The sequence below is a fragment of the Eschscholzia californica genome, unplaced genomic scaffold (assembly GCF_041429995.1).
Source record: "Eschscholzia californica isolate CP2 unplaced genomic scaffold, dmEscCali1.0.p SCAF_5, whole genome shotgun sequence".
Lineage (NCBI taxonomy): Eukaryota > Viridiplantae > Streptophyta > Magnoliopsida > Ranunculales > Papaveraceae > Eschscholzia > Eschscholzia californica.
Genome location: NW_028238472.1, coordinates 14,405,576 through 14,465,470, shown reverse-complemented (window position 1 = coordinate 14,465,470; position 59,895 = coordinate 14,405,576). Strand labels below are relative to the sequence as shown.

Below are 59,895 nucleotides of genomic sequence, written 5' to 3'. Positions count from 1 at the left end.
ATATATACAGAAATATGTATGTAAAATTTCTTGGTGTTTGGACAACCCATCCTTAGGGAATTGAGAAAATATCAACTAGTTGGTATTTTCGATAATTTCCCTAAATCTTATTCTAAAGGGTGTTTTAGGAAACCTAAAAGAAGGTGGACTCTTATTAGGGTTCTATATATACACTCTTAGGGCAGAGAATAAGGTGTGGAATTTCTCTCTAAGCTTTCTTACTCTACCACATCAAGTAGAGAGGAGAAAGTGAGCTAATTCCCATTACTATCTATCTATTCAAAGAAGAAAGGTGTTCTTCTTCCAACCACCATTGGTGTGCTAGCTAACAACAAGGTGGGAGATCAAGTTGATTGCTCGTGTCCCAAGTAGAGGAGCTACGTTTGAAGCTCTTGGTCTTCTCAAAAGCAACCGGAAAGGTTCGAGGGAAAAACTAGCGAATAAGGTATTCAGCTTCTAGTTTTGCTTAGTATTATTATGGGCTTATGCATGTGATCCTAGGAATACTAATGTAGACATTAGATGTCTTATTTCCGCCATTGACATTAGTATAAGGGTGTAAAATCCAACAAGTCAGAGATCGGTTGAGACTAGCTATTGCCGAGTCTGGCTATAAAGATAGTAATCTGACGGTCCAGGTTACCGAAACTTTCTTCCCCCCAGTTCTGTAATTTGTCTTTGACTACTTTAAGTCTGGAAGGCATATGATCATCGACCTCTTACCAATGATGTTTCAGTTGAGTGGCATAGTCTTGGTGCTTTGTCCAGTAAGATTCAAATTTGTCATGAAAAACAAGAAAAATTATTGACAAATCATATCGATAAAATTATTTATGAAGAAGTTCATCTAAAACCCTAGATAGATAAGATTAGTTACTCATAGGCATTATGTAAAAAGAATTGGAAAATAAAGTAAAGAGAGGGAGAAGAAAACTTAACTTTTTCCGCTATTTCCAAACCAAACAGGGCCTTAGGGAAAGGATTTTCTTCTGTTTTCCCAGAATTTTGCCAAACGCACCCTCAGGGAAAATTATTTTCTCGTCTTCCCGGAAACGATTTCCAGGTGAGAAAATAATTTTCCTTCCGTGGTTTTTCTCTTTCCTTCTCTGTTTTCTCTTTCTTTCTCTAAACAAGCTATGAACACTCTGTACTATTTTTATAACCGAACCAATGAAGAAAGAAGAAGAAGAAGAAAGTTTAATGAAGTTTTATAATTTGAAATAAATCTCTTTCTCTCTCTCTCTACAATATCTTTCTCTCTCTTAACTCTCTTAATCTAACCTTCTCTCTCTCACTAAGATGAAGAATCACAAGAAGAAGAAGAAAAGAAACAGAAATAAACACTACAATTCTTACTCTCTCTCTAGCTCTCGACTCTCGGCTCTAATGGTGGAGTGATTCTCCTCTTTCTCTCTGTCTAAACTCTTATCTTTTTTTTCTTCTTGGCCGTGAGAGATGATGATCCTCCTCTATCTCTCTGTTTATATAACCAAAAATAATTGTAATCTCCCTCCTTCATTATTTCCTTCTTGGTTCACTTTCTTTCTCTCTCTATACTTCACTGTTTCCTTTAGAGAAGAAACCTGCCACAAATATAATCTTCTCCCTAGCTAATGTATCCTTCTCGGTTCCATTTCTGATTTTGGAAGGAGATCTTCAGCCGCTTCATATTTGGAAGTTTAATCCCATTCTCGGTTTATTCTCTGCCGTTAAGAGCTACTCGGTTTTAAGTGAGCTGCTGTGTTGGGTGGAGAGATTAGGTGGTCGTCGGATTCCAAGAGGACAGATCCGAAGGGTGGACGAGCTGGAAGCACGGTATAAATTTGCACACGGGTACACGGGATCATGCGCTCTGTTATACTGGGGAGTGGTACCCGGGAAACCCCTACGTACCACCATTGATGACCGAACGTTAGCCCGAAAATCCAGATTACCTGTTAGGTTGGCCGCCACGTGTCTACAAGCTGACTTGGTCAAATCGGTTCTACTCCCAACTTTGACTTGCTCTAGTTTTGTCGTCTGGACTCCGATTTGACTTCCGTCTTCGCCGTTGGACTCGTCTTGAACTATACTTTCATCCGAGCATCAAAGTCGACCAGGATTACCAGAACCAACAAATGACCAAAATGCCCTTAGCATGCCTTTCTCCCGATTTTAATCGTTTTTCACACTGAACTCCGTAAAAGACACCTGAGAAAGAAAAACAAACAATTTATCAGAGTAACCGCTCGAACTGGACTAACTAACCCGAGTTAAGAGATTCAGATGGGACATTTTCATGTTTCATCAGTCTACGTTAGAAATGACTTTATCTTCTGTTATTTGTATGTCTCGTGTTATATCATGTCATTTGAATAATGTTGAACTACACATATATCACTTTGTGCTAGGGAATTTTATGCCTAGTTCAGTATTTGTTTCTTTATTATATTCGCTCATTTATCCTGACTAATTTAATTCTGCTATTTTTTTTTTCTTTTTGATATTCGCTCTGTTTTTGTTCGTCTTCTTTATGGGAAAATTTTATAGGCAATGTACTTTCATCCAAGACTTAGATCAAAACAAGTTGACCAAGTATTGTTAAAAGCAATACCTATCTACTTTCTTCTCCGACAAAAGGTCATCCACCGGCAACCTCCCGGCCGACAACCTTCAACTATTTTTTTCTTTCTTCTTCTCTTTTTTTTCCATCATCCATTCCGGCGAAAGGGTTCCCCTTCGCCGAAACTGGCCGTGGATAAAGTTTATAACCCTAGATCCATTCCTCTTTGTCTGGTCTCGTAAGAATTAGCAATTCCATTCTTAAAGAATTTAAGGTTTTTATAATTTCCATATTATGCCAATATTGTGTTGTTCCTGATTCTTATTTGACATAGTAACCTAACAGAAGTGAGGGTTGTTCAGAATCGTCCATGTGGATTTGAGTGAAGAGATTACAGAAATCTAGCGAGAAAGAAAGAGATGTTAGCAGTGGGTGATGGCTTGATTAGTGTTAAGTTTGGGTAAAAGCCAAGAGAATGAAGTAGATGAAGCACTGTAACGGAGCAACCTTCATGTGTCAATTTCAATCCCTGATTTATTGCTTTTCTTTCTTGGAATCCATAAGTAATAATTTCCAGTATAGTCGTGGGCAAATAAATTGACAAATTGGTGATTTGATGCTCTAATGAGGCTAGATGGAGAAGAAGAAGACCGAAGAAGAAAATTGTGGATCGCCGTCCGGAAGTTGTCACCAACGACTTTTCTCCGGAGAGAAAAGAAGATGGGCATTGCCTCCTAAACACACATTGCTTTTAACCAAACTAGAGATTTCCTTTAACAACTTTGGGCATTGCCTATAAAATCTCCCTTCTTTTTTTGTTTGCAGAATTTAATGAATTTTTCAAGGAATGTGACCCTGGTGAATTATCTTGAAGTTCGCAATATATTAGGGTTTTAATACTTCCATATATCATTGATGAAAGGTTTTAATTTATCAACAGTATCTCGTTTCTGTCTAGAATGTGACTATGTGAGTGGCTTATTTAGCATACATAATACAAATAGAAATTAACCAGAAATATTAAGTAAATGTTGGATTGAATCTTGGTTCTTGTAGGTTTCATTCGTTACAGGAAAATACTATTCGATAAGATAAATGATCTTTCACCCTTGTTTGAATCAATCCACGAGACTGAAACAAGTAAATTCAGAGATGAACCAACAACCAACAACACAGAAAACAAAAGACATAACCTAAAACAAATAACATAAAACAAAAACATACCTAAATATTTGGAATCAAAAGTATCAATGTTTTTTGGTATCCAAAATAATTTTGATACAATCAAAAATCATTTCAAGAGGGACTGATACTTTCTTTTGTTGAATCTTTGTTAAAAGTTGTTAACAAAGAGAATAACTTCATTTTCCACTCTCTTTAGCAATTCGAATTAGAGAAAGGCATAGAAAAAACCTTCTTCCACTTCAATCAAGATTATTAGGGCAATCAAACCCTTAATTTTTCTTATCCGTTAAACCTCCCATTCAATTCTTCTACTCCCTTTCTCTCTGTTCTTCGAAATGGAAGGAGCCCCATCAGGATCTGGTAACTCTAGATCTATTGCGATAATCAAAAAGATCTTTTCATTTATTCTTACGAATTTAATTCTGTAAGGATTTATAACATAAAACATCAACAACCAACAACACACAAAACAAAAGAGATTACATAAAACAAAAGAAATAACATAACACAAAAATATACCTAAATATTTGGAATCAAAAGTATCAATTTTTTTTCAGTATCCAAAACAATTTTGATTCAGTCAAAAATCATTTCAAGATGGACTGATACTTTCTTTTGTTGAATCTTTGTTAAAAGTTGTTAACAAAGAGAATAACTTCATTTTTCCCTCTCTTTAGCTATTCGAATAAAAGAAAGGCATGGAAAAATTTTCTCTCTGTTCCTCGAAATGTGAAGGAATGCTGAAAGCTTTAACTACGTACATTTATCCTTACGAATTTAATTCTGCCATTTTTTCTCCTTCATTCTTTTGATATTCGCTTTGTTTTTGTTCTTCTTCTTTTTCTTTGCAGAATTTGATGAATTTTTCAAAGAATGTGATCCTGAGTTATCTTGAAGTTCACAATATTGAACAAATTGAGTCTTTTTGTGCTAGTGAAGTCTAATCCTAGTTGAGTACTTGTAAGCCTAGTTGAGTAAAACAAAAGAAATAACATAAAACAAAACATACCTAAATATTTGGAATCAAAAGTATCAATTTTTTTTTGTTGCCGTATCCAAACAATTTTGATTCAGTCAAAAATCATTTTCAAGAAGGATTGATACTTTCTTTTGCTGAATCTCTATTAAAAGTTGTTAACATAATCTTTAGATTGCAGTAACCAATATTTATGTTTGCCCTTTATGTGCCTGTAATTTTTCCATCTTAAACTTGAAATTTCATACCTTATGTTGGTTTTTCAGCAACATAAAAAAGGTGATTCCTCAACAGAAGCGGGAGAACAAGAGGGACACCAACCTTTTGGAATGCGTGGCGTGACTACTTCGAAGATAATATGTGTGGAGTCTGCAACATAAGTGTTGGAGATGACTTCATCTTGTGCGGTTTGTATGCCTCGTTATGTGTCGTGTATATCATGTCATTTGATAATGTTGAACTATAGGTATGCCACTTTGTGCTACGAAAATTTAAGCCTAGTTGAGTATTTGTTTATGTCAATATTGTCTAGATTGTGAATGGCTTATTTAGCATAAATTATACGGAAAATTTTAACCCGAAAATCAAATAAATGTCGCGATTGAATCTGAGTTCTTGTAGATTTCTTTCGTTACAGGAAAATACCATTCGATAAGATTAATGATTTTCCACCCTTGTTTAAATCTATCCACGAGATTGAAACAAATAGAACTTGAGATGAACCAACAACATCAACAACCAAAAAGAGGGAAAACAAAAGAGATAACATAAAACAAAAGAAATAACATAAACCAAAAGCATACCTAAATATTTGGAAGCAAAATTTCAATTTTTTGTTGCGGTATCCAAAACATTATTTATTCAGTCAAAAATCATTCAAGAGGGACTGATATTTTCTTTTGTCGAATATCCGTAAAAATTTATTAACAGAATCCTAAGATTGCAGTAACCAACTCGAAATTTAACTTCAACCACCAGAGACTTAGACTTAAAATATTTGTGTACGTGCAAGACACATGTTTGGCATTTTGTGCATGTGAAAAAAACGTGCCCGATCTAGTGCATATGCAAAAATGTAAGAGAATGGAAGAAATGAGAGTATTGTAGAGTGTATATGGGTTGGTTCCCTATTGATAGAGAATCAACTCGAAATTGGACGTTGGATTTGGTCCAACGATTCAAAATCAAATATGACAGTTGGACTTGATCCAACGGTCCAAAATCAAATGTGACAGTTGGACTTGATCCAACGGTCATTTTTTATCTTCCCGGATGTGTTGGATTTGGTCCAATTCAGCTTGGACCCAACATATGACCGTTGAAACTCTCAACAGTCATATGTTGGAAGAGCCCAAAAACCTTTCAATTAACAAAACTTTTCTTTGGGTCTGAGCGAGCTCATCCCAAAGAAAAGTAGATTGGAGTATGAGGCCTGGGGTGAAAAATCAAATTTTCAACGCAAGCTCCATACAAACTAATAATATTAATCTAATAATGATAATTAACCGTTATTATTTTGTGTTTTTATTGTATTCCTTATCAAATTGTCCACAAGTGTTTTTCAGTGTTTTCAAAGAGATTTTCTCTCCAAAAGTTCTCCAAATTTACAACAAGTGTCTTCCCTATTTTCAAAGACATTCTCTCTCAAAAAATTCTCCAAATTTACACTAAAATGTCTATACATGGCCATGAAACCAACTTGTCTTGAAATGTCGGTGATTTCGTATCACAAAAGAATAACAAAGATAATGGAGGACATTTGAAATATCCCAGACGAATAACACAAACATATGACATTTTGGGACATTTGAAATGTATCAAATGAATAAACACAAATTTTTCAAATGTCCCACAAGAATGACACAAATATATGGGGTAATTTCCCAAACCGATAACACATACATTGGTCGACATTGACATGTCCATTAATGTCCACAACCACTACCCAACTAAATTTTTTGGAGTCGCTTAGTGAGGGTTATTCGTTTAGAACTTTTATCAGATCTTCGAAGTTCCTAAGACCTTTGAAGTTTAGCATTATTGGGTTCCTCCTTTTTTTAAGAGCTTCGAAGTTCTGTGTTATCAGTTCAGACCTTTATTTAAGAACTTTCAAGTTTCGTGTTATTAGTTCAGATCTTTTTTTATGAACTTTAAAAGAACGCGTTATTCATTTTTTATGGAAAATTAAGAACTTTTAATCAAAGATCTGGCCCATGAACTTTGCGAGACAAATTTACTCATAAATTAGTCAAATTCAAAGATCCACCTGTTTAGGTGGATCTTTCAAATTCTTACTTTTGGTGTACCTACAAATTATTGTCAAGCCCATGTGGTAGGGGGTGCGGGATATGTACCCCAACTCCAACAAAAGACTTGTAACATTAATTTGATTTTTTCTTTGTGCATGTAGGATGCACGAATTTTTAGAAAATAGGTGAAAAAAATAAAATGCATAACCACCCAATATAGGTGTTGCTTGTTGGGATGCCTAACAACTATGCTGGGATAGGTTGGGAATCCTTTGGGAAGTCGAGACGAGAAGCTCCCGTTTTGGAGTCCATTTAGGGGTTGTAATTGGTACCCCATTTATCCGGAACCGAACCGAAATAACGGACTATTTATACCGGCTTTGCATCCTCATTTTCATACCCGATAAGAATTTTATACCCGATGGGTATCACCCGGTTGGAACAACTAAGATCTCAATACTAATTGGGTATATCCGACACGAACCTGGTGGGTACCCGATACCCGACTCTAATATGTGATCAATTGATATATTTTGCAAGGTTTAAAGTCCGAGTTACTTATTATATGATAAGTATATGCTAATTACGTCATTTGAATGTGCTACTCAGTACAATATTTTAATTGATAATCAAAATATTTTCAGTAGCAAATTTTATATCAACTTTTAAACATTTAATAATAAATTTTTTTGTAAATTTTTATAACTCAATCATCTATCTCTTATTAAATAAGTTTTAGTAACAATAATTAGAACCTTAAATGATGTATAACCTTCCTAATTAGTAGCAAAAATGATTAAATAACAAGTCTTAATGAGAACCGATAAATATTCGATACCCGACGGGTACCCACATTTTTATAGGTTCCGGTTCTGGATCCTTATATCAAGGAACCAGAACCGAAACCACGAGAAACCGGAACTGTAATTTGTAATAGGTTTCGATTATGGCCTTCTAGGTAGTGAGATATACGAACTGTCATGTTGACACCCCGAAGTACATTATTGGGGTTGTGTTTTTTGAATTTGGGAGTTGATAGGCCTAAAATAGGTCTATTCCCGCAAGTATACGGGGTCAAGTTATAGTATTGAAAATAAGATCGAGTATCGTCCCAAGAGATAGGTAGGTAACTTCGGATATTGAATGCGGGTTTACCCAATAATCAAGATGTCAATATCTAACTTAGACTAAACCACACACACACCCCACTCATAAGTTTGATGACTGAATTGTATAAAATAAGGAAACGAATAAATCTAAATAAACTAACTAAGAGAGAGGTAAGAAGATATCTAAGGTTATAAAATCCACCGCATAATTGTCGTCTAAGATAGGGACTCTACCATTATTTAGAACCCTGAGAATAAGGCATGAAGCAAAGTAGAGAGAATTATACCCAAGGAAAGTGTCAAGAAAGTTCTTTGTGTATTTGAGTTTGATTACAAAAAAAAGTACTATGAAAAAAAAAAAAAAAAATCAAAAGAAAAGAAAAAAAAAATGTGTTTGTTTGTGTTTAAGTGTTTATCCCAAAGTAGTTCTTGAAGATTTGAAGACGTCAAGTTCTCAGGAGTTCTAGTTCATTCTTAGTCTATCGACCTCTAGGAAGCATTGTTGGATAGTAGATCAGGTGAGAAGAGTTGGTTAGCTTCCTCACTCTTTATTAGTGGTTGTTTCCTTCCTATGAGATCAGTCGTTCACCAAACTTTTAGTCCATCTTTTGTAATGTGTTGAGTTTCCGTCATACTCATACTCGCACATTGAGTGAACCATTTCTGAGTGACTTTAATTTTTGAGTGTATGACCGTGAGGCAGTAGTCGAGGCGAAATGTATCGAGACGGTAATCGAGGTCTTGTCTTTTCAGAACCGAAATGATACTCATATTGGCTGGTCACGTGCACTTCGGGTCTTGATTACTAGTGAAAGGATTTTTAGCGTTTGTATGGTTTGATTGACTTTGATTTCATTTCTATTAACTTTCGAAAATCTACAGGATAAACATTTTTAGTCCATGTCATATTTAAACCCTTTTAGATTTTGAAATTTCTGAATTTTGTGGGTATATTCACTGCAAACCCTCACGAGACAAAACTCGTCCTCTAGGGCAACTTAGAGGTTTAACGGCTTGTTGCACGTGCTAAGTGTAATCGTGATTCCCTACGAAAGTGGTGATATTAGTTTAGTTTTATTTTTCTGTTTTGCTCGAGGACTAGCAAAATCTAAGTTTGGGGATGTTTGATGAGACATGAAAATGTCCCATCTGAATCTCTTAACTCGGGTTAGTTAGTCCAGTTCGAGCAGTTACTCTCATGATTTATATGTTTCTCTTTCCCAGGTGTCTTTTTACGGAGTTCGGTGTGAAAAATAGCTAAACTCGGGAGGAAAGACACAGAAAAGGGCATTTCGGTCATTTGGAGATAAGGATAGCTTGAAGTTTTCGGCCAATGCTGATATTCAGATGAAGAATAGAGTCCAAGACGAAATCATGGGTGAAAACAGAAGTGAAATCGGAGTCAGAGTGCGAAAATTATATCAAGTCAAAGTTTTGGTCAAGTTGGAGCTTTTCAGTGCCACGTGGCAGCACGCCTGACGGTGAGGGATAAAATTCTCTGTACATCGGTGGGCACAATGGGTGATAATCGGGACCACTTCTAAGTTCTCATACTGTGTGACGCGACGCAAGATATTCGAATACTCCTGCGCTCCCAAATGCAACATCCGACGAACTAAGCATGACGGGCGAATAGATCAGCAAACAGATGGCCGGTACTTTAATTTTCTGGATAGACCCTGCTGTAGCAAAGTTTCACTATATTGGCAGCAATACGAATCAAGGTGGGTTTTCTTCTCCTTGCTAAAACTGGAAAGTATCTTCACTTATATACTCAATTTAGAGATTAAAGGAAAGAAAGAGATAAAGAGGGAATGAACATAAAACATACAGTAGAAAGAGAAGGGAGTGATGAAAATGGCAAGACATCTTCTTGGCCGGAAAGTTATAGAGAGAGAGAGAGAGAAGATTTTCTTTCTCTTCTCTGGTTCTTTAAATGAAATAGAAAACAGAGATTGATAGAGAAGATATCCTAGGAAGAGCTGGAGATTGATTGGGAATTCTTTTCTCTCTTATTCCTTGAAATAGAAAGGCAAAGATGATTCGATTGGGATACTTAACAATGAAAGAAGGATTCGGCTGATATTTGAGAGAGGGAGAGCTTGATTTAGGTCTTTTTTTGGTTGATTGAAGAAGAAATAGAGAAGATTTTGTTCTCTGATTTAGAAAGATTAAGAGCTGGAGATTTTATGTGATTTTGACAATAGAGATAAAGCTGGAACCAGAGGAGTCAACTTACGGAATCTTTTCTCATATATATCATCTCTCAAACAGAGGAGAGGAGGATCTTCTCTTGGAACCAAAAACAGGGACTGAACTAGAAAGAACAGGTGCTCTGTTCTTCTTCCTCTCTCCAGAGCTTCCATGGTATAATTTTAGAGGGAGAGAAGGAGAAGTAACAAAGTCGTTCTTCAATTTCTTGGTTGTGTTTCATAAGAAATTACAGAGAGAGGGAGAGCCTCTTCTCAGATTTAATTCATCTTCTGCTTTTGTTTTATTTTCTTTGTTAATCTTTTTGTGAGAGAAAGTAAAAAGAGAGAGAGAAACAGAGTAGTGATTTAAATTGAGAGAGATAGAGAGAAAGAGAGTTGATGTTGTTCTCTGTTGAGTTTTAGAGAAGGATAGAGTGAGTTTGTGAGAGACTTTCTATCATCTTTTCTTCTAATAACAGAGAGTGATTGTAGAGAGAAATTAAGAAGAAAATTCAGAGCAAAGATTGTAGAGAGATGGGAGGAGATTGTCTTCTTCTCTTTTGCTGTTATTGAAATCTCAAAGAGTTCTTTATCTTATTCATCTCTTTGTGAGAGAGAGTTGAAGAGAGAGGTGTTCTTTGTTAATAAAATTTCAGAGAGTTGGTTGAATGTCATTTATTTCTATTGAATCATTGAGTTTCTTTTCCTGTCCTCTCTGTTGGAAGTAAATTCATATTTTCTTTAGAGAGAGCGACAGAGACAGAGAAAGAATCCATTTCTCCAACCAATCTTCTTCATCTAACGTCAACAAAGAGCTTCAGATTTGGTGATTTTCTTCGCCTCTCACTTGATTGTTATTTCATGAGAATATTTATGACATCTTTGATAAGCATGAGTAACTAATTTTTCTAGTCTAGGGTTGAGGATGAAACCAAATATTCGATCTTTTAGAACATATTTTGAATTGATTAATTCTCTGACTGTGCTTTAATATTTAAGTTCTTTTGTTAAATCGATTTTCTTTTCACCGTCTATGCTTTTAGATTTGATGCATCGTGCTTAGGTTAAATCATTTGACGGTGCATACTTATTAATTGATAGATTGTAGTTTAGAGATCTGTTTTTCAAAATGAGACAATTACACTTTTATGAGTAAAAAACCGATTTTATCGAAAACATCTCCCGGAATCAGGATAGTTCATTATCCGAAATTCTGAGTTATAAAACGAGAGAATTAGTCAGTTGATTTCGTGTGTTTAAAAGTGAGTTATTTGGTGGATTCCAGACACCCTAGGTCATCTCCCCCCATTTGAGTTCCTTGTATCATTATTTGTTTTATTATTTTGTTCTTTATTATTTTATCACCAAAACCAAAACCATTTTCAAAACCGTCTTACTTCCAAGTCTTAGAATAGGTTTCACTTAGTCTCTGAGGAACGAACCGGACTTACCGGAATTATCACTTGACGCCCGTATACTTGCGGGTGGTGACCTATTTAGGAAACTTTCTAGGCCCATCACATACTCCATCTAACAATTAACGAAAGTATGAAATATCTAATTATGAGGCATGAGTAATGGAAAGAAAATCCAATCCATATAGATAAACAATCAATAGACATTAAAGCACATCAAAGGATTTAATTAATCAAGAACAAGTATTATAAAGATCCAAAATGGGTTTCATTCACAACCTTAGATTGCTAAATTAACTATACATGGAATCTAGAGTAACATTCATTGACATTGTAAAATAAGTGAAAATACTAAGAAATTAATGGAAAGAAATCACCAAGAATGTTCAAATTCCATATTCCCATGTATCTCCATTTTATCCAAGATTTGCTCCATTTGTGTTCAAGAATTGTACTCCAAGAAATCCAAGTAATAGCTATTTTATTGCCACCCAAATAAGAAAAAGAAAGAGAAGGAAGAAATTAGATGTAGAAAGAAGTTGGAAAGAAGAGATGAAGAGGGTTAGAAATGATAGAAGAATATGGAAGAAAGAAAAAGAAGACTATTAATGGAAGAAAGAATAGTAGTAGAAAAGAAGTAGTAGTAGAGAAAGATGGAAAAATCATGGAGAAAATGGATTTAGTAGTAGAGAAGAAAGAAAGAAATAGGTAAGAGGGGATTGAAAGAGGAGAAGGAGGAGGTAAGAAGAGGTATAGGTTGAGTAGAGAAGAGGAATATAGAGAAGAGGGATATTAGGTAAGAAGAGGTAGTATAGGAATAGAGAAGAAGGGAGATGAGAGGGTTTGCAAGTCTAGGTTTTAATGGAGGAGAAAGGTGCTATTTATAGATGGGTTAGGGTTTTGGTTTGGTTAAATGGTAAAAAGAATTAAAAGGAAGGGTTACTTTTGGAATTTAATGGGTTAAAAGGACAAAACCAGGTGGCTAGGGCTTTAAAGTGGGAATTCGGGTGATTTGGTCTACCCGGTTATAAGATAACAAGGTGATTCGGCCACAGAAACCGTCGGATTTGGAAGCGCGCGGATCTGGGTGGACAGTAAAGAGCCACGCGTCCAGGAGGACGGAGCTTAAACTGCTTCGGGTGCACGGAATACGCAATAAAAGGGCCAGATGCACAGCAGCCGTCCGATCTCAAAAACGCGGAAGGGCGCGGCTAAGATTAAAAGGTGAGATCGGGGCTACGGATTCTAAGTTGCTTCGGGTAACACGGGAATGGAAAATAGGACGGACGCACAGCAGCCGTAGATCTTGAAAACGCGGGAAGTTACGGCTGCGATTAAAACGCGAGCAAGGGACTACCGAACTAAAATGAAACGCGGTACACTGGATCATGCTCGATGGCCACACTTCGCTGCTTAGCGCGAACACGGGAACCGCATATACCAATCTCTGCCTATCGACACGTGTCCCTAAGCATACCGCGGGCCAGAAACTTGCCCGAACTTGTACCGAATGCTGACCAAATGTTGACCTGACTTTGACCTTGGTTTATTCCTTCGTCCGGACTCCGATTTGACTTCCGTTTTCTCCTACGGAATCGTCTCGACCTCTACTTTTCAACCACGCACTGACCTTGGCCAAATTACCAGATTGCCCTTGACTCCAAATGACCAAAATACCCTTCATGCATCTTTTCCTCGTTTTTAACCGTTTTTCACACCTAACTCTCCAAAAGACACCTAATCAAGAAAACCAACCATTTTATTATAATAAAGACTCGAAACGAACTAACTCGACTAAATTAAACGACTCTGATGGGACATTTTCATGACCCATCAGGAGCCTAATCCCCCCACTGCTGGACTTGCTTTGAGGATGAGCAACTGAGAATTAGCCATTGATGTTCATCTCCTCTCTCTCTTTCTCTTCATTTTTTTTCATACCCCTCTCTCTTCTCTCTTTTCATTAGCCATTGATGGTTTCATAAGAGACAAAAAGTGGTTTCTTAATGGGTTATTTTTCAAATTGCCCCATAGTTTATGACCAGCTTCCCACGTAGCCCCCTAGATTATCAAAAATACCCAGATGACTCCCTTTCTACCGTTAACATCAAATGTTCGCGAAAGTAAGATTTCTTCTCCCAAATTTTGCCTTCTTAAACAACTGAGAATTTGTGGGCATCCTTCAAGATGGGTTAATATTTCTTTCTAAAGAGAGATAGAGAATGTTTATTTTTGAACTATAAAAGTTCTAGAGAGAGAAAGTGACAAGAAAGAGGGTCTTTAACTTTTCATCATTAAATGAGCCTAGGTAAGATGCTAGTTCATGGAAGGGTAAGAATGGAATAAGAAATTTGACATTAACGACATTATGACGGAAAAGACGAAAAGAGGGCTATATGGATATTTTCGATAAACTAGGGGGCTACGCAGGAAGACGGTCATATACTAAGGGGTCATTTGGGAAATAATCCTTTCTTAATTGACAAAGATTATTTTGATGAAGGGAAGTTGTACAGGTACGTAGGGCTTTTACCCGCGTCTACACCATCATACTTGACTAAGGGTCCGTTTGATACGTGTGAAGTATTTAGATGGGAAAGTGAATTTTTTCTAACGTGAAAGAAAATCAAAATATTGCCATGTGAAGTGATGGTTTAAGTGTTTGAAAGAGAGTAGAAAAAAGGATTGCGTTTAAAAAAACAAGGTAAAAACTTTAGAAATTCAGGGGGTGCTTTTGTAGTGTTACAAGTAAATTACTTATAAGGAGGTGCCTTTAGAATTTTGTGATGTTGTCTTCTTTCCCTTCCTTCCATTCTCATATTCTCATCTTACTGATCTCAAAATCAAGTTCTGGATTGAGGGTTTAGAGTGAAGATGTTGATATTCATAAACAAAACCAAGCTTCATTTAATCAGGTACCCAAATTTGAATTAAAAGTTCTGGTCTAAGGGTGATATGGTTTGAGATTTGATTTGTTGAATTGGGAAAATTGATAAGTTAGGGTTTTGTTTCTATTGCTTAGAGAATTCGAGAAAGAATGGAGAAAACGAACAATCCAAATCCGATTTTGGTTACTTTCTGTTGTTTGAAGAATCCATGCCAAATCGATGCTCCATAACAAGTCAATTCTGGATAATATAGAAAGAATCCAAAGATAATAATTAGAAAACCAAAATTGTACATGATTAGGTCGAAAAATTCAGAAGGAATTAAACTGAGAGTTGGGTTTTTCGATCTCATCATTTAAAAATAGATTGATCCATCCGAAGAAGCCAAAATTTCTTCAAGCAACCAAGCCCGAACAATCCAAGATTGAAGATTAAGGGTGGGAGGAAATTACTTAAACATCCCCACAAAGAGAGAGATAGAGAGTACAAGTTTTGGAGAGTGGGTAAGAAATCAGCTTTCCCATCTTAAAGGTGGGAAAATTTTTGAGACTATTTTCATAATTTTTTTCCTCAAGAAATCGATTTCACACGCCCAAATGTCCAACCAAACAGCGGAAAATCGATTTTTTTACATAGTCGATTTTCCCACATAATTTTCCCACGTATCAAACTAACCCTTAGTGAATTAGGGGCCAATATATGGACACCTCAATTTCTTATGTGGACACAAAATCTTTTGGGTGTAAAAATCATCTATTTATTATAATAAAACAACTCAGTCAGGTTTATAAGTTTGGTCGTCCATTTTTATTGGGAGTTTGATAAATATTACATCCGGCGACTGACATAAATTCTTCTTCGTGTAAATTGACTCAAAATAAAAGAGTATTAGTGTAAATCAACCAAAATTGGTTACAATGCCCTTAAGCAAGTAATTCTCTACCTACTTTTTTTCTCCCACGAATTACATCTTATTTATAAGTCGGTTAGTATCTCTTCCTTATTTCTCTCCATGTTTCTTCTCTCTTATCTTCTTTATTTTCTTTGCAAAATCTGCATAATCTTTATTACTCATTTGGTTCTCTGTTTTATCATTTTTCAAAAGTGTCTTTTCCGACGTTGGTCAAGAAAGACCTGTCACATCCGTGGGACGTGGTGGAAACCTAGTTGGTTTCAAGGGGACAACAGTCCGTCTCTTTCTCTCTCTAAACTTCCTACCTTCGCCCATCACCATAGGAGAGGGAGTTTTTCACCCCACAGATTTCATCAACATCAATTATGTCTACTAAAACTACTCATTTCTTTTTTTGTTGAAACTATTCTGTCATTAATAGGAATAAACGTTATTACAATATTTATCAACTAAAATACAAGGAACATTATGCCACATTTTGCTTCTATTCTTCTTTCTCGCCCATTTTGCTAGCTTGTCTGCATTCAAGTTGAGATCTCTCTTGGTGTATTTGAATTGCACTATATCAAATTCTCTTCTGCTTTCTCGAATTCTTCGGATATGAATCAAAGATTGCCAGTTGACAGAGTGTCTTTTATCATGGAGGTTCTTGATTAGATTTAAGTTGTCACTTTCTATGATTATGGACTTGTGATTTTGTTCTTTCGCCCAACGTAGACCTTCTAAGATTGCTATTGCTTCACATTCTTCACTATTTCTTGCCCTCAATGTTTTCACTTGCGCTGCTATGAATTTTGCATCTGCATTATGTGCGATTAAGCTGATTCCCGAATTGGATATTACATTAGTGAAAGATGCATCAATATTAATTTTAATGAAAGGTACTGTTGGCAAAACTACTCATTTCTTGTTTTTTCATTTGATTGAAACATTTAATGTTTGGTTTATGCCTTTATGGGTTTCTAGGGTTTGTATATTTTTGGTTTATTTTCTTCGTGTTTATTTGGTATTTAGGGTTTGAAAATTGAAATCAGACACATTTATTTACTTCTACTAGAATAATAGATTAATTAGTAGGTATGGGTGGTCTGAGTGGTTTCTCTCTCTAAATTATATCATAGTTTGTTCCTCCAACGACTTTATTAAGCAGGAAAGGAGGTAGCAGAAAAATCGAATGATCTTATGAATGATGAACTATTAATCTTATTAGCGTTTCATTTTTTATTCATCATAATATAGGAATAGATAATTAAGATGGTTAAAGTTTTTGTTGTTGGGCAGTGTTGCTTAATCAAGATACATACCATCGACTAGAGAAGGTCACTGTGTTTTTTCTGAGAAAGTGTTGGTGAAGAGATTATGTCCAAAGACTTAAAAAAGAATGAGTTGTCCCATGTTAAAAGTAGCCATCATATTTACACCCACTATATTTGTCCACATAAGAAATACGTGTTTGTCCGCATATTGGGCACCGCCAATTAACTAGGACATACTCATGATGCAGCGAGATTTTTGGAAGATATTACAAGTATCTTGGATATCTTAAGATCAAGTTATTTATTAGATTCCTATTCTATTTAGTAGAGAATTATTAGTTTTAGCAGATTTATATTTTTAGGAAACTTTCTAAGTTTTAGATTCTAGTATTTTATTTATTTAGGAATTGTTATTAGAATTTGATTAGGTCTAGAAAACTAGTATTTTATTTATTAAAAGTTGTTAATTAGTGTGTGTTTGATATAACCTATTTCCATGGAAATAAAAGAGTTTCCATGGAAATAGGTATTTCCACCGTTTGATACGAAATCTATTTCCACGGCTTCAATTTCTCCGGGAATCTATTTCCGTGAAATATCTCACTTTTAATTCCTTGCTCCCCCCTAGGAATTAGTTTCCATGGAAATTAAGGAAATAGTATTTCAATATTTCTGGATACTTAAAACTTGATAATTATTTATATATTTTCGTCAAAAAGAAAACCCTAATGTTTATCTTCAAATTTTCGTCACTTTGTCTACCTATAAATATAAACTTTTTGATTTCCCCTCCATCTTCTAAACTATTGCCTGGTCTAAAGAAGAAAGAAAGCTAAAAAAAAATAATCTCCATCTCCATAACAAGGTAAGTTTTCACTTTTCTTTTTTACTTTTTAAACCTTCTGTACTTTTTACTACTAATATCATTATATCAACATCTCACTAGTCATTGCTTACACAAAAAAGGAAGAATCAAAAGTTGTTCCATGGATTTATTTATGTTTTTAATTACTATACTTAAAACCAAAATAGTTGTAATAGTATAGCTTATTAACTAAAATGGAAGAGATGGAAAGTAGTAATAGTAGTACTGGTGGTTCTATAGCTTCATATAGAGTAAATGGATTTATTTATGTTTCTACTATACCTTTGTTTTTTTGTTAAAATGTTTCTACTATACCTAAAACCAAAAAAGTTGAACCTGTTGCATACTAGGTGGATAGGTAGTAATGTAGTATAGCTTATTGACTAACATTTTGAGAGAGGAAGAGATGGACAATAATACTACTGGTGGTTTTATAGCTTCATATAGAGTAAATAGTTTTAATTATATTCTTACCATACATAAAACCAAAAAAGTTGAACTTGCATACTGGGTGGATAGTAGAAGCATAACTTATTGACTAAAATTTAGAGAGAAGAAGAGATGGGCAGCAGTTACTAATAGTACTAGTACTACTATAGCCTCATATAGATTAAAGTTGAGAGGGAGAGAGAGATAGTACTACTTCTTGGTTGATTACCCAAGAGTGATTTGGGTCCTAAAGTTTGATTACTTGAATTTTCACCTTCCTGATAGCTGTCTTTTGGACCTTCACTTTATTGTCCAACAAACAACTTCACTTTATTGTCAAACAACATCATCATTCTATGTTGTTTCTCCGTCTTTGTTGGTTCACACAATAACTTTAAATCTCAAAATACCTATTTTTTGTTGTCCATGCATAGAATAAAACTTCTTGTTTGTGAATTAAATATATGGTCATAATTTGTGTAGAATGCGTAGTTTAAGAGATTGTCGGCGAGCGGCTATTGCCATAACAATGATAGTTATGCAAGTTGTGGTAGTGTTGCACTTTTATAAAGTATACAAAAATCTCTTCGTAAGGAGCCCTTACAGAAGAAAAAAAACTGAGAGGAGGGACGTTTTGAGAAGAATGTACATGGAGAGTGATATAATTTGTCATGAGAAATTAAGGATGAGCAGATCAATGTTCCATAATTTATGTGAACGATTACGTGTGTATGGCTTAGTTGATGGTCGGTCGGTTAAGGTTGAGGAACAAGTTGCATTATTTCTACATACTGTTGGTCACGATACTCGCAATAGAAAAACGGCGTTTCAATTCTTCCGCTCGAGTCAAACAGTTAGTAGGTATTTTCATATTGTTTTGTCATCCCTGATCCTTTTCTATAAGGATGTCGTGAAGCCAGCAACTACGACAAACTCTCCTGCGGATGCCGGGACAGGAAAAAATTGGCATCACTACTTCGAGGTTACTTCTTATACTAATTATTAGATAAATATTAACATTAAACTTTCTATTATTAATTTTAGTATATCCATAGGGTGCAGTTGGTGCTATTGATGGTACTCATATTAGAGCATCTGTTCCATTAGAAGAACAACCAAAATACCAGAACAGAAAAGGAACCATTACTCAAAATGTGTTTTTGGCATGCACATTTGATATGAAATTTACCTATGTTTTAGCTGGTTGGGAAGGATCAGTGCATGATGGTCGTATGCTAAGGAATGCTTTAAGTCGTGAAGGTCGAAAGCTAGTTGTACCTGTAGGTATGTCAATCTGGTAATTTTTATATATCTCAAAAATGATCTTAAAAGGGATTATTAACATTCTTGGAATAGGTAAATACTACCTTGCAGATGCTGGGTTTCCTTTAGTTCTTGGATTTCTCACACCATATCGGAACACAAGATATCATCTTCGAGATCATATTGGTCGTCGTGCTGAAACCCCTAAAGAGATGTTCGATTTTCGACACTCGTCCTTACGAAATGTGATTGAAAGGTCCATTGGAGTTTTGAAGAAAAGATTTGCGTATCTTAGAAATGCTCCTTTCCATGACATTAGAACCCAAGCGAAGATAGTCATTGCATGTTGTGCTCTTCATAATTTTTTACGAGATGGTGATCCTAGTGACTTATGTCAGTATGAAAACCCTATTGATGACGAAGAAGAAACTATTGAAAGAGGAGAAGATGTGAGCGTAGTAATAGCTTCTTCTCAAGTGTGGACAGCTTCTAGAGATGCTATGGCAGAACAAATGTGGAAAGAACGTTAGCCTAATTAGAAAATTAATATTAGAAAAAATAATTTAGATATTTTTGCAAAACAGTTTGACTATTATATTCTAAATTTTTTTAGTCGTTTGACTTATTTATTCATTGTTATAAAATCTAGCTTTAACATTGTATTCATGTTGTTCTCGCTTTTTTAGTGCATTGATTAATTGCATATTTACTGCTTGTAACGACATTTTTTTTAATTTTAATATACGTTAAACTGTGTTACTAGTATGACATCAGAATCTGAGTCATCTAAAAGAAAATGTGTAAGATGGAGCGAACGAATGGACGAAATTCTTGTTGAAACACTTTTGGAGGAGGTTGCTAAAGGAGGAAAGAAACCAGACAATGGTTGGAAAAATGAATCCTTAAACCGTGTTGTAGTTGAAATTGATAAAAAAAACAAAGACGGTTGTTACAAATGAAAATATCAAGGCACGGTTGAAAACAATGAGGAAAGACTATATTGTAGCAAGAGAAGCTCTTAAACAAAGTGGATTCAACTTTAATCCGGAAACTCAATGTATTAGTGCAGATGACGATGCTTGGGCGAGCTACGTACAAGTAAGTGATGTGATTCTTTGTACTATTTTTTTGTTGCAATTAATTTCATAAGTAACTCATATTTTGTTTCTAATATTCTTACATTTAATATTGTAGGGTCATCCAACAGCTGTAGGATTGCGTGAAAAACCATTGAAATTTTACGATTCGTGGCAAATTATGATAGGAAACGAGCAAGCAACTGGTGATAGGGCAATCGAAGCGAGCAATTTCTCATCACCAGTACATTCTCTACCAGGTTCGATATTTTCTAATTCACAATTTTTGTAGTATATATTTTTTGTATTCCACTATAAGCCTATGTCGTATTTTGACATACTAATACTGGATCGTTTTTTTGTTTATTTTAATGCATAGATAACTTAGATGACTTTTTGTCTGGAGATAATGACAATAACACACAATGGACTTCTTCTACATCAGAATCAATACCCAATAGTAGTCTTACATCATCACAAAAGCGCAAACGAGTTCGAGCCCTTGAAGATAGTATTAATGAAGGAATGACTGGGATGATAGAAGCTGCGAGCAGAATAGCTGCAACTTTTGAAGGGCCAAATTGGGATAAAATCAATACAATTTTAGAATCTATACTCGAACTGGATGAGGAAGACGCACATCGCGTAGCAGATTTGTTTAATAGAGACCCATGGATGGCCCAATACTTCTTATCCCTGTCGGAAGGAAGAAGATTGGGTTGGTTAAGGATGAAATTACGAAACTAATTTCAAATTTCTCTTACGCTTATTTTGTCGAAGGATATTAGTATTTTATTTACTTTGCTAGATTAGTGTTTATTTACTTTACATAAGTTCTGACTTCAGATTTATATTAATAGTAATAATTAGGTTTGATTTTGTTGACTTATATATGTTTTTAAATATTAATCAATGTTTTTGTTCTTTATCTCGAAAAAAAAAATATTATAATCATTTCCATGGAAATAAGTTGTCAACCAAACGACAGAATTATACAATTCCACGAAATAGCGAATGACAACCAAACAAAGGAATTTCTATTTCCGTGAAATATGTTTCGTGGAAAAATTTCCATGGAAACTCTTCTATTTCCACTGAATTGTTTCCCTAGTATCAAACACAACCTTAGAGTTTGTTTAGGTTTAGGAAACCCTTAATGCTATATAAAGGGGCTTCAGTGGTTGATTAGTTAATCAAGTTTTTATCAATAAAATTGAGTATTTTAGTCTAATATTATTAGTTTCAAGTTCTATAAGTCTAAGACGAAAATCTGAAGACTTTTTCTGGGTTTTAAAAGTTTTAGACTAAGATCTAATTCTTTTCAGAATTTTCTGCTGCGTCAGTTGGCATCAAGAGTGAGGATTTGCCTGGCTTAATGATAGAATACAAGGCTAGAAACACAACCCTCGACGGTGAACGAGGTAACAATGCTATATGGGCAAAAATTGACGGTTTGAGTCATCAACTAGTCCAAGTGGTGGAGATGATTAACAACCAGAATGTCAATACAACCCCTAGGCAACCTATTAACAAAGAACGTGTTGAGGGATTCGCCCACAACCAAGCTGTTAATGGAAAAAAGGCATAACACAACCACTTCAACAATATGTTGTCAACCAAGAAAATGCAATTAAGTATTATCCTAATCACATATACCCGCGTAGAGATTATGATGAATACAAATTGAAGACAGAGATACCACTCTTCAATGGTTATTTGCCGATCGAAGCGTTCCTTGATTGGCTACATGAAGTCGAGCGACAAGTGTATATGTCATATATTGTTCCTGGCGAGCATATGGTAAAGATTATTGCTTGTAGACTCAAATGAAGTGTTGTTGTTTGGTGAGATCAGTTACAACGTCAAAAAGTGAGACAAGGAAGGGCTCCAATCCAGAATTGGACGTCTATGAAAGAGTACCTGAGAGAGAGGTTTTTACCTCCTGATTGTCAACAACACTAGTTTGAGATATACTAGAACTGTAGACAAGGGTTGCGGTCAATGGGCGAGTACTATGAGGAGTTTTCAAGATTGGTTCAAAGAAACAATATGGAAAACATTACAGAATATGAAAATGTTGTAGCAAATCGGTTTCTAAGCGGATTAAAATTTAGTCTGCGAAAAAAAGTGGGGATAGTTACAGTATGGACTATTCAAGCTGTGTAAAACATAGCCCTAAAAATTGAAGCTCAGGAGCGGGAATATAGGAACTTTGAATTTCGAAGGGAAGAACAACCTCGCTTAACTACAAAAAAGGTAAAAACAAATCCCTTAGAGAATGTTGAATCACCACGAATTGCGACCACAGACAATCCGGAAAATATTATTCATGAAGCAAAATCCGACGTTATTGTGTTCACGGAAAAGTCTCATAATATCAATTTACACGATGAGGGATTTGTTTCTAGAGAAGTTGTTCAAGAAATTGAGGTGGTTCAGAAAATTGAGTCAAAGGAAGTTGAATCAAAAGGTGAAAAACTTAGCAAGTTGGACTTTAGTCTAATTGAAGTTCTTTCATACGAAGGTCCGTTTTCAGTGTCTTGTGAATCTCAAGTTATTTCACATAGAGTGGTTTTGAATCTTATCGGAAGCTCTTCTTCAAAGTTCGCAATTTTCAATCTCTATATTCATGACGTTTACAAGTTTGTTTTTGGGGTGAAAAGGGAGTTTTAATCACATCACAATTATAGCCAGAAATTTTTTTGTGACATAATGAAGTCTTCGGTCCAATGAAAGTCTGGTGATTCCCATGCACAATTCACGAAAAAGTAATCTCAAGGGTGTACCATTCAAGATAACCTTCCAATCAATTAGTAAACTCGAGGCGAGTTTCTTTGAAGTGGAAGAGACTGATGCAGGGAGATTTTTGGAAGATATCCCAAGTATCTTGGATATCTTAAGATCAAGATATTAGTAGTTTCCTATTCTATTTAGTAAAGAATTATTAGTTTTAGCATATTTATATTTTTAGGATACTTTCTAAGTTTTAGATTCTAGTATTTTATTTATTTACCAGTTGTTATTAGAATTGGTTAGGTCTAGAAACTAGTATTTTATTTATTAGAAGTTGTTAATTAGAGTTTGTTTAGTTTTAGGAAACCCCTAATGCCTATATAAAGGGGCTTTAGTGGTTGTTTAGTTAATCAAGTTTTTATCAATAAAATTGAGTATTTTAGTTTAATATTATTCGTTTCAAGTTCTGTAAGTCTAAGACGAAGATCCAAAGACTCTTTCTGAGTTTTAAAAGTTTTAGACGAAGATCTAATTCTTTACGGAGTTTTCCGCTGCGTCAACTCAATTGGTAAACAAAAAAATTATTTATCCCTCCATTTGGTCCCTCCTCCAGCCCTCCGCCTGGCGGCATATCAATGGAGCATATACTTTCACCATTCTCTCTACAGTTGCTCCATGTCCAAGTGATATGTCGCCACATCAGGCAGAGGGCTGGAGGAGAGACCAAATGAAGTGATGATGAATTTCTCGCTGTTAAATCTACCTAATAAATAACTTATATGATATCCGCCCTGTCAGTCTGTCACCACCATAGCCATTAGCACAACTATCATCTCTCTCACTCCTCTCTCTTATATGTCCATTCTCTCTCATCTCTCCGCCACTCTTTCATCTTCACTCAGTCACTCTGCCTATGACAAAAGAATCTCTATGCCAACGATATCCCCTTCGTCCATGAGGAAGAAGATAACGTTTGTCCATGTTTATTGCAGCGATGGTTTCAAGCAAAACCCTCAAAGGGATTCGGCTGCTCATGGCAGATGGTTATCTATGTCATAGGTAAAGAGATAGAGTGAAGGAAGATGGTAGCAAAGATGAGAGAGAGAAATTGGTTGGCTGCAGACGTGTTGCCGACCTTCACTTCATCTACTCCCTCCGTCTCAAATTAAGAGACCCAGACCTAAAATCCTTCAAAATTTTCACGTATTTTTTCTTCCACTTATACCCTCATTAAATGTTCAGATTTGTGTGATTCTTTTTTTAGACTAAATCTAAAATGAATTTTTTTACCGAAAATAGGTGGAGGAAAATTGGATTTCAATTTAATGGTCAAATTATTTTGGGTAACAATATAAATTGTTCCTAATATTAGATGGTAGTTTTCTTTTAAATTGGATGGTATTTTTTCTTCCAAGTTAGACTGTTACCAAATCAAGCAAATACAAATCGACTTCTATAGAATTCCTCCATTGACACAAATATTTTCACAAAAAAATTGTTGAAACTTGAAATTTTTTTGGAGGTAAATTTAGATCCAACTTAAATTTAAATTTTTTGGAGGTAAAATTTGGTTGAAACTTAAATTATGTTTTTGAGAGTAAAATTAGATTTAATCAATCAAAAAGTATGCCGCCAAAACTTGATTTAGACAAAGAATACAAAAATTTGAGCTCTATATATGTCATGACTTTCATCTTCATACACAGTGTACCCTTTAGCTAGAGTAATTTTTTGTTTACCAAACTTCAAATTCAAGTCCATACTTTCTAAATCTCTTTAGTTCTCGATGTCCGATCTCCACTTGAATCCCTCTAACTTTGGTTCTAATAAAAAAGTTTCAAATCAAGAACAAAATATTCGTAGTAAAAAAAAATTAAGTAAGTATTCTTAGTTAAGTAATTTTGATTTAGTTACTTTTTTGGTTGTTGGTCAATATATATTTGAGCACAAATGTGTAATATAGAGATAAAGGATAATGTTGGAAATTTAATGAATTTTATATGATAAAAAGGGAAATGAGTCTCTTATTTTGGGACAAACCAAAAGGGAAACTGGGTCTCTTAATTTGAGACGGAGGGAGTATCTTTTTTTAATGTGATGCACACTAGTAATATATGGGACTTCAAAAAGTCTGAATTAAAAAAAAAAAAAAAAAAAAATTATGCTTGCTTTATTTATGTGTGTGTATTTGAATTTATTTTTGTTAAGGAGTGTGTATTTGAATTTGGTAAACTTACAATGAAGAACAATAAAAAAACGAAATAATAGAGAACAATATTGGGAACAAAAGGTAGATGTATATGATTTGATCTCTTTAGGATGTATATATAGTGTTTATATTAAAGTTACAAGAAAATAGAAAACATCTAGAATTATTACAAATGTGGAAAATACTAGAGTTAAATCGATCAGGATTTTCGGTCCTTCCAGTCCCTGACTTTTGTGAGGCCCGAAGCAAATTACCTAAGTGTGGCCCTATATTATATATATATTGGAAAGTTACTTTGGTCGGAAGCTCTTTTTCATTGATCAATTATTTAAGATGAATTTTGTATGTAAGTTTGGATGGATTTGCAAAAGTCATGTATATGCAAGATTTACACACACGTTTGCACAAGTTAACATATAGTTGTGTAGTTCGACAAGTAGTTGAAGTATGGAAAGTGTTCACATGATTTTTTGACCAATACCAATAGAAAAATCGACTCAATTTCTTGTATATATATATATCCAAAATATATTGATTAAAGTTGCATTATAAATCCTACTGAAAAAAAAATCTTAAAAGACTCATCAGGTTATACTCATTCAGATTATCAATATCACTCTCTACTGAAAAAAAAAACTGAGATATAGTCTTTCATACTGACTTAAATCTTAAGAGTCGTCAAGGATTTCTCCATAAATATTCGAGAATGAAAGAAATAAGGGGGAGGAAATAGACATAAAGAGGAGACGGAGACGAGATAAAAAAAAATAAAGATAACGGTGGGAATGATGTGTGTTCGTGAGACATTAAAGTAGTTTAGAATACAGCGTGTCATTTCTGAGACATTAAAGTAGTTTAGAATACAGAAAGATTAAAGAGGAAAATACTTTGAAAAGAAATAGCTAAAACGAAAAGAAAAAAACAAGTAATGGAATTATGATTTAGGGACTATATTTGAGTATAAGATAAAATATGGAGGCAAATTCTAAATTTGACTACATTTTCGGGCCCAATTGTAATTAGCCATTCCAAAAAGAGATGGTAACAGGCAGTCAGGCACGTGAAACTCAAAGGAGGAGAAGTGGATCTGTGTGGGAGTTAGTTAACTGTAGGCTTGTATTTCATTAAGTTTTTTACAGGCACTCCTTTTTTGTTAAGACTGAGATAATGCGGCCCCAAGATTTTGTGGCCCAAAGCGTGGCTTTGCTCGCTTTGGGCCAGGGCCGGCCCTGGGTCCTTACTTCTTTAGTCAGCAGTTGGAGGGTGCCCATGGCTCAGATCACCTTTTCTTTTGTGTGTGCATCATTATGGACAGTTTAGGTTGTAGAAAAAACTCATGTGCACATGATATTTCTCAGACGAGACTACTAATTGGACTACTCCGATCGCCTCCTATTTTTAGAGAGAGAGAGAGAGATCCGAGAGAAGAAAAAATGGTGGCGGAAAAGGGAGGAGATGAGAAAGAAAAAAATTTTCTTGCCAAAAAAATTTGACAAAAACATTACTTGGGAAGTCCATATCAAAAACATCACTTGAGTTTTTAGATTTAACTTCAATCTGACAGGTTCTAAAATGAGAGAGCAAGTAGCTTGGCCATGGGGCAGAAAACAGATCAGTTTAGTATCAAAATGATGATCCTCCTAATTGGAACTCTTAAGAGTCTAGGATGCATATATAACACTCTCGGCCGTCAGGTCATGTTTGAGTTTGAGACTGTACATGACCCCACAGCTGAGCCTATAAACAATTGAAACCGAGTCCTTCGGCTCGCTTCATTACCTCAATTTGGGTCTAGAAGATTAAAACACAATTAGGGTAAAAATGGTACCAAGAAAAATCGGGTCTAGAAGATTAAAACCATTGAAGTGGGGATTGAATGAGTAAATTGATCTTTCAAACTATTGTTGTTTCAATAATGCTGTAAATCCCCAAAAACATTTGTGTTTGATTTTTCTCATTACCTCAATTTGACTTGTCTACTAACTCATATGATTTATTTGACCTAAAATCAACAATCTAAATCAGTAATTCAACCAATATCAAGTAAAAGTAAATGGCAAATGAGTAGAAGTAGAATATGTATTCATTCATATATCAAGAAACCCATAGATCTCCATAACATTTTGAAATTAAAGGAGTTCAACACCAAACAGAAAACTAAAAAGGGTTAAGCACAAATCATGATTTCATTTATCTGCCAGATGACAAACGAGGGGAAGTTCTAGTCGGAGTGGAGAATACCTTAGATGAAGTAGTAGTAGAAGAAGAAGATCTAAGTGTTCGACGAGCGCCATCATTAATACTAATACTACTACCCTTGTCTCTTCCATCTCTTGTGATCATCTTCTTCTTCTTTTTCTTCTCCAAAGATGGGTTTAGATCACCATCTTGACTAGTTACTGATGGATCAGAAGTAGCTACTCTATGAAAGTCATCTTCAAGCTTCCGACCCTTCATTGGCCTCTTCCTTTTCCCTTTCTCTATTATTACTTCATCATCCTGATCAGACTCAATAATTTCATCATCATCATCAGAGTCATCGATGAGAGCAAGACGACGTCGTATAGGTTTTGGTTTTGGGGCTGCAGGAGGAGGAGGGGAAGGAGGGGAAGGTTGATCAAGATTCTTCTTGTTATGAAGAGTCGATGACTTGTGTTGATGATGATCTTCAGATCGTAGCTTCTTGAGGTTGCCTTCAATACGACCTTGGAGCCGAAGACGCTTAAAGCTAAGACCACCCATAGACCAGTGTGCCTCATTTGCCCATGAAAGCAACGGATCTAACACCCCTACTGGTTCTACCCTCGTCCCCATTCCATCATCTTCTACGCTGGGAAGTATCAACCTAGGTCTTGGTAGGCTGCTCCCGTAAAACCTTCCTGGTCCTAACGCCACCACCATCTCTCTCTCTCTCGTTTGATTTGACTTGATTTGATAGATCTATTCTCTCTCTCTCTCTTTCTAGTAAATCGGAAACGACGAAACCCTATGAAACACTACTACGGTTACCTTGGCGCCCCCCCTTTTTTATAGAGTTTTAGGGTTCACTATTGGGCGCCAATGTCATCTTTGGCGGGATTATGTTCATTTTGGCGGGAAATCTATCAATTTGGCGCCATTTTGCTACTAGTGGGGTTCACTCCACCACATCAGATTAGTGTTGGTTGTAGATCTGGGCCGGTTCAGGACCGACCCAGCCCAGCCCATTTAGATAGGCCCACTCTGTACGGGAATACTATAGAGAAAATAAGTAGCTTCTCCATTCTGTCCAGATGAGTGAACAAAACCTACTTCAAACCATGAATCTGTATATCATCATTTCAAACAACAAAAACTCATATCAAACAATTTCATTTTATTGTTTTCAATACAAGAAGAATCAATCAAAGAGATGAAGGAAGAAAGATCAATCGACCTTGACTTATTCGATGAGCAGTTTGAGGTAACCTTTGAGTTTTCACCATCGTTGTCATTTCGAATTTGTCTATTAATACCAGATTTGTAATCGACCATTTTAGTTTTAATAAGAGTTCTTCAATGACGAACTTAAAAAACGTTGATGCTTTCAACGGTCCAGATTATAATCAACTATGCGTATCACATTTTGGTCGGAAGGACTAAAAAACCTAAACACGGGAGAATGTGGGACCGAAGTGTGAACTTTCAAAAGCTGATTTCAAAGCACGTGATTTGGGGAACACGAGAGCAACGCGTCACATTGCTACTGGGTCGTACTTCGCCCTATGAGCAAGGACTATACCTAACACACTCACACACACACACATATATATATATATATATGCATTTAATGCAAAAATTTTTTTTTGAATTGTTAAGCGTGTGCCTCGAACCCTTGACCTCTAGGGTGGAAGATAATACCTCTTACCACTCCAACCAAGGGTTGTTGGCATTTAATGCAAAAGTTTACTCTGGAATTTACATTTTTCATCCACACATCAAGTAGTGTTACAAGAAATCCAAAAAAATTGTTAAAGATAAATCAATATGCAAGATTAGGTGCAATGTCGAAAACAAATTGGGTTATTTCCCTAATGGCCCCCAACTTTGTGACCAGCTTCCTGCTTAGCCCCCTACTTTACGAGAAATGTTCATATGGCACCCTCCCGTTATAACACCGTTACTCTCTCTCTTCCATTTCTTTTCTCTCTCCTCCAACATGTTTTCTCTCTCTGCCACCTCGTTAAAACCTGCCAACTCATCATCTTCTCCGGGAAGGTCGTCGGCCGACCAATTTTCCGGCCGGCGACCTTTAAACCTAAAAAAAGAAAAAAAAATAATTTCATCTCTCCTCTCTCTCTCTCAAAATTTTTTTTTTCACCTCCCTCTCTCTCTCTAAACTCCGGCGAAAGGGTTACCCTTCGCCGGAGGACCATTAAGGTCTGCCGGAACAGACCATGAAGGTGAATGTATATTAGAGAAAAAGAAATAGAGAAGAAATAAATCGACAAGAAAAAGAAATAGAGAAACACATATTGCATATTAGAGAAACACAAACAAGTAAAGCAAATAAATTCTAACAAGTGAACTTCTACATGGGTACATGAGGTGAACTCATATTCCAAGATATAAAGATCAACAATTCCATATGTTTGGGCTTCTATTGCAAACATATGTATAAACATTCAATTCCATATGTTACTGATAGTTTGTCTGTTCATAGTTGATCTAGTATAAATGACCAAGGAAAATGGTAGTGAGAAGAGATTAGAACTAATGTTTCCTAATAAAGTTCAATAATCTATTCGGCTAACTCCCAAGTTCAATTTTGATCTGGTTATGTGATCATCATCTGATGTTTTTACATTGGTCAAATAGGAGAAATAAACATGTTTTTCTAAAAAATGTTGATGATATGTTTCTGAGAGATGAACAATAATATGTTTGTGAGAGATGAACAATATACCTAAATAAATCAAAAACTATACAAAGCCAAACAAAACAACATGTAATATGAAACAAATTATCAATTAAGATGAAATAAGGTAAACTATAACAAACATTAACTTACCTCAACAAATCGAACAAACCCTAACACAACAAATGGCCGAAATTTCTGACGAAGAAGAAGATACATAAGATTCAAACTCTATATGGGATATTAGTTTCAAGATTGGGACTTAATTGCATACAAATCGAAGAGAGAAGGTGGAATCATTTCGTTCAAGAGTTAGAAAGCTCGATTTTCGTTTTAGAGAGAGAGAACTCGGTTTACTCTGATATTCTTGTTATGTTTGGTTGTCTAGATTATCTAAACATCCTTTTATAATGAAGGGCAAATATGGAAGCTCATGGTCAAAATAGGGTCATTTGAGTAATACTTGGAAATGAGGGTCATTTCAATAAAGTCCACTCAGTCAAAGGTTATTCCACCCAATTTCCCATTTTTTTCTTTCCACCCAAAAGTTTGTAACCTTGATTTTTTTTTGTTTGAGAATGAAAATATTTTTTATTGGTGGCCAATACGCGGACAACCGTTTTTCTTATACGGACAGCTATTTTCGGGCCCGGTGTGAGTCAACTATGCTTGACTTAGTTGACTTTGATTTAATAAGGGGGCAACTCCATAAAGTCTTAAATACTAATAGCTAGTAATTTGTGGACTATTAACAAAACTAATAGTTAAAATAGGAAAACCTAAACTGTCTTTTTCATCATCTTCTTCCTTTTTTCTTCTTCATTCTCCATAGTCTTATTCTTATTTCTTCACTGCTACTAAAAGTAAACTATAGTTTCTACCACTTTCCAACTTTTTTTTATCAAACCCTAAACGGATGAAGAAGATAAAACCACTCAATCTCCACCAAAAGAAGTCTTCCCGGGCGTTTCTATAATAGGCATTAATGACATTGATGAGGTAAAGCTATAACTTTTACGATTTGATTTAGTATTTTCGTTTGGGTGGTTTGGAAGAATACAAAACAATTTCATGACAAAAAATCGGGGTGAAGTATAATCCCCAGAATTTCGTGGGAAATCCTCGAAAATTCCTAATTTTTCTGGGATTTTCCCACGAAATTATGGTTTGATTTCTTGTGCTTTGCTACGAAATTGGCAAGTACAATTAAAACCAGAATGGTTTGTTTTTTCCGATCCCATTTGTTTATTGTTTAAAATTGTGTAATAGAGCACCCAATTTGACTAACAAACATCATCGCTTGTAGACGAGGCCATACTTTTAAGAGCAGAATTTCCTGACTTTAGCGAACACTTCATAACCGAGAGCGTATGCTTCTCTTACTTACCCTTCGTATATTTTTTAATACTTCATTCGTACGAATTTATGGAAATATTTCTCTAATTTTACAGTTTTTCGAGTCAAGAGAGTTAGTTGTTGAATGATGCACGACGAAAGGAAAGAAAAATCTCTTCGTCCTAGTTAAAAGATCTGGAAGAAACAAAAACAATAAAGGCAAAGGGTCATTCAGCTTGCTAAGGTGTTCCAGGGGTGGTACATATGCAAGTCACAAGACGAAAAATTTCAAGTCCAACATAGACCCCGCCAAAAAGATACGCACAAGTTCTTCAAAGTGTGATTGTCCTTTTTCTATCAGAGTAAAATGTTTGGTATACGGCAAGTGGTGTGTTGAAGTATTAAACGGACGTCACAACCATGCGCTGGCGCAAAATCTCACAGGTCATGCATTTGTTTCTCGGTTGAAGGATGATGAACTGATTATCACTGTCTCGTGACGTTGTCAACATTGCAACAGTTTATGACGTTGTCAACTGATTACCACTATCTCGTGAAGTATAGGTGTGAGGAGAACTCTAATAAGGTGAAAGATCTTTTTTTCGCGCATCCAAAGTGCATAGATATTGCTCAATATTTTCCTCAGATATTGATAATTGACTGCACGTACAAGACAAATCGGTATAAGCACCCTCTACTTCACGCCGTCTCCACAACTTCAATAAGAAAATTGTTCACAATAACATGTGCTTTTATGTATAAGGAAAATACAGAACATAACAAAGAATTTTATTCGAATATGTAGTCTGAGGTTGAGGTGCGTAATTTGAAAGTGACCATATGCTGCTATGATAAAAGAGCGGAGGAGCCAAATTGGATGTACATGCCGGAAATGGGACATGTTATAACGGATGCTTTTAAAATTCCAGTTGTGCTGCTATCCCACACAATGAGTCATACTTTCTTACCAGTAATGAATCATCCAGATGAAATGGGTAATGATATAGTGGTAATGTGGCATGTAAATAATAACCACTACGTTTTAGTCAAGCTCCACCCGTACAGTCCGCTTCCTCCCGTTCCACAAGCGGCTTATTATGAGAAGGTGCAAGGTTCATTTTTTGATCTATGGTTCAAGAAGTTCGAAAGCCAATTTCAAAATTTTAAAGAAATGATGCCAAAAAAGAAGGTCGACAACGCCATCGTCCTAGTCGGAGAAGACAACTTGCAATGATTTTATTATTTAGTTATTGTTTCTTTAGATAAACCGTATGTTTACATTTCATTATTGTAAGTGAATTATAGTTCATATTATTTTTGATTTTTTTTTGATACATAATGATCCATAAAAATAAATAAAAAAAAACTAATTTGCTAAATTCGTAGATTGTATTCGAAATTTTTGTAGAACAAAACATAGTTGCCTTGATTTTCGAGGCAACTTATGTTTTGTTGTACATACCACGAAATTATATTTTGTTTTTCGGTCATTATCTTTTTTGGTGTTTGTATTTGTTCAAGTATGTTATGTTTGGGAAGATTCTAGCAACTCCGTTGTCTTTGTTTGATGCCAGAACCACCAATGCTTCTCCAAGAAATTTCTCTCTCTAAAAATTTGGGTGATGATGAAGAACAAGTAGTAGAAGAGGTGAAGATTAAACTAGGATTTATGGAGAAAGAAGGAGGTCATCAAATAATACATCTGATTCTAAGAGGACTTGAGTGAAAATAATAGAGAGTTGTCCCCTTAGAAACTGATGCCCATATAAAAAATTTAATTTTTTTGGGTTGTCCACATAAGATAGTTGTCCATATAAGAAAAACGGTTGTCCGCGTATTTGCCCACCTTTTATTTCCCAAAATATGGACCAAATTTTGTAGTCAAATGGACTTGACCAAGCAACAACGCAACCCACATTTTCCCAACGGTCACTTTTTTTTCTTGAACTTTGGTATCTATATTGCTCTTCAGTTCTCTCCTCCTCCTCTCAGTTCTCTCTCCCCTACTTTAAATCTCTCTCCTTCTCCCTCTCTCTATCTCTCCCCTAGTTTCGATCCCTCTCTCTCTCGGTAGCTCTCTTACTTTCAAACCCTAATTCAAACTAAATTGCCCCTAAGTTGGTTTCTTCCTGTATTCGTGATTCTGGGATTCATGTTCTTCAAGACCTTGAAGTCACTTGTCAACTTCAATTAGAATCGTTAAAGGCAATTTACACTGTTGATGAAATCAAAGGAGCGAACGAATTCGGTACTGTTCATTTGAATTTAAAGCAAATCAATTTATTCTGTCATCTTGGTTTTGCTAATTGTTTAGTAGCCGTGATTACTTATCTTTCGGGAGAATTTTTCTTCATAGGGTTTACTTTATCTTCTTACTACTTAAAATCTATGTTCTTTACAAGAGAAAAACTAAAGTCCATCATATCTTCTTACCCTTGAAAATTTGGAATCTTTTATGTGAATGTTGAAAGGAATTACTTCGTTTGCTTTGATTGTTTTGACTGGTTTTTCGTTCTTGAAACCCTAATTGGAAGACAAGAAGTTCTTGATAATTGTTACACAAATTGTAAATGGATAGTTAATCACATTATATGCCTTCTTCCTGTCCAACTTTTTTCAGTTCTGTATATGCCATCATGTTATTGATGTCATGTCCATGACCATGTCTGTGCATCCTGAAAATTAGGGCAGCCTTAACAAACTAAATGATACAATATGTCAATATCTTTGTATATGCAGTTAAATGGATAAACCGTGGTTCCACCCTCGTGTACTTGTAAGTTGTAACCAGTCGATAGAAGTGTTTATTCATTGTCAATTTTACTGCTCATTTACGCTAGTACTTTGTCAATTAACACGATCTGTGGGTTGGGAATTACTTTTTATTTTTATTGAGTTAGCCTTCCTTGTTTTTGCAATCCCCAGTCGAGAGGAGTTTTTTGCCTTATTTAAACTGTTTATTCATTGTCTAGATCACAAAATTATATCTTCACTAGCTGTTTACGCCAAGAGGGGATACTCTTTAGATCAATGTAATTGATGTGTTTTGCTTTAGAAATATCAAATATTTTTTCATTTTATAGTTCTTTTCTCAATCTGTTGCATGCTCTTTTTTTTTTATATTCCACGTTGCCTATGCAATTCAAAGCATATTTCTAGCAAGTACATTATCAGAACTTGTATTTCTGTTCCAGACTAATAGATGTATTATGTGATAATTCTTTTCGAAGAATCCTTTTCTCTGTATGGTGGTCGGTATCAAATGTTTTAACAAGGCATTACATGGATGCTGAAGTTCTCAACGCCTTATCTTCTTCCGGAGTAGAAGGAAAAAGTTTTCGACCTCTTTCTGTTGGGTGGGCTATTATTCACACTTCTTAGTTTCCGTGTTTCCCTTTGAGTCATCTGTAGGTGTCTTGTTGGGGGTTCTCTGTTTCAGCGAGTCATTTGTGTAGCTACTTCGTTTCAATTAAAAAAACAACTTCATTTCTAGGTTATGAATATATATATATATATATATATATATATATATATATATATTTATACACTGTATCATTAGATATTCTTTTTGTGCTTTAAATCCAGTTTGATAATGCTCTTCCACCCTTGCATGAAACATGCTCAACCTTGACGTCGTGGACATAAGTGGGGAACAACATCTTGATGTAATACGTATATTCTTCATTGCCTTTTGTACCGCATCACGGGCATGGGGATTGTAATTATAATATTATAGTTTCTGACTAATTCTAGAGTAGCGCTGTGCGGTTCTGTTGGTTAATTCTAGAGTAGGCACGGGGATTAATTTATAATTATAATACGTATAGTTTCTTAACATACATTTCCTTTAACTGATTGCAAGTGATTAATGTACATGTTCACAAAGATAAGCACTTGATATTCTAATATATTGGGTTTAACCACATGTTTTTCACTCTTAAAGAAAACATTTTGTATTTTGTCATCGTGTGTAGGTTAGCGCTTGATATAATGATAAAGAACTGTTCCGCACTCCTTTTTCTTCATTTCCCATTTCTGGTAACTAGGGAAGTAAGGTAACACATCTCATAACAAGTTGATAGACAGTATTGAGTTTAACCACATGTTTTTCACTCTTAAAGAAAACATTTTGTATTTTGAAGACAGATTTCATGTTCTTTTTTGCCTGGTTTGGCTAGTTGATTGTTTATTTTTAAAGATGCTTGAATGTGATGGAAGGATCTATTGAAATTATTAATGTGTGATTACATAGCATAAAAATGAACAAGTTTGTTAAATAGTCGAATTGTGTTAGATAAATGTTAACTGAACTGCTGTAGATGAGGATCAAAAATTTGTTCTTGGTCGATTTTTAGATTCAAATTTCACGGATGATCCGCTTATCACGGTTTGAGGGTTAAAACTTTTAATCTTTCTTATCAGGTCAGGGACACTTCCACTGCTACTACTTTTTCGATTTTTGTTATCCTGCTATTAGTTTTAATAGGAAACGGAATTAGTTAAAACTAAGTTAAAGGAAAGAGGTGCTATTTTAATTTGACATATTCCTTACAGTCGTATACCACTTGACATTTAAAATACCTATGATGATGCCCTGGTTATTTGATATAGAAGAGGTTTTTTTTGCTTTTCCAAATTTTATGGATTACCTCACTAAGAGATCTTCTTGCTCACGAACTTAAGCACCAATAGGTTTTGGGCTCCCATATATTATATATGTTATATGTTTGGAGTACAGAGGTACTGTTTCCTTGCCAAATGAAGTTGTTTGTATCCAGCTCATGAATTTAGTGGCCGAATCTTCAAATTTGATATTTTGGTTTTGTGTCATGCTACAAGTCACTCACTGAGCTGACTCAAGAAATAATTTCAAATGAAAACGGTACAATTGTGACTCTACAACTATATCATTCTTAGGTCGCTTGAACTGGCATGCTCATATACACAGAGTATTGTCGTGGATCACCAATCTTTACCATTTATTAAGCTGCATTCTATCTTATGTTAGGTGCTAAACTTTTTGCAGATATTTGGGTTATTTTCATTGTTCTAAAGACATCTACTTTATCCGTGAATTTTTTGCTAATGTGGATTGATTGGAAATAGAATGCGTTTCCTTAGAAATTTATATCGATGAAACTTCATTACATGGATTGTAAGTAAATAGCTAGTTGGAAAAATTAAAGCGTGTGCCTTATGTGGGAGTGTTATGCCTATGCGGGAAGGATTTGTGAGCAATTTAAATTGATAATGGTTGGGGAATAAATATATAACTAATATATATGGTTGCGCTTTTACATTTGTTACTCTGAAAAAACCAGTTTGAGCAACATAACTTCCTAGAATAATGTGTAGTGAAGTGCCTTAACCACCAAGAATCAAAATCTTTATATTTAATCCAATGACCTTTGCCTGGATCTGAGTATGAACAATTTCATTTAGCGTAATTAGTATTTAGTAGTTTATAACTGCAATTTATCTTTACAGGTTTCTACTTTGTAAGAGGGCCTAACCTCCTCGTTCGAGGGCCATGCTTATTGAAAGCAATATAGTTCTGTAGAATTAAGGCAATAGAGTCAACTAATACTTGGAGTATGTACTAAAATATGTTATTTTCTTGTTGTACTTTAGTTGCATTTGAAGGCGCACATTATATCAAGTGAAGAAGATCTATGCAAAAGCTGTTCTAACATCTAGTCCAACTGGCTGATATCTAGCTTACAACTTCGACATGACATTTGAAAGTTGGTTTGTGGCATTATCCATGACTATTATCTTAATATATTGTTAATATTATAATGTTATGGTCTATTTTCTCAACTCTTACGTAGTAGAGTAGTGTAACGATTGAAGAAAAGGCAATTCAACAGTACGATATATTGGATGCAAATTACCAGTTTATAATATGCCTTGTCCACTCATGGAATTGGATCTTTGTTGACTTTCGATTCCACCCTCAAATTCTATTTACAGGAAAAAGAAACTAATAACATGTTTGCAATTGAACTAAACACAACTAACGGTTTTCTAACTTTTCAAGAGAGCCTGACGTCCTTGTGTTAGACCATAAAGCCAACTTTGGTACATTTATGTGGAATGAAAAGGATAGTAATCAATCTAATACTTTTGACATATATTATAAAATATTAGTGAATTAAAAATAAAAATAAAAATAAAAATAAAATAAAACTCATCATAGTTGTAAATTCGAGTTTCTTTGATCACTACTCACTCACTGGATAGAATGATTCATTAATTATCTTTTGGTATGTTAACTATTACGAGTTGTAGTTGTTTTTCGACAGGTTAAAATGATTATGCAAGTGCGAGCAGTACCAATATCAGTGTGAAGCTTTGAATAGTGTAGCCCACGATAGAAATGCTCAAGTGCATAAGACCAAGACTGGTTGTCTCCACAAATTACCACATGGTCAGATTTATTACATTTAAACTGCAGATTTGCTTAAGTATCTTTTGAGCAAGCTTAGTCTTGTAGTAAACTACTTTTTGTGTTGTTTTTGTATTTTTTTTGGTGATCTTTAGAGGCCAAATATATTTTCCAACTAACTTGGATTTGTGAAAAAGCTGTTGTCTACCAAGATATATGGAAGTATGTTAGCTTTTTTAAACTTACGATTTGACTGATGGGGGCGTGATTTTTAACTAGTTTTTGATGGATTAGTGTATGTAACTAACATGATGTGTTTGTGTTTTACAATATGCTCTGGAGGGTCTTAGGTGATGTCTATTGATTCCCAAGCTAATTTGATTAGAAGGTCAGTAGTCAGTGTACATTTAACTAATGTTTGATGGATTAGTGTATGTAACTAACGGGATGTGTTTGTGTTTTACAACATGGTCCAACGAGTGGTTGTTGTACCTATGCTCCAACTGAAGGGTCTTAGGTGATGATTATTGATTCCCAAGCAATAAGCAATGCAGTTAGAAGGTCAGTAGTCAGTGTAAATGTAATTAATGTTTGATGGATTCATGTATGTAACTAATGTGTTGTGTTTGTGTTTTACAACATGGTGGCTGGTTATTATACATGGTTATTGATTCCCAAGCAGTTAGTAATGCGGTTAAAAGGTCAGTAATCAGTGTACTATTAAAGTATTTGACATGATTAAAATTTATAGATCAATCTATTAGACTTGCTTAATTTTTCCTCCAAGGAAAATGTCTTTGCCTAACTAATTAAATTACGCATTTTAAAATGGTAGTGTATAATATATTCAATCCAGCCGTTTGGCAGTAGTCGAGATCAATTGTTGACAAAGCCTAAGTACTGAAATGAAGCTGGTTGAGTGATAAACTTAGACGGATTTTCCCACCACATCAGATAGATGCACTAACTCAGCAGGGATATTTACACTATTGTGAGCAGATAGCAATTGTAACCAGTAATAAAATTATGCCACGACAACATTTTGCTCAACATATGAGGCCCTGATTTTGAGTAATGGAAACAGCTGAGACCTACCGTTTAGCAGGCTTGGGAATCTACAATGTGATTTGATCAGGTATGGAAACTACATTTTTTGTTAAATCAAATGAAGTTTCTCGGAGTATATACTACATCACATTTGTTGTTGCTGTAGTTCAATACTTCAATCTACAGGTAGCTTGCTTACAACCTCGACAAAGGTATGTGGAAGTAAGCGTGTAGTTTTCTCCATTGCTGCTATTATGATGTATTGCTAAAATACTATGTTATGGACCTTAAGGTCTAAAGTAGTAGAGTAGTGTAACGAAAGAAACCAAAGAAGATTTAACAGTAGGGTGACACATACTTGCAAAATAGTAGTATAATATACTCAATCTAGTCTTAATGGATGCATCTTTATCTTTGTTTGGTTTGAGTCAATCTTGAAGGGTCTCAATAATTGAGATTGATGGCAAATAGTTAAGCTATGATACTGAATTGGATCTGGACACTAAACACTGGAGTTAGGTTTTCCATGCACACATCATAGAATATCAATTAGTTTATCTTTTTTTAATATGTTCCATGTTGATCTCAATTCTGTCTGATCCTAAACCTCATATATCCAACATTTGGAGCTTGTTTATTTTATTTCTCCAACTGCACCAGTCATTACCAAAAGACGCTTTGGTACTTTACTTGCAGGATGTAGCATGAAGAATAAGTTAACACCATATAATACATGAGCTGATATTGAGTGTTGGGTCATGGAAGGAGAATACGATCTGATTCGGAATATGTGGTTTGGAAGGATAAAAGAGATATAACTTTTAGCTATGTTGACAACAACTTCATCATATGCAATGTATAGACTCATGGTACTTTTGTGTGGTGTAAAATATGAATGGAATAAAAGACAGTGAAATAGAAACATTCAGCCATTAGGAACGTCTAGAGATGGTAACATGATAATTAAAATGCTCATTTGTTACAACTACAAATGCAGGTAATAATGAAGAGACATTTTAAGTAACATAAAGACATTATCGTTTTATCGTTTTGTGTTTAACTGGGAAGGTGTAATGTCGTCACATAAAGACATATCTTGCTAGTAGTTTTGTTTTTCTGAAGTTTCCCTATCAATATAAGGATTCAGTTTTTCAAAAATAAAAGATATTTAAAGTAAAGGATACAAGTTTATTATTTTCTTAACTAGATTTACTTTGTATTTGATGTGGATACAAAATCAAAGTTCATCTTTGTTGTGATGTGAAGTGGTTGCCAACTTAAATAGATGTTGGAGAATGATTGTATATATGTTGATGTGAAAACAAGTATTATTTTTCCACATATTAAAACTCACTAATTGGTCTGTGGTCTATACATAATTTATTTGGATAATGTGCATTAAAATACCAGTATTGGAATCTTTATATCGAACCTAATATGAGTTGGAACAATTTCATTTACTGTAAAGTTAAGAGTTACTACTGACCTATCTTTTTGTACTAACACTAATGATTTTACTATTCTTCGCTTAGAATTTATGTACGATGAAGGAATTAATAGCAACTTTGTTGTTACAGTAAGGTGACTATCAATAATTTCTAGTTTTTACGTGGATCTGACATCCTTGCATTAAGGCCGTGCTGCTACGAGGAGTATATACTAATTTACTAGGAGATTGATATACCTGTGCTGAATTAAGGACAGTAGAGCGCCAGCTACTGCTAGGTGTATAGACTAATTTACTTTTGTTGGTGTACTTTAGTTGCATTTGGAAGCACATGCCTTAGCAAGTGAAGAAGATCCATCCAAAAGCCTTTCTAGTCCAACCTGCAGGCAGCTAGCTTACAACTGCGAAAAATATGTTTGAAAGTAGGTAAGTCTCTCTCATTGCCATTCTAGTGTATTATTATTACTTTATGTTATATTTTCAAGTAATAGAGTAGTGTAAAGATGTATGAGAAATGGTCTTATTTAAAATGCCATGCCAGTGAACTCTTGGAAGTTGTGTCCTCTTCGGCATCAGGTTAGTGTATATCTTGATGGGCATCAAGCTTTTGAAATGGAGTCTTTTTCACTAAAGCGTGTGTCATCTGTCTTTTTTCTTAACTGTGAATTAATATATTGCAAAGAGATATTTAGTTATTTACCAGCAAGCTTTTAGAGGCAAGGTTACATGTTATGACATCCAAGCGTCCAAGTCGTGAACCTAGACGTTGTATGAATCGTTTTGGCCATATTAAGGTTTCTAGACCAATGGAATAGAATACCTTTTAATCTTCTTCTACTATGTTAGTACAACTGTTTTCTTTGAAGAATTTATATTCCTCTCTTTCCAGATGCCCCATATAAAAGCTTTAGCGAGCATGTTCCCAATTTCCTTTCGGCCCTTCAACTTCTTGGGCCCTTACCACTGTTCCAATAGGTGGTTAATTGCCCTCGCCCCTCGGGTTGCACCCTCTTAGAGTTAGGTGTTGGTGAAATAATCCCATAGGCACGCAGCTACTTAGCAATGGATGAATATGTGGTTTGTAGTCTCTTCAGCCTCTTTCCACATGATATCTCTTCGAACGACAAGAAAACCCCTTCGCTTAAGTTGATACATTGTGGGGAGCTTTTGGGAGCATGCTGCCCAAACTGTGAAGCTGACCCTGGGAGGGGTTGGCTTCTTCCGGATATCCTCACAAGTCAGCTCGAGGTCACCTGGCTCGTGTTGCTTTTTCCTTCTATAGTAATTAGTGACATTCAGGCGTGTATCATCTGTTTGATACACAAGTTATCCTATTCCTTCTATTGTTGTTTCTTCCTATGCATACATGGTGGTGCAATGATTTTCAACACGACTAATGGGATTGTGACTTCTTAAAAGGGCATGAACTCCTAGTGTTAGGTCATTCTTAATCAACGCCAAATTTGATATATATGTGTGGAATTAAAAGGAAACTATAGTACTCATATGGTATAATGAAATATGAGATGTAAATTAACATTCATGATGGAAAGAAAACGACATCGTATCTGTGGACATATTAAATTATTAACTAGTATGAGTTGTATGTTTTTTCGACATGTTAACTGATAATGAAAATGCAGTTTGTGCCTAACTCTGCTTGAAAAGTTGAATAGATTTCGAACATGATATAAAACCTCAAGTGTATAAAATGTCAGGAGTTGAAAAGTATCTTTTGATAAGTTTAGATTTTTATTCAAAACATGGTTAACTAATTTTGGTTCCTGCTGTATCGTTCTGGTGGAAGTTGAGAGGCCAAATTATTTTGCAACTGATGAGGATACATGGGAAAATCTTTGCTGTTAGATCTCCAGGTAGCTAAGCTACCAAATTTATTAAGATATGTGGAAGCATGTCAAGCTTTATAGAACTATGGTTTGCGCAAGGAAGCATGCCATTTTAACTCGTGTTTGATTGATTCCTCTAGATAACCAATTAGTTGTTTACCTATGCTTCAACTAAAAGGGTATTTTTGCAGGTGATTATTGATTTCTAATCAATAAGTAATGTGGTTAGATGGTCGGTGCTCAATGTATTATTTAAATTATTTGACATGATTAAAATTTGTAGCTTAGTTTATGGGACTTTCTTAACCTTTTTCCCTTGGAAATTGTTCGTTTGATCTGAAAACTAATAAAATTACGCATGGTAAAAATAATAGTGTAGAATATAGTCATTGTAGTCCATTTAGGAGCTGCATTTTGATTGGTAATTGGCTAGTGGGAATAAATGGTTAACAAATACAAAGTACTGAAATAGATCCTGTTGCTATAATGCTATGATAACAAATACAGATTTTCCAGCACCTTATAAAAATGCACTAACCTAGGTGGTAACGATATTGAGCATAGGGTTTACTGTATTTTCTTTGTACTTAAAACTATGTTCTAGAGAAGAACTAAAGTCCATCTTATCTTTTTTACCCTTGAAATTTTGGAATCTTTTATGTGAATCTTGAAAGGAATTACTGCGTTCTCTTTGATTGTTTAATTGGTAGGTCGTTTTTGAAACGTATTTGCAAAAACAAAAGTTTTTGATGATTGTTTACATAAGCAATAATGTATTCCGCCATGTTATTGCTGTCATGTCCGTGACCATGTCTGTGCCTCCTGAAAGTTAGGGCATCTTATGCATATGCAGTTAAATGGGTAAACCGTGATTCCACCCTCGTGTACTTGTAAGTTGTACCCAGTCGATGGAACTGCTCATTTACGGCAAGTACTTTGTCAATTAACATGATCTGTGGGTTGCGAGTTTCATTTACTTTTGTAGCAATTCCTAATCGAGAGGATTTTTTTTTCCTATACGCTAATTGAATTTTTAATGACTTAAACGTCTTCTAGATCACAAAATTATATCTTCATGAGAGACTGTTTACGCCAAGAGGGGAAACTCTTTAGATCAATGTAATGGATGTGTTTTGCTTTAGAAATATCAAATATGTTTTCATTTTGAAGTTCTTTTCTCAAATTATTGCATACTCTTGTTTTCTTCGTGGGTTGCTTATGCAATGCAAAGCATATTTCTAGTGTCTCAACCAACTAGTATAATTTTCGAAAAAATATAGCAAGCACATTATGAGAACTTCTATTTCTAGTGAAAATCCACACCAATAGATGTATTATGTGATAATTCTTTTGAAGAAACCTTCTCGGTATCAAATGTTGTAACAAGGCATTACATGGATGCTGGAGTTCTAAGTGCCTTATCTTTATTCGGAGTAGAAGGACGCAGTTATCAACCTCTTTCTGTTGGGTTTCACTGTTGAGTAGGCTATTATTCACACTTCGAAGTTTCTGTGTCCCCCTTTGAGTCATTTGTTGGTCCCTTGTTGGGGTTTCTGTTTCAGCTAGTTCTTGGGCCTATACTTTATTCTGGGCTATACTTTTATATCTACTTCGTTTCAATTAAAAAAACAACTTGACTTCTAGGTTATGAATATATATATATATATATATATATATATATATATATATATATATATATATGTATTTATATATATATTCTTTCAGTAGATATTCTATTTGTTCTTGACGCCCAGTTTGATGATGCTCTTCCACCTTTGCATGAACCATGCTCACATTGACGTTGTGGATATAAGTGGGAAACAAAATCTTGATGTAGTACGTATTATCTTCATTTCCTTTTGTACCACATCACGGGCGTGAGGATTGTAATTATAATATTATAGTTTCTGACTAATTCTAGAGTAGCGCTCTGTGGTTTCTATTGGTCATTGCTCTTAACATATATTTCCTTGTAACTGATTGCAAGTGATTAATTTACATGTTCTCAAAGATAAGCACTTGATATTCAAATATATTGGTTTGTACTTTGTTTTCATACAGCTAGAGGCATTGCTTTATTTTGGAACTTGTCACAGCGTGTAGGTTAACTGTTTCATGCTTCTTTTTCTTCCTTTCCCATTTCTGCTGGGGAAGTAAGGTAATTACAGTATTGAGTTTAACCACAAGTTTTTCACTCTTGAGAAAACATTTTGTATTCTGAAAATAGATTTCGTGTTCTTTTTTGTCTGGTTTCACTGGTTGGTTGTTCATTTTCTGTTAAAGATGCTTGAAAAAGTTTGTTAAATAGTCGAATTCTGTTAGATAAAATGTTAATTGAACCTGCTGTAGATGAGGATGAAAAACTTGTTCTTGGTCGACTGTTAGATTCAAATTTCACGGATGATCTCTCCCAGCATACATTTATTACGGTTTGAGTGTGAAAATTTTTAATCTCTCTTATCAGGTCAGGGGTACTTCTACTGCTACTACTTTTGTCTATTTCTATTATTCTGCTTTTATTTTAAATATGGACTGAATTAGTTAAACTAAGTCAAAAAAGTTAAAACAAAGAGATGCTTCTCATTTTAATTTGACTTATTCCTTACATCCATATACCACTTTGCATTTGAAACACCTTTGACGACGCCTTGGTTATTTGATATGAAAGAGGCTTTTGTTGCTTTTCCAAATTTTATGGATTACCTCACTAATAGATCTTCTTGCTCATAATCATAAGCATCAACGGGATTGGGCTTCCATAAATTATGTACTGAAACTATTGTATGAAAGAGAATGACTACCAATATAGTTAGGAGTTGTGGAAGCGGATCCTAAAGTTGAGACCCAAACAGAGGATCCTGCTAAGAAGTTTGTTATCATGAATGAAGATGAGAGAATGGAACACCTCCTTAGTACTGGAGCCAATCTGGGCTTTTCAGGGGGGGGGGGAAGAGTATGAGAGGGTGATCCAGATCCTTAGGGAGGAGAACATCGACATGGGTTTTAAGAACAAAGATACCACTGGAGATGAGGAAGCCATGATAGTAGAACCACTATCAGTCATCGCCCCTCCTTCAGGTCAGGAGCTAATATGCAGAGCGATTGTACCTTATGTTGGCTCTGTGGACCAGAACCCAGGAGAAGGATCCAGCAAAGGCAAAGGCAAGAAGTTGAAGAAAAGAGTTGTGATGAAGAAAGTCGTTCGGGGACCGGCTGACAGAAAGAGGAAGTCCGAGAGAGTCAAGAAGGAGAAGAAGAGCTCAGGCCAAGGGGATGAGGCTGATCGATGCCCCTGAACATTCTAAGCTGGAATGTCAGGGGCTTGGGTAAGCCAGGAAAGAAGCTAGCAGTACGTAGACTAGTTAGACAGTTTGATGTGTCGTTATTATGTATTCAGGAATCAAAAGTTAGTGATTTTCAGCCTTCCTTATTTCGTAGTTTGTGGGGTTCAGATGTCTGTGGGTGGGATGGGATTCCCTCTGAGGGTGCCTCAGGGGGTATTTTGTGTCTTTGGGACTCACTTGCCTTGTCAATGTGTGATGTTTTGAAAGGCAAGTATAGCATTTCTATCTTGTTTAAGAGTATGAATGATGATTTTGAATGGGTATTTACTGGTGTCTACGGACCTTGTGTGAACTCTATGAGAAAAGACTTATGGATCGAACTAGACTTAGTAGCAGCAACCTGGGATAAACCCTGGTGTGTAGGTGGTGATTTCAATGTAATCAGGTTCCTCCATGAAAAGAAAGGTAACTCTACAATCACACCTGCTATGAGAGATTTTGGAGATTGGGTTGATAGAAATGCGATGCTAGATCTGCCCAAGCAAGGCCTGGAATTCACCTGGACAAATAACCAAGAATCCCCTACCTTGTGTGTGTTGGATAGATTCCTGATTAATGGGACTTGGGAGGATAAGTTCCCTGGGGTTGAACAAATTGTGCTTCCCAGACCAACATCAGACCATACTCCCCTGCTGCTTCGAGCGGAGATCGATCACTCAAACCCCCCACCTTTCAGGATGGAGGAGGTGTGGATGTTGGATAAAGACTTCAAGGAGAACATAGCTAGCTGGTGGCATGAGGGTCCTAATGGAACCTCAGCTGGACACACACTGTGGACTAAACTACAGTTTCTGAAAGATAAACTTAAAGGTTGGTCGAGAGAGAAGTTCAGAAGCTTTTCTAAGGAATTCAATGAGTTGCAGAATGGTATTAAGGACTTAGAGGTGAAAGAGGAAAACCAAGGCCTATCTCACAGTGAGTTCACCTCTAAGAACATGATGAAGGCCAACCTGGACAAATTACTTAGCCTCGAGGAGATTAGCCTTAGGCAGAAATCCAGGTTACAGTGGCTAAAGGCAGGGGATAGGAACACATCTTACTTCCATAAGATTGTGAAGTGCAGAAAAAGACAGAACAGGAGAAGTGTAATTATGAAGGAAGAGACAGCAATATCGGAGGAGGAGGAGATTAGAAGGGAGGCTGTCACATACTTTTGTAACTTGTATGAGGAACCGAGGATGTGGCGTCCTGGCATAGATAACATGCATCTCCCTTCCTTGTCTGGTGTAGAAGTACCTTCTGGAAGCAGATACATCAGAGGAGGAAGTGATGTGTGCACTCAAGGAGCTAGCTAAGGACAAGGCCCCTGGGCCGGATGGCTTTCCTATATCCTTTTTTGTGAGAACATGGGATACCATTAAAGCCATCATGATGGAAATGATTTGTGAGTTTATGTCCGGAGCTCACTTCCACTGGAGGCTGAATCATACCTTCATTGTACTTATCCCTAAAACCCAGCATAGCTCCAGCTTCAAAGAATACAGACCAATCAGTTTGGTGGGAGGAGCCTATAAGATTGTCTCTAAAGTCCTGGCCTCAAGGTTGTCTAGAGTTTTGGGCAGCCTAATCTCACCTTTCCAGGGAGCATTTGTTAATGGGAGACAGATCCTGGATGGAGTGTTGATAGCTAATGAGTTGATCGATTCCAGAAGGAAAGCAGGCACTAGTGGGTTAGTAGTGAAGGCTGATTTGGAAAAGGCTTATGATAGAATAAGTTGGGATTTCCTATACAAAACTATGGAAAGAATGGGGTTTGGTTACAAATGGAGAAGCTGGATTTACTCGTGCATTTCGACTGCAACCTTCTCTGTCCTGATTAATGGTAGGCCTTCGGAGGTCTTTCAAAGCTCTAGAGGAATCAGACAAGGGGACCCCCTGTCCCCCCTCCTATTCCTGCTTGTGGCTGAAGTCCTCAGCCAATGCCTGCAGATAGCTGGGAGAGAAGGGTGGGTTAAAGGTTTTAATGTGCACAATGATGGGGAAAGGATAAATCATTTGCAATTTGCGGATGATACCCTATTCTTCATAGATGAGGACGGTAGCCAATTAAGATACCTGAAAGATATCCTCATTTGGTACGAAATCTCTTCTGGCCTTAAGGTGAACATGATGAAATCTTATATTTATAGTGCTACCAAAGTGGGCGACCAGAATATGAATCATGAAATGATTAAGGAGTTTGGGTGCCAGGTTGGTCGCCTACCCACATCTTCTCTGGGGTTACCCCTGGGAGAGACCTATAAGTCTAAGAAGATTTGGGATCCTGTTGTAGAAAGGATTAACAAGCGATTAGCTTCATGGAAAGGTCGTACCCTATCTAAAGGAGGTAAGATAACCCTCCTTAAGTCAGTCCTCCAGGCGTTACCAACCTATTACCTATCTTTGTTTTCAATACCAAAAGGGGTTCTTAAATGCATTGAGCAGAAGATGTGTTCGTTCTTTTGGAATAACAATATGCACCAGAAAAGTCTCCACTGGATGAAATGGAAGCAACTCTCTACCAACAGAGCTAAGGGTGGTATGGGGGTAAAAAACTTAGTAAATATGAATCAAGGCCTCCTTACCAAATGGCTGTGGAGAATGGATCATGAAAATGATCAATTGTGGCAAAAGATTATAAGATGCAAATATGGTAAGAGCCATAAGGAATGGTTAGATAAATGTAAAAGAACTTCCTATGGATGTGGGGTCTGGAAAGGCATCCTATCTAATGTAGGAAGGTACCATAGTCTCACTAAGTGGAGGTTAGGTGATGGGACAAAAATTGAGTTCTGGACGGACTTATGGCTGGGGACTGATACACTGCAATCTACTTTCCCTAGTATCTATAGACTGGCTATGAGACCGAAGGCTACTGTTGCAGAGATGTTCAACAGTATCAATAGAGAGTGGGATATAACAGTTAGAAGAAATCTGAATGATTGGGAACTCCAACAGTATGTTCATCTTCTGCAAATCCTTCACGAAGTCAGTTGGGGAGAAGGTACGGATACAAGAATATGGCGTATTGAGGAGAAAGAACCACTATCAGTGTCAAATTGCTATAAGAGATTGGACACAGACGACAGTTTACTTGAGCAATGTGTTTCTAGCTATGTGTGGCTCAAAGCTCTGCCCCCCAGGGTGGGTTTCTTCATGTGGGCAGTTCTAATGCGCAAAATCCCCACGGTGGATGCACTGAGAAGAAGAGGTTTCCAGATACCTAACAGATGCATACTATGTAAGGTAGAGGAAGAATCGATGGAACACTTGTTCCTGCACTGTAAGGTGGCCTCAAACCTGTGGAGCTTCTTTACCCAGTCCATGGGTGGTCAATGGTGTACCCCTAACACTATTAATCATATGGTCACTCAATGGGATGGACTGTATAAGAAAAAACATAGAAGGGAAGTGTGGCAAATAGTTCCTGCAGCGATCATATGGAGCATATGGAGCGACAGGAATAACAAAATTTTTAAAGAGAAAAACCTCAACTCTTCAGTAGACATTGAAGATGTGAAAGGCACTATCTTTGCTTGGATTAGGAGAATAGAAAAATATAAGAATGTATCTTATCTTGAAGTAGTATTAAACTGGGATACTTGGATGATGTGAGACATCAACCTTGAATTCCCACCTATTGTACATAGTTTTTTCTCCTTATATATTCAATCTAATTTTCAAAAAAAAAAATATAGTTTTGGAGTACAGAGGTATTGTTTCCGTGTTAAATCAAGTTGTTTGTATCTAAATCATGAATTTAGTGGTCGAATCTTTAATTATGATAATTTGTTCTTGTGTCATGCTACAAGTCACTAACTCAGTTGACTCAAGAAATAATTTCAAATGAAAACGGTACATATGTAACTTTATAATTATATCATCCTTAGGTCGCTTCAACTGACATGCTAGCAACAGACCATATACACAGAGAAGTACTGGTGTGGTGGATCATCAATATTTACCATTTATTAAGCTGCATTCTATCGTATGTTACGTGCTAAACTTTTCACAGATACAGTATTTGGGTTATTTTCAATGTTCTAAAGCCATCCACTTTATCTGCATATTTTGCTAATGTGGATTTGATTGGAAAGAGAATGCATTTCTTTAGAAATTTATATTGATGAAACTTCATTACATGGATTGTAAATAAGTAACTAGTTGGGAAAATTAAAGCACTTATGAATTATGATCGCCTTATGTGGGAGTGTTATACCTATGCGGGAAGGATTTTGTGAGTAATTTAAATAGATAATGGTTGGAGAATAAATTTATAAATAATTGGTGAGCAAGACACAACTTCCTCGAATATTGTGCAGTGAAGTGCGTTAACCACCAAGAATCGAAATCTTTATATTTAACCCGACCAGCTTTGCTTAGATCTGGGTACGAACAATTTCATATAGCGTAATTAGGAGTTAATAGTTGAAATTTATCTTTATAAGTTTCTACTTTATAAGAGGGCCTAACCTCCTCGTTTTAGGGCCATGATTATTGAAAACCAAATTCAATATAGTTGTGTAGAATTAAGGAAATAGAGTGACAAATTACTAGTTGGAGTATATACTAAAATTTATTCTGTTCTTGTTGTACGTTAGTTGCGGTGCACAGATTTTAGCAAGTGAAGAAGGTCTATGCAAAAGTTGTTCTAGTCCAACCGGCAGACATCTAGCTTACAACTTCAACATGACATCTGAAAGTTGGTTCTGGTATTATCCATCACTATTATCTTAAATATTGTTAAGATTATAATGTTATGGCCTACTCTCAACTCGTACGAAGTAGAGTAGTATAATGATTGAAGAAAAGGCAATTAAACGATAGGATATATTGGATACAAATTAGTAGTATATAATATGCTCTATTTTGTTTATGACGAAAAGGAACTAATAACAACTTTAACAATTGAACTAAATACTACTAATGTGTTTCGAACTTTCAAGAGAGTCTAACGTCCTTGAGTTAGATCGTAAAGCCAACTTTGATATATTTGTGTAGAATGAAAAGAATAGTAGAGAATCAATCTAATACTTTTGACATGGATATTATAAATTATTAGTGAGTTAAAAATCATGGTAGTTATATATTCGAGTTTCTTTGATCACTACCCACCAAGGAATGAAACTTCCCGAAATTTCACCGAAATTTCGCGAAACGTTTCCTAAAATGAGATTAGGTGCACGAAATAACACTTACAACTATTTCCTGCATAGTTTCCACCGACATGATCGAAATTTCCACCGAAGTTGTGGGAAATATCGAAATTTCCACCGACATGATGGAAATTTCGACCGACATAGTAGAAGTCTAGCAAAAAAACCGTAGAAACTAATACTAGAAACATATCCATTTCTTCGTCTTTTTCATCTTCATTTCTCTTAGATCTTTCTTGATTTTTATGTTATGTTTTTCATGGTTTTTAAATCTATTTGAATGATTTACGCCTTGACTTAACTGCCTAAATTGATTTTATCTTAGTAACACCTCTAATATAACTGTGTAATTGACGATACCTTCTCAAACTAACATAGTTTGTTAATTATTATCAGTAAGAATGTTATCTTTTGGGTGTTATAGCCAAAAAATTATTCAATTTACCCCCGGAAGTAACTGTGTAATTGTTAATACTCCCTCAAACTAATAGATAATGTTAAACATCATTTTTATGCTTCATTATGGTTTAATAATCTTGTTATACATAACTGCATCATATTTCTATCATTTCTGTAGATTTGTAATATTTCCACACTGACCGAAACATTTCTACGAAACATTTCCACTTTTGGACCGACCGAAATTTCCACCGAAACCGAAATTTCATTCCTTGCTACCCACTCATTGGATAAAATGAATACTTTAATTATCTTTGGGTATGTTAACTATTATGAGTTTTAGTTGTTTTTCGATAGGTTAACTGATTATGTAAGTGCGAGCTGTACCAATATCAGCCTGAAGATTTAAATAGTTTAGCTCACGATAGAAATGTTGAAGCACATAAAACCAAGACTTCGTTGCCTCCACAAATTACCACACGGTCAGACTTATTTCATTTACATTTCAGATTTGCTAAAATATTTTGAGCAACTCCCTCAAATTGTAGTGAACTACTTTTGGTGTTGTTTTTGTATTTTTCTTGGTGATATTTAGAGGCCAAATTTATTTTGCAACGAACTAGGATTTATGAAAAAGCTGTCGTATACCTAGATATATGGAAGTATGTTAAGTTTTTTTAAACTTACGATTTGACTAAAGGAGTCATGAGTTTTTAAATAGTGTTTGATGGATTCGTGTATGTAACTAACAGAATGTGTTTGTGTTTTACAACATGGTCCAATGGGTGGTTGTTGTACCGATGCTCCAACTGGAGGGTCTTAGGCGATGGGTATTGATTCCCAAGCAATAAGTAATGCGGTTAGAAGGGCAGTAGTCACTGTACATTAGCTAATGTTTGATGGATTCGTGTATGTAACTAATGGGATGTGTTTGTGTTTTACAACCAACAGATGGTTGTTGTACCTATGCTCCAACTGGAGGGTCTTCGGTGATGGTTATTGGTTAACAAGCAATTAGTAATGAGGTTAGAAGGTCAGTATTCAGTTTACATTTAAAGTATTTGACATGTTAAAAATTTATAGATCAATTTATGAGACTTGCTTGATTTCTTCTCCAAGGAAAATGTCTTTGCCCAACTAATTATATTACACATTTTAAAATGGTAGTGTATAATATACTAAATCCAGCCATTCGGCCATTGTTTAGTATTGGTATTTGGCTAGTGGGAACCTTTATGGGCGTCAGTAGTTGAGATAAATTGTCAACAACCCCAAAGTACTGACTGAAGCGATTTTCCTCCACATAATAAAATGCACTAACTCAGCAGGAATTTTTACACTCTTGTGAGCAGATAGCAATAGGAACCAGTAGTAAAATTCTGCCACGATTACATTTTGCTGAACATATGAGGCGCTGATTTTGAGTAATAGAAACAGCTGAGACCTACTGTTTAGCAGGAATGTAAGATGTGATTTGATTAATTCTGTGTAGCTGAGATATAACTTCAGGTATGAAACTACATTCTCTGTTGAATCAAATAAAATTTGGCGGACTATATACTAAACCACATTTGTTGTTGTAGTTCAATCTACAGGTAGCAGCTAGCTTAGAACTTCGACAAAGATATGTGGAAGTAAGTGCGTAGTTTTCTCCATTGCGGCTGTTATACTGTATTGCTAAAATATTGTGTTATGGACCTTATGGTGTAAAGTAGTAGAGTAGTGTAACGAAAGAAACCAAAGAAAGAAGAATTAACAATAGGTTAACATTTACTTGCAAAATAGTAGTATAATATACTCAATCTAGTCTACAAAGATGCATCGTTATCTGTGTTTGGTTGGAGTCAATCTTGAGGGGCTTCAATAATTGAGATTGATGGTAAATAACTAGCTATGATACTGAATTGGATCCGGACGCTAAACACTCAAGTTTGGTTTTCCATGCACATATCGTAGAATATCAATTAGTTTATCCTTTTCGTATATGCCCTACATTTGGATTTTGTTTATTTATTTCTTCGACTGCACCAGTCATCACCAAGAGACGCTTTAGTACTTTACTTGCAGGATGCATCATGAAGAATAAGTTAACACAAACATATAATACATGAGCTGATATTGAGTGTTGGCTCATGGAAGGAGAACACAACGTCTGATTCTGAATACGTGGTTTGGAAGGATAAAAGAGATATAACTTCAGTTTTTTGCTATATTGATAACAACTTTATCATATGAATTGTATAGACTCCTGGTACTTTTGTTTAGTGTAAAATATGAATGAAGTAAAAGACAGTGAAAAAAGAAACATTCAGCCATTAGGAACGTCTACAGACAGTGATGATAATCAAAATGCTCATTTGTGACAAATACAGGTAACAATGAAGAGATATTTTAAGTAACATAAAGATTATATCGTTTTATGACTTTGTGTTTAACTTGGGAGGTTGCAATGTAGCAACATAAAGACATACTTTGCTAGATTGCTAGTAGTTTTATTTTTCTGTAAAGTTTATCTATTAATATATTGATTCAAATTTCAGAAAAAAAAGATATTTTTAGTAAAGGGTACGAGTTTATTATGTTCTTACCCAGAATCCTAGATTTACTTTGTATTTGATGTGGATACAAAATTAAGTTTCATCTTTGTTGTGATGTAAATTGGATGCCAATGACAGGTTGTTGGAGAATGAAGATATATATGTTAATGTAAAAACAACTTTTATTTTTTCACATATTAGAACTCACTAGTTGGTCTATAACACACATAATTTGCTTGGATAATGAGCTGACCTCATCAAGAGTTGGAACAATTTCACTTACCGTAAAGTTACGAGTTACTACTAACCTATCTTTGTCTACCTACACTGGTGATTTTACTATTCTTCACTTAGGATATATGTACGATGAAGGAATTAATAGCAACTTTGTTGTTAAAGTAAAGTGACTATTAATGGGTTCCTAACTTTTTACGTGGATCTGACATCCTTGCGTTAAAGCCGTGCTATTAGTGGGAAAATATACTAATTTACTAGGAGCTGATATATCTGTGCTGCATTAAGGAGAGCCAAGTTATTACAAGGAGTATATACTAATTTACTTTTGTTCGGTGTACTTTAGTTGCATTTGGAAGCACAGGTTTTAGCAAGTGAAGAAGATCCCTCCAAAAGATGTTCTAGTTTAACCTGCAGGCAGCTAGCTTACAACTTCAAAATATATATCTGAAAGTAGGTAAGTCTCCCTCATTGCCATTCTAGTGTGTTGTTATACTTTATGTTATATTGTTAATTTGTGGAGTAGTGTAATGATGCATGCAAAATGGTCTATTTAAAATGCCAAGGCACGAATTCTTGGAGGTTGTGTCCTTTTTGACGTCAGGTTAGTGCATATCTTGATGGGCGTCTTCCAGATACCACCCTCACAAGTCAGCTCGAGGACACCTGACTTGTTTTGGTTTTTACCTTCTATAGTAATTCTTGACATTCAGGTGTGCATCATCTATTTGATACATAAGTTATCTATTCCTTCTACTGTTGTTTCTTCCTATGCATACTTAGTGGTGCAATGATTTTCAACACTACCAATGGGATTGTAACTTCTCAAAAGGGCATGGTGTTAGGTCTTTCTTAATCAATGCTAAATTTGATAAATCTGTGTTGAATTAAAATGACAGACTAGCGTAAATTTATTACTCATATGGTGTAATGAAATATGATGTAAATTAAAACTCATGATGGAAAGGAGTCAAAGGACAATATTATCTGTGGACATACTAACTCTTATGAGTCGTATGTTTTTATTCAAGATGTTAACTGATTATGAAAATGCAATTTGTACCTAAGTCTGCTGGGAAGAAAGTTGAATAGATTTCAGGAGTTGAAAAGTATCTTTTGATGTAGTTTGGTTTTTTATACAAAATATGGTAAACTAATTTTGGTTCCTGCTGTATCGTTCTGGTGGAAGTTAAGAGGCCAAATTTATTTTGCAACTGATGAGGATTCATGGGAAAACCTTTGCTGCTAAATCTCCAGGTAGCTAAGCTACCAAATTTATTATGATATGTCGAAGCATGTCAAGCTTTATAGAACTATTATTTGACTTAAGGAAGCATGACATTTTAACTCGTGTTTGATTATTTCCTCTAGATAACCAATTAGTTGTTTACCTATGCTTCAACTAAAAGGGTATTTGGAGGTGATTATTGATTTCTAATCAATAAGTGATGTGGTTAGATGGTCGGTGGTCAATGTTTTATTTAAATTATTTGACATGATAAAATTTGTAGCTCAGTTTATGGGACTTTCTTAACTTTTTTCCCATGGAAATTGTTTGTTTGATCTGAACAACTAATAAAAATACGCATGGTAAAAATAATAGTGTAGAATGTACTCATTGTAGTCCATTTGGGAGATGCATTTTGATTGGTATTTGGCTAGTGGGAATAAATGGTTAACAAAGAACCGAAATAGATCTTGTTGCTATGATAATAAATATAGATTTTCTAGCACCTTATAAAAATGCACTAACCCAGGTGGAAACGATATTGAGCATCAGATCACAGAAAATGCTAACACCATTTAGCAAGCTCAGGTGGCGTATAACCTGGTTTATTTAATTTTGTGTAAGTGAGATTTATTTTCATATATCAAACTATATACACTAACCTACTTTTGTCCTTGCTGTACTTTAGTTCTATTTAGAAGCGAACCTTTATGGGAAGTGAAGAAGATCCATGCAGGTAAAATAGTTTACAATTTCAGCATAGATATAGTAGTACAATATACTCAAGCGGTCAAGCCAGTCCATAAAGATGTATCTATGTTTGTGTTTGGTTAGTTTAATCTCAAGGGGCATCAACAATTGGAAATCAGTGAACGATTATTAAGCTACGATACTGAATTGGAGCCGGTTGCTGAAATACTCAAGACAGGTTTGTCCACGCGCACATCTAAAAATATTAATCACTGTATCCTATTCTTTTTATGTTACATGCTTATTTCACTTCTAGCTGTTTTTTAACCTCAGAGGTCCTAAATTCTTTAGTTTTCTTCTGATCTGTCCAACTGCTTTGATCATTTACCAAACGACCCTAGGTTATACTTGCAGCGTGAAGACTAATTAGTAATCAGCACAAACATATAATATTATAAAGTATGAACTAAATTCGAGTACCTGATCATGGAACCATAGGACGTTCACTGATTTTTAAACTTCGAATTAATATTTATTATAAAAGAACGTACAGAATTAGAAGGGAGTTATGTTACATCATCATAGCCTCCCAATCCCAACTGTTAATGAAGTCATGGAATCATTTTGCCATCGCCCAATTTACATTTCTACTTTTCAAAATACATCAAAGGAGGCGTATGGATGTGGGGTCTTGAAAGGCATCCAACAGAGGTATCCACTCTAGCCCTTACCAAATGGAAATTCGGTGAAGGATCTTTGATCAGCTTTTGGTCAGACATCTGGTGTTCCTCTATTCCTCTTAAGGATCGATTCCCTGTGATCTGTATAGCAGTTCACAAAGAAGCTAGTGTTCTCGATAGTTATCACAGGGAACATGGCGCTTGGAATATCATCTTGAGAAAGGATTTGAATGATAGGGAAGTCCCAATTTTGGCTCATCTGTTGGAGATTCTGAATGCTTCGCACCCTTTGGTAGGGACCGAAGATTGCAGGGTCTGGAATATAGAGGAAAAGGAGAAACTCTCAGTAAACCAATGCTACTAAAGACTCTCTGGTCAGCTACCAACTTAGGATACCAACTCAGGATAATTGGGAGTTCCAGCACTCTTCTATCTGGAGTCAGACAATCCCCATAAGGGTTAGCTTCTTTGTGTGGGCAGCATTAAAAAACAAAATTCCTACTATAGAGATGCCGCAGAGAAGAGGCACGCCGATACCCAACAGATGCATTAGGTGTAAGTTGGAGGAGGAGAACACAAATCATCTCCTTCTACACTGTGCCAAGACCAGACCACTCTGGGACTTCTTCTTAGACAAATCCAGGAACTTATGGTGCATGCTCGAATTCAGTCGAGCAAGTGATGTCCTAATGGAAGCACCTAAAAGTCAGGAAGGAGAGGAAAGAGGTTTGCAGTATTCTCCTCTCGCCATCATATGGCTCGTGTTGAAAGACAGGAACGACAAGTTATTTAAGGAGTCCTACCCTTTCAGCTCTCTGGCTGTGGAAGACATTTTAGCTTTGCTTTTCCATTGGAGTAGGAGTGCCAATTGGGCCAAGAATAAGTCTTATACAGACTTTGCTTTGAATTAGGAGTAGAGTTCTGCACCTCTTATTCCTGAAGTTTTGGTTTTCCATTGGAGTAGGAGTGCCACTTGGGCCAAGAATAAGTCTTATACAGACTTTCTTTTGAATTAGGAGTAGAGTTCTGCACCTCTTATTCCTGAAGTTTTGGTTTGTTACTGGCTTGTCCAATTGTTGCGATGTTAACTTTTTTCAACAGCCTGAATTTGTCTAGTCTGTTCTGAGTTTTATCTGTCCTAGTCTAAGTCGACTTGTTTAGTCAGGGTAGAATGGCCATTTTAGGTTATTTCATATTGGACATCATCAGTATCTGCATTTACTAGTCATATAACATGAAGTTGTATTATTTCTTAGATCACGTGAAGTTTCTCTGAAAATATACTAGCTACTTTTGTCCTTACACTACTTTCTTGGTTACATTTTGATGCTAAGTGTTGATCTTTTAGGTAACGAAGAAGATTACTGCAAAAGTAAGTTCAATTTGACCTCCACATAGCTAAGGTTAAAACTTCAACAATGATGCAAAAGTAGGGATTTTTTTCTCTAATCTTTCAGTCCAATATTATGTAAGTAGCACAAGGAAAGAGAACCCAGTAAGTTATGGAGTTCGGATAGTTTGTTACATAGTTGTAATAGTGGTGATATAGCAGAGGTTATACTAATGTAATAACTAAGATGGTAGTTGAGAGGTGGTTAAAGTGGTGGACAACAACGTTTTTTGTGTTCTTTTTTACAGTGCAAGAATCGGAAAAAAAAAATTGAGTTTTTAAACTCAAAGTAGGGGTTTGCTTCCTTGAAAGTCCCGAACACCTTTGGGCATTGGATCTCATTGGAGATGAGAACTCTTATGTAGTGGGTGGTTATTTTAAGGCGGAAACGTAGTTTTGGAGGATGAAGGAGATAGCTGCAGTTTTTAACTAATACTGACAACCATTTCATTATATGGACTGTACAGGTACTTCCATATATTCTTTGAATAGTAGACATGATACTTTCAACTGTGAAACAAAATATAACATGAAAAAGGAAAGCTTCATCAACGGTGGTAATCAAAATCCTCATTCGTGACCACTGCATATGCAGGTAATAATTAACAGATATTTGTATTAAGGACCATGACTTTATTTTGTTTTTACCTTATTTACTTTGTGTATTTGGTGCTGACACAAAATCAAGTTTCATCTTGGTTGTGGTACAAGGTTGCCAACTTAAATAGATAGGTAATTGGAGAATGAAGATATTGGTGTTTGGAAAAATGTTTTTCTTTCTATATATTAGAACTCGCTAGTTATTCCGATTTCCATGATTTCTTCGGGTAAACTGTAGTCAAATGCAACCAATGTTGGGATCTTGTATGTAACCTAATGCACTGACCTCAATATGAGTTTGAACAACATTGGTTGTGTTACTTCTCTACAGTATTTTTACCTATGGTGAGAGAATTAATAGCAACTTTGTTATTTCACAAATAAACTATCAACAGGTTTCGGAATCATCAAATGGGCATCACATCTTTGCTTTAAGACCATGCTTTTCTAAACCCAAGGTTGATGTATTTGTGCTGAAACTGAATTAGGTACAGTGTACACTAATCTACTCTTGTTCTTGGTGTACTTTTGTTGCATTTGGAAGCACATGTTCCACTAGTCTTTAGGAGTGCTTTTTCACTTTTGCTCGAACAATCTGTTGTAGAATATTGCTGCCTCTAATCAATAGATGACATTTGACATGAAAAGTTGTAGAAAAACATCTTTATGATGTAGATAAATTAGAGGACTTGCTAACTGTTTCTGTAATCAGGGCAATATGAGGCAATAACATCTTCTCCTCAAAAATACTGCAGTTAGAACATTGTACTCTCTGGTTTGTGTTGCCAGTCATCAGGGTTCGTGTTTTTGAGGTCACTGATGGAATTGTATTCATTTCACTTTCTTTGTTCTTTTAATCAATCAAATCATCAAAGCAAAAATACTGTAATTAACTTTTGTGTTATATCTTTGCACGTATTTGATGACACTGTGTTTAGTTGATAACTTAATATGTCAATGCTTTACATTTTTTTTGGTTAATCCGTGGACTGTAATATAATCAACCATTTTTAACTAATCACATTACATGCATCGTTCTTGTCCAACTTTTCTGAGGTCTGTCTATCCCACCACGGTATTGCTGTCATATTCATGACTTTGAGCTTCCTGGAAATTAGGGGATTCTGTACAATTGTAGTGATACAAAATGTTAATATCTTTATATATGCAGTTGGATGAATAAACCATTAACCATAGTTCCACCCTCGTGTTCTTGTAACCTCATTTACTGCATGCACCCTGTTAATTAAGAAGACCTGTGGGTCGGGTAGTTTCATATTACTTATTCCTATTGAGATAGCTTTCCTTTTTATTCGCAATACCTAATCAAAATTAATTTCTTTCTCTTTACTTGAACTGACTGAACTCTATAAGGACTTGAACGTCTTTCACTAGTTCGCATAATTATCTTCATGAGA

At 35.5% G+C, this 59,895-nt stretch overlaps 3 protein-coding genes and 3 long non-coding RNA genes across 8 annotated transcripts; 5 read left to right on the top strand and 1 right to left on the bottom strand.

Moving 5' to 3' along the window:
- Window positions 1–20,266: 20,266 nt before the first annotated feature.
- On the top strand, window positions 20,267–21,105 carry LOC147537321 (uncharacterized protein At2g29880-like). Its single transcript, XM_086642763.1, has 3 exons — window positions 20,267–20,380; window positions 20,477–20,618; window positions 20,738–21,105. Exons 1-3 carry the CDS (start codon window positions 20,267–20,269, stop codon window positions 21,103–21,105), a joined length of 624 nt encoding a protein of 207 aa, XP_086498889.1.
- Window positions 21,106–27,367: 6,262 nt separating this feature from the next.
- On the bottom strand, window positions 27,368–28,343 carry LOC147537320 (microtubule-associated protein). The gene has a single exon (XM_086644033.1). It carries the CDS (start codon window positions 28,199–28,201, stop codon window positions 27,491–27,493), a length of 711 nt encoding a protein of 236 aa, XP_086500159.1. The 5' UTR covers window positions 28,202–28,343; the 3' UTR covers window positions 27,368–27,490.
- Window positions 28,344–33,473: 5,130 nt separating this feature from the next.
- Window positions 33,474–42,368, top strand: LOC147537319 (uncharacterized). Of its 2 annotated transcripts, XR_015226060.1 has the most exons (8): window positions 33,474–33,759; window positions 35,486–35,566; window positions 37,143–37,259; window positions 37,817–38,460; window positions 38,582–38,600; window positions 38,899–39,034; window positions 39,113–39,158; window positions 40,709–42,368. It is a non-coding gene; the product is annotated as an uncharacterized LOC147537319 (long non-coding RNA). The 2 variants fall into 2 exon arrangements; XR_015226059.1 differs by lacking the exons at window positions 35,486–35,566; window positions 40,709–42,368 and having other exon boundaries at window positions 39,113–39,482.
- A 3,183-nt stretch (window positions 42,369–45,551) lies between these two features.
- LOC147537318 (uncharacterized) lies at window positions 45,552–46,879 on the top strand. The gene is made up of 2 exons (XM_086642762.1): window positions 45,552–45,566; window positions 45,638–46,879. The coding sequence occupies exons 1-2, from the start codon at window positions 45,552–45,554 to the stop codon at window positions 46,877–46,879; spliced, it is 1,257 nt and encodes a 418-aa protein (XP_086498888.1).
- Window positions 46,880–52,562: 5,683 nt separating this feature from the next.
- LOC147537317 (uncharacterized) lies at window positions 52,563–54,311 on the top strand. Its single transcript, XR_015226058.1, has 3 exons — window positions 52,563–52,627; window positions 52,702–52,752; window positions 54,236–54,311. It is a non-coding gene; the product is annotated as an uncharacterized LOC147537317 (long non-coding RNA).
- Window positions 54,312–55,026: 715 nt separating this feature from the next.
- Window positions 55,027–59,168, top strand: LOC147537316 (uncharacterized). Of its 2 annotated transcripts, none has more exons than XR_015226057.1 (5): window positions 55,027–55,146; window positions 55,647–55,705; window positions 55,806–55,853; window positions 55,952–56,045; window positions 58,345–59,168. It is a non-coding gene; the product is annotated as an uncharacterized LOC147537316 (long non-coding RNA). The 2 variants fall into 2 exon arrangements; XR_015226056.1 differs by having other exon boundaries at window positions 57,836–59,168.
- Window positions 59,169–59,895: the final 727 nt, after the last annotated feature.

Coding starts and splice junctions, on each gene's coding strand:
- LOC147537321 (XM_086642763.1), top strand. CDS start 20,267: ATGAGGAAAGACTATATTGTAGCAAGAGAAGCTCTTAAACAAAGTGGA. Junction 20,381..20,476: donor CTTGGGCGAGCTACGTACAA/GTAAGTGATGTG, acceptor TTAATATTGTAG/GGTCATCCAACAGCTGTAGG. Junction 20,619..20,737: donor ACCAGTACATTCTCTACCAG/GTTCGATATTTT, acceptor TTTAATGCATAG/ATAACTTAGATGACTTTTTG.
- LOC147537320 (XM_086644033.1), bottom strand. CDS start 28,201: ATGGTGGTGGCGTTAGGACCAGGAAGGTTTTACGGGAGCAGCCTACCA.